The sequence below is a fragment of the Pyxicephalus adspersus genome, chromosome 2 (assembly GCF_032062135.1).
Source record: "Pyxicephalus adspersus chromosome 2, UCB_Pads_2.0, whole genome shotgun sequence".
Classification (NCBI taxonomy): Eukaryota; Metazoa; Chordata; class Amphibia; order Anura; family Pyxicephalidae; genus Pyxicephalus; species Pyxicephalus adspersus.
Genome location: NC_092859.1, coordinates 86,045,436 through 86,117,524, shown reverse-complemented (window position 1 = coordinate 86,117,524; position 72,089 = coordinate 86,045,436). Strand labels below are relative to the sequence as shown.

The 72,089-nt window shown below is 37.7% G+C and overlaps 2 protein-coding genes across 2 annotated transcripts in view; both read right to left on the bottom strand.

Moving 5' to 3' along the window:
• Positions 1 to 10,430, bottom strand: part of NUP107 (nucleoporin 107) — a gene marked incomplete in the record, with an annotated part of 23,748 nt that extends 13,318 nt beyond the window's left edge. Inside the window, 10 exon segments of the mRNA XM_072401330.1 lie at positions 236 to 324; positions 996 to 1,067; positions 1,291 to 1,339; positions 1,882 to 2,009; positions 2,233 to 2,336; positions 2,418 to 2,562; positions 3,812 to 3,927; positions 5,037 to 5,105; positions 5,526 to 5,617; positions 10,274 to 10,430. Coding sequence (XP_072257431.1) covers positions 236 to 324; positions 996 to 1,067; positions 1,291 to 1,339; positions 1,882 to 2,009; positions 2,233 to 2,336; positions 2,418 to 2,562; positions 3,812 to 3,927; positions 5,037 to 5,105; positions 5,526 to 5,617; positions 10,274 to 10,281 — 872 coding nt within the window.
• Positions 10,431 to 14,294: 3,864 nt separating this feature from the next.
• On the bottom strand, positions 14,295 to 59,067 carry RAP1B (RAP1B, member of RAS oncogene family). The gene is made up of 8 exons (XM_072401329.1): positions 58,910 to 59,067; positions 31,625 to 31,712; positions 23,536 to 23,604; positions 21,637 to 21,693; positions 19,682 to 19,822; positions 17,301 to 17,444; positions 17,010 to 17,125; positions 14,295 to 16,376 (listed from the first exon to the last, which is right to left on the bottom strand). Exons 2-7 carry the CDS (start codon positions 31,679 to 31,681, stop codon positions 17,039 to 17,041), a joined length of 555 nt encoding a protein of 184 aa, XP_072257430.1. The 5' UTR covers positions 31,682 to 31,712; positions 58,910 to 59,067; the 3' UTR covers positions 14,295 to 16,376; positions 17,010 to 17,038.
• Between the last annotated feature and the right edge of the window lie 13,022 nt (positions 59,068 to 72,089).

The window sequence follows — 72,089 nt, the reverse complement described above, 5'->3', positions numbered from 1 at the left end:
CCAAAGGAACAAGGTTTTTTTTTGGTTTTTGGCAACCCCGAGTGTGACTCGGGATTACTGCTTTTTGCAGGTAAAATCCACCCCGAGTCACATTCAGGAATACTACTAGGGGGGTTAACTTGTGTTAGAAATGAAAGAAGCAATTCAACATGAAAGAAGCAATTCAACATGAAAGAAGCATTCAACACATAAAATCAATCACATTTTGTTTGACATTTTTTTTTTACATACATACCAGTATACAGCTTTAGCATAATACTCAATATTTTCAGAGAAGTCACCAACATCATCTTTAGCTATGCTTTCCAACCAATCCACTACCAACTGAAAACAGAAAATTCCATTAAGTATTCTTGAAACTCAAAATACCATACTTCTTTAAACTTATATCAACATCCCAGAAGTAAATTATGCTACATGTAAGGTTTGGATTCTCACATAATGCTTGTACACAAACAGTAAGTCTTGTCTACCCTTCCTTTATTTTCTTTGTAATGATTTCACATGAGTTTGTCCCACCTAAGCACACTGTGCACTAAAATAGTTTTCAGTGCTAGGAGAGCTGTACTTGTTTCTGGCCCTCTAAACTCCAAAGCAGACACAAAGCAAGTTCTCTGGGAGGTGGCTCAGGGGAAATAATGTGCTGAGAGTGCCAGCTATAAAATGGGGATAAACAATTCCCCAATGTGTTTATCTACAGAAGATATTGAGGCTTGTTTTAAAACTCATCTGTTGTTTGTTGGAAATCATGTAAATATCCATTGACTGGTCACACTTTAAAGTGCAGGTTCACATCTATCCTCACTATCTAGCCTAAGTCACTGATCTAAAACAAGCTTGCTGTTTGAAAACATGTTAGGGCAACATTTCGCTATGCCTTAGGAAAGAGAAAAGATCCATAGTAATCACTTTACTCCAGGACTAAGCAATTTTTATTTAAAATAAATGGTATAATAATATGCAGTCTTCTAGAAGGTTCTTGACCATGTCCTCACCTGGCTCTGACGAACAAGTGAATCTCGCTCAAAAAGCTTATCCACAATCATCTTTTCACTAGCATTTGGTGCCTATACATGAGACAAAAAAAATAACTATAAACACAATCAAAGATTCAAAACATGACTAATAGGACAATACGTTTTCTTGTAAAAATCAGAAAAATAATGTTATCAGAGCTAGGAGACCTTTAAGACAAGCATTTTTGTTTTATTCTTTTACAGTAAAAAACAAGGGCATTTAGAGTATTGCGATATCAGCGATTTAAAAAAGTGAAAAATGTGGAGAACTTACTGCAATATCAAACATATTTTCATCCTCTGTGCACGTCTGTATTCGATCTCTGAAAAGCACAAAGAAATTTCTGTTTTACTTCTGAAGCCAACAGGTAATATTAACATACCAACTAGGTTTAATTCACACAAAAAGGGCATTTAACTATATTTAGTACTTTTTAGTATTTTACTGAAACAGATGCTGTAGATTCTTATACTAGTTAGGGTCTGTGAATACAAAGTATACTTCAGTATTTCCAATTTCACCCAACTACAGTGGATACTGCAAGGTTACTCCATAAAGTGGAACTGGTGTAGAACAGATCAGTACAAATTAGACAGCGATACTTTCTCATAAAAGAGAGCAAAACCCGTAAAAGGAACATTTCACCACCTTAATGATTCCCTGATGTAAATTTAGGCAGTTCACAATTACAGAAATGTCCAACTGAATTGTGAATAACTACTAGCAGCAATTTTGGGGGTTACAGATCTGTAAATTTTGACATCTACACTGGTGTACAACTCCCTAATTTGTAAGTTGGGATACCTGTTCTGGTGAACATCATAAAAGTATTTTCAATATTTTATTAAGTACTAAATGACAAACCTGTAAAGTGATGCAATGAGCCTCCAAGTTACCATTTCTTGTCGTAGAAGCCATAAAACGCTTGCAGTTTTGGAAAACTTTTGCTGTCCTGGAGTGACACGGCTAACAATTTTTTTTAATAAATTGACCTAAAAAAAAGAAAAAAGAAAAAAAACACAATTAAAAACAAAGTGGTTTAAAGGACATTCCACAGATCTTCATTTGCTGTTGCTTTCTTTCCTCCATGTTTTATAAATGATCATAATTTCATCCAGGGTAACTGTACAGGTAGTCCCTGAAGACAGAGACAGAAGACCAAACTTGTGACCACGACACGAAAAAGAAAAAAACTTCCCAAATCACAAAAATTACCTGTTCACAGCACATAGTTTCATACTCTTCTATAAGCTCAAACACTGAACTGGAAGGAAGCTTCAAGAACGAATTTAGAAATTCCTGATACAGGCTCATCGTGGCTGCAAATAAACAGATGAAAGGGCAAGGATGAGATTGAAGACAGTAAAACAAACATGTATTGTTCCAGTATTGTCACATACCAGTTTCTCCTGGATCCTCCTCTTTCATCATAACTGCACTAAGAGTTATGTCTTCAGTAAAACTGGGACTATCAAATGCACTATACATTCCTGTCCGCTGAGGAGAGAAGGAGGCTGCATATGCACTGTCATCCATATTAGACAGCTGCAAGCAAAAAAAAACTTTAATTAAAAAGGCCAAGCAATAACCAACTTTTGACTAGAAACCAATCCAGAAAATTTTGTCCAAATATTTCTCACAATGACTAGAAAAGTAGACAGTACACAGGCACCAACAACCCCACACCTGTGTACACAGCATTTGCAAACACCGCCTTCCAAAGTAGTGCAGAGAGTACTTAAATCATAGTTAGAGAGGAATAGGTAAAATCCTACTACATAGACAAAAAGCAATACAAATAATTTACCATATATATTCAAGTATACACTGAGCAATTTTGCCCTCACAATGCTATTACCAAAAATCTTTATACCCAGTTGATACCAATGGCTCCATTTTAAAAACAGATCATTCCTTCAAACATTTCCTTGTGCAAATCTTCCAGGGCCATGTGTTTCAATGGCAGTAATTGGTTCCTACCGGGGAATGTTTGCAGGAAAGTCAGATTCCCCGTCTCTTAAATAGAGCCCCTAGTAAAATTACCTGTAACTGCCTTTTCTCTGGTTCGAGAGAGCTCTCAAAGACAAGCTGTTTTTTTAACACTTTACAAATGAGGACATGGGTTGGCAACAATCATGCACAAAAGATCATTTGAGAACAAATGTCTAACTATTACCAGCTCCAAAAGTACAAAATACTTGAACCTGTAAAGGAGGAAAAAAATATATAAAGGCAGAGCCTTATGGATTTTAATTTGTTTTCCTTTTTAAATAAAACTTTTCAAAAGCCACACCACAGTTGTATTTATTAACAGTCAATTTACTGGCATTTTCAGTGATTACCGTTTTGAAAGTGATGGTCACATTTTGTGCACTAAGTTTATACTTGGTCAAATTTCTCCTGTTTCTCTCAGGTAAACATAGGTCCCTTTATATTTATATAAGTTCAGGGTTCTCCCCAGGCCCTTTTAGCTGGGCGCACCACCCGGCACTTTTCAGCACCCACCCGGCTATTTTTGGGTGGTTATCAAAGAGTTTGGTCACAATACAAGGGGCTACCACCCGCCTACAATTTCTTCCCACCCAGCTTAAAAAAAAGTCTGGGTTGAGCACTGAAGTTTATATACTTAGAAGTGCACATACGTTGCTATGGCCAGTTACACAGTCAATCTCCACCCACAAGAACAATAAAGCTTGCAAATAGCAAGAATGACGAACACTGACACTGCCTAATCACACAATTGTCTATACCATAATTTCTTTTTAAATTTTTCTTTAGTTAGTAGTCCACCTACCATGGAAATGTCCCTTAAACGGCTTGGAGTTTGTACTAATCGAGGTGATCTCCCTGCTGACCCCATTATTGCAGAAATGTCCGGTGGTCTCGATGAATTCCATGGCTGTGGAGTCACTAAATAAAAATGAAAACCATTAACAAATCTAAAGGTATGTCTTTTGTTTAGTTTTTAATCTGCATGCATTTTGTTCCTTACCTTAACAAATGAAAACACACAGAATCCAAATTTGGAATCCAGATCCTTTAACAACACCTTTTACACATCCAACTGACTCCTGATCCACCACTGCAGATTCACATATGTCGCCAAGGTGGTCTATTACTGTCCCTTTAACTGACTGATTAACATCAGTACTGTGTGCTTTCCTAAACCCTAAAAGGACCCAGCTGCTGGGCAACTATTGGAAGTGTCCACATCAAGCAGCCGTGATATAGACACCTAAAGGACCCTCTTCCTCTGTTGTGAACGGAGGAAAAATTAAGACTTCGGACTGACATCTCACGTAACCACAGCTTTTGACAGGCAATGGGCCATTTAGATATTTTTTAGAAAAAAAAATAAAAATACAAAGACTATCCTTGCATAAACAGGCAAAATGAACAAGTAATGCTTAAACTATTTGGCACAGTCTATGTCAGGATAGGCAATGGAAACAGATGTACCGAGGAGCTCCCAAACAGTTGGCACTGTCAGCCTCTCAGCAACCCCGAGCCTTTTGCTGGCTCCTAATGAAACAGCATTTTACAATGGGTGATACTAAACGCTTACCACTGCCCCTGTTGCTGCTACAAATTGTCAGTATGTCATGGGCCTTATTGGGTATGTGAACAACAAAGTTCTCTTTTTTTTGTTTCAGTATTTGAGTATTGTTGAGTTGAAACTTACACTTATACCTGTATTCTCTTCCCTGTGAAAACAAGGAAGATTTAGGATGTTTGTGCACTTTGTAAACAGAAATTAATTAGGCAGGGTTGAAAATGTGCTTAGGAATTCATAGCTGTGTTGTCATGTCAAAAGTGAGGTAAAAGTATACAATTTTTCTGGTACACAACAGGTATTTTTCTGGAATCACACAGTGTTTAAAAAAATAAAACACAGGGATATATGCATGTATTCTAGAGGTGTACTCATTTTTTTTGCCTTGACTCCTAAAATGGCAAAAAAAAAAAAAAAGTTTTGCAATTGAACTTTTATACATATGCACTATGGAGAAGAACCTTACTTTGATGCCGAAACAGAGATCCAGGAGTCCTAGGAAGGTTCTTTGGATTGGAACCAGTCCAGTTGTCATCTGCCATGTTTACATTAAGAAAAAAAAGAATACTCAAACAAGTTATCCTTTAACAACATTATTGTATTAACTCTTTCCCTTGCAAATATTATACAATGCAGAACTCCTTCCAGAAAATATGCTTTGATATTTTTTAAGCACTGCAGAATAAAATGTTAGTAGTTGAAATGTTTGTGCTACTGCTAATCACACCTACTGTTTCAGTAAAAAGAGAATCCACTCTTGTGGATTGTTTATGAATCCAAACACACTAAATTTCTCAATTTTCTCTAATCTAAAAGGATGAAATTGTGTAAACCTATAATGAATATGTCAAGACTAAGAATTGTGGAGAAACAAACAAATCAGAAAAAATAAGGGACATAGGTTAAATCTAGTTTGGAGTTAGGGGACTAAAGAGACTAGAAAAAAAAAGGATACCAGGGGCCCTTTGGTGGGAACTTTGTCGTCGGGCTGTTCTGGAGATCTCTGTCTCCCGAATTACAGGTGAAGATATTTCCATGTTTGTCCTCCTGTTAGAAAAAATACAAAAAAGACATCACTTTACTTCAATACAATTCCCAGATGTAAAGATGTTACAGTGACCAAATCACAATCTCTTACAGTTTACAATGATGAAAAAATGTATTAAAACAGCCCATTTCAATCATACTGCACACAACAATGAACAACAGATCTAGATCTGTGGCCAACAGCATCTGCAAAACATGAACTTGCCTGTCAAAGTTGAGCTCCATTGTCATCCAAATGGACAGTAAATTCATCCTTGAATACTGGAAGAATTATAGAACTGGCCATTGCCAATCTTGTAAAATTGATATTTTATAGACATTCCTACTTAAATACTTTGACTATTGCACAGATAAAATAGATCTGTTTTTCCAGATCTTTATTTTAGAAAGCACTGGTTAACACACCAACCGACATTTTCAGAACTACATCAGCAATGACTGCCCGGGTGTAATAGGGCATTTTGGAAAGTGTAAAGTATTTTGTTCTATACCAAATAGAAAAATGACAATGGCAGTGAAGTGGGGTTCCACTTTTCACACTGGTTTTAGCACTTTATATTGCTGACAATTACTTGTTATAAACTGGTATCCCCATAACAAAAGATGAACTGTTATTGGCTATGACAGCTTAAACATTGGTGATGTCAGAACTGCATGCCAAGCACCCCCATTATAAGACAAGACGCACAAATGAGGGAATCTAATGCTATACTTCGGCTTTCCTCTGCTTGTTCAGTTTTCTCCACAGACTGAAATGTCTCCGTGCAGTCTATCCATAAACATTACATCACCGTTGATGACAAGTCAAGGTACAATGCAATTAACTGTAATTATCAGACCACAATTTGAAAATATAGAATACAAAATACTCTTATGGAAGATGCACTATCAAGCACCTACAACAATCTTATAGAAATCTCCATAATAAATATATATATTCAAGAATATAAATGTATTTAAAATACTAAAACTAACCTCAGCATCATTTAACCTCCAGTAAGACCTAAAAGCACATGAGCAGATCTCCTGGCAATTTTGCACCTGAATTAAAGATCTAATTGATTTTCTGGTAAGTCAATTGTCCCAAAACACTATATACAGTACTAAATAAAAGTCAAATGTGATATTCAGTCTCCTTTTAGTCTTGGGAATTTTTATTGCAAAGCCATAGCAAGGTAGTCACAACTGGACCTAGAAGGACAATGCAATACAGTTTGCAAATGTATATTGTTGAACTGGAAGGTAAGTTCTATTAAGTCACATTTGATCTATTATGTTAGTAATTTTCACTCATAACCAAGTGGTCTGAGATCCTACTCAAAATTTCCATTTTAGCTACAACCTGACAAGCAAGCAGCCCCTCCACATACTGCTGCTGGTATATACTGTTGATCTAACTTTAAGGGTTCTGTCATACCTATGCATTTTTTTTCTTCCCAATTTATAATCCTTAAATTTCAAGAAACGCATCTAAGTGCATGTTATTGTGTGAAATGAAACACTGAGCATTTTTGAAACTTGTTGCAATGCAAATGTTGTCAAATGTACAGTCAAGATGCATTTGGTTGGTTTCTATTATTTCAACTGGAAACTCATCAATGAGAAAACTCAATATCAATAAGCTGTGAACAGATCCCAAATGTGCAAACTATGGCAAAACTTCCTCCAGGTGAAAGCTTCTGTGCAATAAAAAGGCAGAGAATGGACACTAACTACTGCAGAACATAATACCTTAGGACATCCTGTCAAGTTATTCCAAGCACACACTAGTAAAGTACTTTTTCCTCAATACTGCACTGAAACAGAGAACTAAAGATTGGCAGGTAACAAGCATTTTCAGGAGTGGAGCAGTGCAGAGTGAGCAATGCGAACAGTTTTATAATGTAACAAAAACTCATTGGAAAGGTAAATCGACTTGACCTAGGGAATAAAAAATATCAAGCAAGGAAAATGTAATAATGCAATGTGAAGCGCAAACTAAAAGTTAATTATATCCGTTATGAATTGTGTCACTGCTTTTAGGAAAATCTTTAGAAATCTGTAAGATTTCTAATGTTCTGCACACTTACAACATAGAGAATGTAAACACCAATCAACATACAAATAATATCTGAATTTTGTGATAGTATTTAAAATAACTGCTGAAGACTGAAATGGAAAGGTAACATTTAAAGCCGACCTAAAATTTTTAGTTTACATAAAAAGACAGACAATCGTTTTCTATAAAGGAAAAAAAATGTTTTATTTATTTTTTAATATTTACTGCATTTGCTGCAAAAAAAAAAAAAAAAGGGGGGGGGGGGTGAAGCCCCTTCCATTCTGTCTTGATTACCGTGGCGATCAGGACAGAATGGTAGCGCAGAGCCTCCTGGCTGCTCCTTCTGCAAATGCTTGATTTCAGACATGTGCAGAAGGGGCATTTTCCTGCATTGGGAGGAAAGAGATGCCAATCTAACACATGCACAGTGAGATAGACACTCTTTTTTCCCCTTTACAGGGGGCTACATCGCTTGATCTGGCGCCTGCATAGTGCCGAGATCAGGTGTCGTACCCAGAAGAATATGGAGGAAGATGAAAGCACCCGGACAAAGGAGAATTCTAGATCGGAGCGGGAACTGTTCAAGGATATCACCAGCCTGATCAAAGGATATGTGGAATTAAACCTGTCATTTTTTTTATTTTCAGTTTAGTTCCGCTTTAAAATTTTAAATTAGAATAATATTTACTTTTCCAGGTACTACTTGCAGCAATCAGGGCCAGTTTGCTGTGCCTGCCTCCTCCACAGAGCTAAATTTGTGCTGCTTAAAACAAAACTTTTATAATAATAATAAAAAAAAAAAAACACTTACCTTTACTGTTGGAATGCAGGTCCCGTGCCATCCTAGTGTCTTTCCGATGTGGGCTTTATAGCAGATGCAGCCACCTTCTTACGTCACCCGATCTTGCACTGCACAGGCACGAGATGGGGTGACGTGTCTTCTGAGATCGGCACTTTTCTTACATTTCAGAAAAGCCTCTCATGATACAAGTCCAATCTCTAGCAAAAGCGGTCTGCAACCTCTTGGGATATGTGATGTCGCAGCACATAAAGACAGAAGGAGAGGGGTCCTCCCCAAAGAAGTTACCCCTCCCAGAAATTCATGATTTGACAGTATGCATGCAGGAGCAGTGATTGCCAGTAAGAACTGAACATAACAATTTTATTTTTATCTATCAAATCTTTCAGTTTTTCCATTATGTGTCCTTCCGCATCAAGCTGCCCTGCAAAAGTGTCAGTTACAGTTATTAACAAAACATAAACCAGTGCTGGGTGGGGGATGAAGCAGTTACTTACAGCAATCAGCTTTTATTTGGTTTAAAACTTTTTTTCTCCAAAAGAAAAGGACAGTTTCTATAACTGATGAACAATTGTTTATGGTAGCTGGGATTCTGCGGTGGGGTATATCTCTCATACACTGCTCTTATAATATTACATATATATCTACGACTAGACCGTCCACAAAATGACAATGCTACTGTGTGATTAAAATTCAGGATTGTTGGGGTTTTAAAAGAAGTTAGGTAATAACAATATCAGTTAACAGGTAAACAACTGTGAAAGTTAAAGTCCAGAGAGGATAAAAGTTGCCCATGCATTGTGCACCCTCCATCCCACAAGGATTAATCACTGATGAATACAACGATATACAGGTAGTTAAGGACATCTGACATACGGATGACTCCTAGATATAAACAGGGCTTCACTGCTTGCTGTGTGCAGGACAGAGGCTTGAAGGGGGGAGGGGGCGGTTTGCATGACTTGCAGAAGAAATCTTTTGCTAAACACAGCTGAAGTTGTGAGTGATCTTAGGGGGTGAGCTCTTTCTGCAGCCTTTTGTAACTCTTTAATGACCAAGACAAACTCTGCAGTTGTTGTTTTCCAAATCTTAGCACAGCTTGCACCAGAAGTTAAATGTCTAGGCTTCCCAAAGATTTTTTTTTTTTTGCTTTGTTTGTTATTAACGCACATGGAGGATTTTATACAGTAACTGACACAACTCTGCCTAATAATATGCTGAGACAAACATCTATCCTAATTGCATTTATTAAAATAATGTACATGTTCCGACTTACATACAAATTCAACTTAAGAACAAAACTACAGTCCCTATCTGGTATGTAACCCGGGGACTACCTGTACTTACCTTATTCAGCCAGCACCATGAAATGTAAATCAGATTGGTGAGGAGGTTCCAGCACATCAGAGTAAAGCACCAGCTATGCTGGGAGGGGATATTCACAAACCCCCCAAAGTAAATATAAAAGGTTTTGATCCCAGACAGATAATGATGTGGTGCACTGACAAGCTATGAATTAATGAATACCTGTGTATATTTCTCATAATGACAGGTCATCTTTTATTCTCTCTACACATTCATTGAATGACATTGCTATGAATTTGGCCTGGACTTGGCTCAGCACTGTATATATAAGGAAGGCATTACTATGAACATGTGACTATAGAGAAGGCTGTCTATACACATGAATGAATAGGGTTTCCTGTGCACACAGCACCGTCATGGAGCTAGAAGCCATATCAAACCAGCGGGCACACAACACTCTCCTTGACAGCACCTAGCAATACTCCATGATAATAATACTGAAATCCCAGCTTACCTCTCCATGTTCCTGCACACTTCCCGCGCCCGACCTCCCCTGACAATCTCCGCTCACACAGCCAATCAGAAACACTGACCCCGGAAGTTATCATAAATTCCGGCGTGGCTCCTATTTCGCCATCTTTGTTTGTTGAACGTTGCCATCACCGGGATAGTTGTAATACGGTTATAAAACATACACAACTATACAGATGCGGTGCTAAGAACATATATAAAAAGTGTTAGGCATTAAGTAAAGGAAAGCAAAATAAATGAAATGCTAAACTAGGTTGTGTACATTTTGGCAGAATGTAATGCTGAAAGTAAGTAATGTCTGTGTATGGCTCCTTACTATTCTATGGGGTGACTGTCATTCCTATCTCTCTGTCCCTCTTCTTGGTCTTCTCTTTAAAAATAATATTTAACCCCCTTCCCTGCCATGTTATGCAGATTACAGATGGGGCAGGGTCCATTCTGCAGTGACGCCTTTATTTCTCATTTTCCCACTTTCCTTTCATAGGTCAGTCAATAATTCTGGTGTTTGATCATGTGATCCTTGTAATAACCAATCACAGTGATCACTACAGCATGGCAGAGTAGAAAATACAATGTATAGATATTTTAAGAACATTTATCTAGGAGGTGGGGGAAGTATCACACAATAGGAGGAAGCATTAAATGGTATCCATAAAGAGGTGTAGGGGTGGGGAGGGTGCGCACATTGCCTACATACTCTGCCTTATAATGTTTTTTTTTCCTGGCACAGTTGGGAAGTATTGGGAAATGTGTGCAGGACAAGTCATTCTTCTCAATCAAAGCAGGCAAAGACTCAAAACCAAAAGGAGACCGCTGTGCAGTCAACACATCAGGAGGGGAGTAGTTTGTGGGGTTGGTGTAATATATTGTTCAGATATTCTGTGCATACATGAACATAATAGCAAATGATCCTGGGGGGGAAGGGGAGGGGTGGATTTGGATACAACTCATCACTTCTGTAAATTAGAATTTGATGACATTCTATCTTTTAAGGAACTTTGTAAAACAAAAAGTATGTATGTCTTTCATAAAATAGTTCTTTTTATTGTACTTTGTATAGCTCTTTATTTCTGATTTCTTCCAGCTTTTATTCAGTTACGTTAGTCTACATGCACATGTTCCTTCATCTCATGGTCCAAGTTACTACCCCGTTTCCCCGATTATAAGGCACTGTCCTATATTTTTTGAAATGCCAAAATATGCCCTAGGTCTTATTTTCAGGGGCATGTCTTATTTATCCATGAAAAAGACTACAGTACACATTTATTGTTGAAAATCACTCATGTGCAACCCTTATTTATTGTACAGCACTTCATTATATGTTGGCGCTTTATAAAGGTTAATAATAATAAAACAATCTTCTGAGCCATTGTAGCATGTGAGGTACCAGGCAGGGATGCAAACTCCACTCAAAGCAGGCCTGGTCTATCTAAAGTGTAGTGTTTCCCTTTAATGAAATGACCATGTGGAGTGTACAGCAAAATGCCAGACAATGGTTTTAATAAAAGCAGAAATTGTTGATAAAATAAATATTACAACCTAATTATGATGATTGATTTACAACTCATGAGCTTCCCGCTAATAATCTGGAATTTTACTAAACCGGCCAAAAATTAAAGTCTGAGATAATGGCCAACAATGACAACTTCTATGATCTGGATTATTACCAGAACTCCATGTAAGGGCTGTTTCTAGAACACATAAATATTGCAGTATGAACAATATTTGTGCCCTTTTTTTGTTGATAAAATGTTGTTAGGTAATTCATTCAGCCTTAAATTACCAAAATCACGGTACATAACGCATGTTGCCTCTTAACCACCATATCAATATTTTAGATGGACATCATTTATAGTAAATGGGTTTATATCTTCTTTAAAGTGAACCTTGCACATACAGGTCACCTCCCTAGCAAATATATATTTTGCCTTATCTTTTCCACTGTTGTCTAACACAGGCAGCTGAAGGTTATACCCAGTACTTTAAAGTATGGAGGAACTGGTGAATCACTCCATGTGACTTATTTCACATAAAAAAATGGCACTGCAAAAAACAAGAGCTTCCTATTAATATGCTGTCAAAACCTTGACATATTCCCAAATTTGCTAATAAAAATATCATGGGGCCTTTGTGAATACATTATAGGTAATAAAAATCACACAGAAATATTAAAAATAGTCAAAACAATCGTCAGAAACTTTTTCTTTCCCTCGGATTTATGTTATATTGAGTGGACTCACAGGGTCACATGATATTTTAATGAGCTACATTGGGTATTAACTCATTGGCCAACTTTATTAGTAACACCTGTTTAACTGCTTTTTAACACAAACATAAATTCAGCCAATCATGCGGGATGCATTTAGGTATGTAGACAATTGTGTGGACAACCTGCTAAACTTCAAAATGGAGAAGAAAGGTGATTAAGTGACTATGAATGTGGCATGTTTGTTGGTGCCAAGCAGGTTGGTCTGAGTAGATAAGAAACTGTTGATCTGCTAAGATTTTCACGAACAGCCATCTCTAATGTTTATAGAGAGAATGATCCAAAAAGGGAGCATGGCCGGAATGGTTTAAGCTGACAGAAAGGCAGTATTGCATTTAACAATCCATTACAATGGATGTATGTGGAATAGCATCTCTCCTTCTGCTGTAACCCATCTACTGCATAAAGCAGATGGGTTACAGCAGCAGGGGACCACACCAGGTGCCACTCCTGTAAGCTAAATGAGGCCCCTGTGGCTATAATTGTTACAAGCTCACCAAATGCTGCCAGCCTGATGAGTCTCCGTTTCAGCTTCAATACTCAAATGGTTGGAACTTGTATCAATGGTTCAAGGCTGGTGGTGGTGTGGTAATGTTGTGGGGAATCTTTCCTTAGCCCGGCAAACTTTTATGGCCACTAGGCCATTTCAAGGGTGGGCGGGAGCACACTAGGCCAGACTCTGAGTCCCACCCTAATGGCTCTGCTCCCACCAGGGAATGCCTACAGAGGTGAAATCCCTCTCCTCTGTATGCATTGCAGAGGAGTGGGATTTACCCTTAGGGAGCGTTACCCATTTACTGTGGCGGCGGAAGTATCAAGGCCGGTTGCGGTAAATAGGGGAGCAACAGCAAGGAGGCGGCACCGGACCTCCGGCAGTTCCTAGCATTAGGCCTGATCAGCCAGGGAGCGTTAGGCCAGAACGAACTACCCGCTAGGCCGTATCTGGCCTAAAGGCCGGAGTTTGCCGACCCCTGCCTTAGTATTGTTTACCTGGCACAGCCTATCTTAGTATTTTAGCAAACCATATCCATCCCTTTATGACCACAGTGTACCCATCTTCTGATGGCCACTTCCAGCAGGATAACATCCCATGTCACAAAGCTCAGATCATCTCAAACTGGTTTCTTCAACATGACAAAGAGTTCGTTGTATTCAAATGGCTCCACAGTCACCAGAACTTAATCCAATAGAATACTTTTGGGATGTTGTGGACCCAGAGACTTGCATCATGGATGGACAGCCAACAAATCTGAAGCAATTAGGTGATGCCATCATGTGAATATGGACCAAAAACCCCTAAAACCCCAGCACTCTTTTGTTGTGTTTTTAACACAAGAATATACTTGTTTTCCAAAAACAAGTATATATAGTTTTCAGCAGATGTATAGGTACCCGAGAAAAAAGGAGGTATAGGTCTACTTTCAAATGTTGGGCATGCCAACAATTGGGGATCTGGCGATTCAGGCCCTATTTGTGTCGTGGTCATATTTGACAGAAAAATTCTCTGATTTTGACTGCCCTAGTAAGATCCCTTAATAACTTTTAAGTGTCCCTTCTTCAATATTCTATGCAAGTAGAATTTCTTAGTAATTAGTAGCTGTGGTATTCAATGGAGAAGTATGTACTCTATTTGAAACTAGTAAACATTCTGCCTAAGAACAGACACAATTTCTGTATTTGGGTTCTGCCTGCTGTTGTACTTAAACATACAATATTCATTATAGGAGTGCTTGAATAATTTGTACAGTAAATCCAATAGCTTTTATTATTTTGGTTGATAAAACTCTTGGCTTATAACAGACGCTACAGATTCAAACATTTGTTGTGGCTACGTACATACAGATAGCAAACAGAATTGAGTAAGAAATGCCACAGCCATTCAGTCAGAAGATTGTGAGACATTATTGCATACAAGAAAGTACAGTATTTTATTTTGATTTTGTCTGTGTATAAGCAGAGTTCAGATGTCAAACTGTTAAGGGGTGGAATAAGCATATAATTTGTAAGCAACGGGGAAAAAAATGGAGTTAGGTGACAGACTGGAGTAACAATTTTAAGTCACATGAAGACTTTGGGATAACATTGGATTTATCCTCGGTCCACTGTATCCTTCAGTTTGCTGCTTGGGCAGAACAAAGCGGAGGGAAAACAAAGGTGATAATTGACTTTTAATGCACGCTGTGAACACATACACCTGCAACTCACTTGAGCAGCTGTCATCAAATTACCTAATTCTTCACCCTAAATTTGCAATTTAAAAAAAAAAAGTCCCATTTGTCAAACCTCCACATGCATCATTCAGTATAGTGAAAAAAACGACACCAATGAAACATTCCTTGACCACTTAAAAGCACTTTGCTCCATTCATTGAGGGCCTGTATGCAACACTTTAATTGGCACAAAAAAGAAGGAGGCTGTAGAATGTATACAGTGCACATCTGTGATGTCAGGTTTGTTAACAAGCACTGTGAATATACTGCATAAACTAAGTGGGAGATGGTTATATAATGCAAGCCCTTGCATGGCAATCCAAATTTATTGAACTGATGCTAAATTGTACAAAATTGCACCACTTTATTTAAGGCTTCTTAGATTACATTTGGCCACCTCAAAGCAGTTGTAGCATTAGGTTGGTCAACTGAATTTCTGTGGTTCCCTGTTGGATATATACACAATCTTTACACCCAAATGTTAATGCATACAAGGAGACAAGGCATTGATAAATAAAACAGCAGAAAAAAAAGTTAATTACTGCAACACAGGCCTGGTGACCAGTAACACAGGAGTTAAAAATTACGTCCCACATTCACATCCACTGGACTCTTCCACCATTTGACAACGCAATCAAAACAATACACATGTGAAACAACCACTGACGGGAAAAATTACTAAATCAGTATATTTGGTATTGCAAATACACATATGCATGAGCAAGCAAGAGGGGAGGGCAAAGGCTCACAGTGAGAATCTACAGCTGCAGAAGCTTGAAAATGATTTACAAAACATTGTTAAATCATTAAAAAAAGAACTTTTAAAATATACACTTCTTGTTGTAGACCCCCACTGTATACACATCTATAAACAGTATTCCTTATGTAAACAAAGAGTGGGGAAATGGTTAATAAAAGAGGAGGAAAATGTCTGTCTCTCCAAAGAAATATTAAACACTGAGTGTTCAACAAAGACTACAAGAAATAAATTTATTATAACCGCTCCTCTGCTTCCAGAAGGGGGAAGGGGGTGTAATACAAGATTCCACAGGATTCCCTAAAAATGAAGGAAAAGAAAGAAAGGAAAACAAAAAGATAGTAGTTGTGAGAAGCACTTTGTACACACACAACTAATGTTGCTCTTGTATTTCTTTGAAGGGAGGGAAAAAAATAATAGTTACAAGAAGCTACAAATACCAAAGATGCAAGATCATCAGGAGTAGTCTATAGAAGAGCTCTTTGGACTTTCTTGTTTAGTATGCTAAAATAGTGGTGCTTTTCATTGTATACTCCGACAGAAAGGAAGGGCTTGTGAAAGAATAAAGTACACGTTCTCTGACGTGCGAAAACATTGTTGGGGGAACAATGTCTCTATTAGCACTAATACTGGATGTGGGCTCGGTTGTTCCCAGTTGCATACGTGAAGTACATTTCAAAGCAGGCATCTTTCTCGTGACTTTAGGAGGGGAGGGTCTGATGGTGCACAATCTGAGCTTGCAACTTCCATCCATATTATAAAGGGTACCACCACAGGAAAGTCCATTGGAGTTGTTGACAGGGTAATTTGACTTGGAATGCTGGCACTGCTGTTAGACAACAGTTCTTCAGACCTGCAACAAAAGAAGAATATTATTTGTAATGAGGTAGGTGAAAAATGATCTCCTTAACTGTATATGCACTGATAATACCTGCTCTATAGTACAGGAGTACTATTCACCCAAGTTTAGAAAGTAGTTTGTCAATCTCATGTTGAACAGCTCTCATGCACTCATTTTCTACTGTTAGGTGTCCAGGAGTATTCAATAGCGAGGAGCTAAAAGTCTATGGAAGTGGTTCAAGCAGTGGTCTGCCCTGAAAAGCTAAAATAAGTGGCTGAAAATTACACTGCAACTGCACAGCCTTTAAACACCAAAGGAAAAACCAAGGGATTTCAAACTTCACATTTATTTTAATAATTAACAAGGGCTTTACGGATGTTGAGGGCTGGTTAACAGAGGATTCTTAAAACTCCTGCACTCCCAATAATTCTGGGGGTAAGCTCTTACCCCCAGGGATAGCTAGGGTGAATGCAGATGTTTACAAATTAGTTGTACTTCCTGTCAACTGCTCTGTGTGAACGAGCACTAAAATTTTAAATTTTAAATGAACAAAGCTGCTTACAATCTTACAAACTTGCAATCATCACGTTAAAATATCACAGATAATGAGGTGATCTAATTTATAAAATAGACAACATTACATACCTGGCTCAGAGCTACAGCACATTTGTGTATTAAAGCAGCCGGCATGTTGACTTTTTGCGTGCCTTGCCCGGTACAGGAGTTTTTCTGTTAATTTGTCGCACAAGGTCATAAAAAATCTGGAACGAGAAATATTTTCTTTATGCAAAAGATAATAAAATCTGACTTACAAGATAAAGTAGGCCTGACATATATAGTTTTCAGCAGATGAGTAGGTAACTGTGTGTGTATATAACCTATACAAGCATGCAGTTCCAAGTTTGTATTGTTTTTATTATATCTAAACAATTGTACCTCATTGACATTAATCTTGGACTTGGCAGAGGACTCCAGGAATGCACAGTTGTTCCACTGTCTAGCTAGATTTTGCCCCTGTTCTTTGCCCACAACCCTCTCATCTTCCAAGTCACACTTGTTCCCAACAAGAATCATTGGCACCTAAAAAAGGGAAAAACATTAACTGAAATATATATAAGATAAAAATGGGTTCAATCAATTTGAATGCAAGGAAAACAGAATTAACCATAAATAACAGATTGTTTGAGTATGTTTATAAAATATTTAAATGCCTGTTTTCTCCAAACCTTTGTCTGCAACTCTTCAAGGCTTTTGGCTGTGTGAACAAACCTGCAACTGAGTTTGCTCACCAACATTTTCCAATATGTGCTGATCTCTGAGGGATCTTCATGTTCCAATTATTGCAGCAAAGTAATTTTAGTTCTCGTTATTATTTCTAAGGGTGTGCAGAGAACAGCATTGCAGAGGGTTTGATTGTTTGGTTCAAGAAATGCAGACAAATATATGTACTAAATGCTGCTTTCTACATATATGAAATATTACAACAAATATTATATATATGAAATATATACAATATATTACAATACATAATTTCCCCTATTAGCCTGTTAGAAGGAGGAATATAAAAGAAGATGTTAAGTGACCTTGTGGGCTTTCTAGGCCACTGCAGTTTTATCAAAGTGTAGGCAGCAGCATACAAACTATTCCAAAAGCTAAATGTACATCTATTCTATATACAGAAAATGACCTAAAATGATCAATTCAACAAATCTACAAACAAATCTGAAAAAAGAGAAGCAAGCAATGCTTTAATGCAGAAAAGCTAAACTCAATAACTGTAGAGAATGAACACACACACACACACACACACTTACTTGATATGTACATTTGATTGTAAACACACACACTTAAATGCATTTTATATGTACATTTGATTGTAAACTTCAAACCACAATGTGCTGGGCAGTAATGAATTCAGACTGATCAGGCAAGCCAATTCCTTGTTAAACAGGTAAAAAGTAATTCTCCTTGCTGCACAGGTTGAAGATAAATTTATTCAGACTACATGACAACTTTCATTTTTCCCTTCTGGAGAAATAGCAAACAGATGCAAAGCTAATCATAGCAAAAGGAAAATAATAATGCCAACAACACTGCAAGGTTTTCTTTTCCTCAATGTTATTTATTTGATGTGCAGTATATGTTTTTGTAGGAGCTTCTCGATTGCCTAGCAGACATGTACACCAGGTTACTACTTAAAAGCTTTACAAGGGAATGTAACTAGTGCAAACAAAATGAAAGTATCAAGGTTTAACAAAACCTAACTAGGCAAAACCGTTGAAGCACTAGAATGACATTACCCTTAATGTCTTTACAAACATTCTCTCCCTTTGGTTAAGCACAGAACGGTGTGTGTTTTCAAAAGAGCCATACATGGACGAGATGGACATTTCTGCAGAGCAAACGGTTCAATTGTTGGCGCACACACAATGTGTTCTTGTTCTTGTTATAATTATGTTTTTATTTTTTTGGGTTTTTTTTTTCTGGGTTTTTTTGGGTTTTTTTTTTGGAAAAATGTTTGTGTTGTATAATTTAAAATCCAATAAAAACATTGAAATACAAAAGAGCCAAAGGGAAATGGGTGTAAAAAGAACACTGGTGGCGCAATGAATGAAAGCAGCAGGTCTTAGACACAGACTGCCGCCTTGCAAAGACACTATATCACTGGAGGATAATGGCCTAGTCCAGGCAAAGGTTATTTTAAAGTTATAGATAGAGGATGATAGATTAAATCAACCTCTGGTTAATTTTATGTTTGGGTTACTCCAAGAGAGCAGTATCTCCCCTAGGAGTTTTGGTGTTTCCTGTTCATTTTTGTGTATTCCGGATCTTCCAGTTCCATTTTTTAGTGAAACAAATAACAAAAAATAAACACAACCTAAGGGCTCTATTTATAAAACAGGGAATCTAACATTCCTTGTGGGAATCTTCCAAGTCTATGTGTTTCAATGTCAGTAATTGATTCTCACTAGGGAATTTAAGATTCCCTGTTACATAAAGAGAGCCCTAAGAGTTGGAATCTATCACATTAACCACAGAAGATGCGCACATCTGATAACTCAAGCTCAGATATCTCTGCAAATTAGTTAATTGAAGAAATGAGACATTGTGAAGAATTACTCTAAAGCATCTACTCAAACTGAAATAAAGTTAAGCTGCATTTACCTTTAAGAGCACAACAGTAGAGGAAGTACAACAACATAACATTCGTACACATTATAATAACCTCAAACCAAGACAGAATAACAGAAAGTGAGAGAAAGATAGAGTCAGAAACACAAAACAAAATCAGATACTTATTTTAAAAGAATTCTTACATCATCAGTGTCTTTGACTCGCAGGATCTGTTCTCTGAGGTCCTGTAAATCATTAAATGTAGACTGTGCAGTTATGGAGTACACTAATGCAAAGCCTTGTCCGTTTTTCATATAAAGATCTCGCATTGCTGTGAATTGCTCCTGCATTAAAAAAAAATACAAACCCAGGTGAATAAGGAGCTAACAGACACCAATTTTTGGATAGAATGTTACCAGTTTTGTCAGTCCAGAATTTACAGCAGGACAGCAATAAAGAGGAACATTTTCTTACAGGCTCACCAGCTCTGTCAAAGCCTCAGCACATACTGCCTGTTTTTATGCCCTCAGCACTTTGTTTCTGCACATACTACCTATTATAATACCTTCAGTACTGCTCCACTACACATACTGCCAGCTATCATACTCTCCACAATTCCTCTGCTAAACATAACACCCATGGTCATACCCTCCACAATTGTCTTTTGCAAATACGGTTTCCTGTTAAAACATGTACTTGACTTCCTTGCACATGCTGACCTCGAATATAGTCTCTGCATTTCTTTTGTAAACATACTGCCCAGCATCATACATTTCTCATCCCCATCTTGCATATAGTGCCCGCTAATTTACTTGTAAGATCTCTGACCCTGCCCATTGTGCAACAGGCATACTTCTCAAAATCATTCCTAAAGTTCCATAAGTGTTTCAGATGGATAGAAACCTGGGTAGTTGTTGAACAAAGTAGGGGCCTACTTTGGGAATTACATGTTAGAGTCAAAGTTAAAAAGTAAAATACTAATTTTAAGGGATAAAATATAAGGTAGGGAAGATTCCCAAACTATAAACTGCCAGTACTAAGCTGATGCAATGTACTGCCCAAACAGCTGACATTCATTTGGCCAATGCCCATCACCATAGATAACAAAATGTCCTAAAAGGGTACCTTCTGTTCTAAGGGTTATTATATTCAAGCAAAAATATATGTATGTATAATAGTATGCAATCAGTACAGTAGGAGATGTATTAGGCACTAAATAACACAGCTTGGAAAACCACTTGAGATTTAATTCCTTATTTCACTTAAACACGTTTTAGAAGATTGTATTTAATAGCTCTTCAAGGCATACCATACATGAACAACATAAAATACTAGAGAAAAAACATTGTTTTTAATCATTTCAAAGAATATACATTGGGATAAAAATTCAAAGACCCGCCAGCACTAAATTAACCCCCCTAGCGGTAATCCTGACTCAGGGTCGATTTTACCTGCAAAAAGTGGTAATCCCGAGTCACACTCTCGGGGTAGCTTATAACTTAAAAAAAAAAAAAAAAAAAAAAAAAGAAAAACACTTACCTGGCTCCGTTGGCATCCTGCTGGTCCCCGCAGGTCCTGGGGACACATCCTCCTCCTCCGATCTTCAGCCGCAAACTGCAGAGACGTTCCCCAAGGTTTACCGGTGACGTCAGTGCATGTGTCGGTGCGGGCGGATCAGCGGGAAATTCAAATCATTTTGTATTGGATTCAACACAAAATAGCTGTATTGAGTCCAATACAAAGAAATCTTCATATAATATATTTCGGTGAGTTATGCCTAAGAATTATAGCCAAAAATGTAAAATAAATTTCCATGCAAAAAAAATGTAACGCTTTTTTTGTGGAAATACAGAGAGAATTAGAATGCTAGTGGGGTTAATATTCTCTTCACTTTCAGGCCATGTTCTTTAAGGTCTGTCAGTCAGCCCCCATATGACTTTTAGAGAAGGGAATCACTTACTCTTTGATAGAGATGAGATAGAAAGATAGAGAGATCTTTTTAAATGCTTCTTCCCCTAGAAGAAGTTATCACCAAAAATAACAAACCAGGTCACTGACTACTAAGTCAAATTAAGTACTAAAAAATAAAATCCTGATAAAAGGTATAAATTCACGAAAACGGAAAATATAAAACATATAAAAGAAAAATCCAACATACCGTTCCTGCAGTGTCTAAAATTTCGAGCATACATTGTTGACCATCAACTTCGACTTGCTGTAAAGTAAAATGATATTATATTACACCAACAACTAATCATAAAAATAAACACAACAAACAATAAAACAAAAAAATGCTTTGCTCACAAAACCAGAGCAGGCTGCAGTCTTCACATCACTGAATATGCAGAATATGCTTGTAAGTATACAACACATAAAAATTAACTTAAATTTTAACTCAAATCATTAAAAGCACATTAAATAGCACCCGTAGCATGTTACACAAAAGAGCTAAATAGGCCCTGTGATAACAGATAATGGATTTCTTCTGCCAGTCCAAATTATGAGGTTGAGTATTGTTAACATATATTATGTGTATCACGCTGTACACATTCACTAATCATAGTTACATAGTAAGTCAGGTTGAAAAAAAGACAAAAGTCCATCAAGTTCAACTACTAGGGAAATAAACATATCCCAGATATAAAACCCTTCGGACATAGTTGATCCAGAGGAAGGCAAAAAATAAAAAACCCTGCTACAATTAGCTCCAACAGGGGGGGGGAAATTTCTTTCCGATTCCATGAGGCAATCGGATGTTCCCTGGATCAACAGTCTCTGTTATCTTTACTTTAACATACCAGTTACTTCACATAGGAAAATAACTAAGGACAGTTAAATATTATTACCACCATTTTTGACTAACTTTCCTATCCTAAATTAGTCATTAAGAAAAAGGGTGGATGTCTGTGCTAACTGAATTGTGGTCAAGGGAAAAATTGACAGTGCATGTTTTCTTGTGTACAAGGCCCAATGCAACCATATCTACATCTTTGGACTGGTAAACTACAATATATAAAAATGCTTTTGGACTTGGATACACATCAAATTATTATTCCACTAATGCAAAGTAAAAATTATAAAAAAGCATGAAGTCCCCACATTAAAAAGCGTAGCTGAAGAAAGCAGCCATTCCCAATTCAATGTTGCCACGATTATCTGAAGTTCTTTTATACCTTAAAATTTCTTTAACCTCTTCAAAGTTTTCTTATTGTGTCTACTCTCTCTAAATAAAATATGTCAGGACTGTTAGGTCTTACATAAGCTTTCATCTTCCTAGATGATGTCCACCAAAAGCTTGTCATACTTATATACAGAAAATGTCACTTGTAGTCAGTATGATGTGTAAGCACTATCCCTGTTTTCCAAAGCTGTAGGCTATGCATGTCCACTGCCCTACTATAGAGGAAATGCTGACAGCTCTGTTTCCTGAGTCTATTTTATTCGGTTCAAATGAAACAATCAAATACTACACAGGAAGATAAAACAAGCAAGCAGACTCTTCTATGCAGTATGGCTATAAAAATAAGTAGTGCTCTGCTGGGCACACTGAGTTTTTGCAGGTTAATTTTAATTACTTTGTGTAATAGGATCTAGTAAAAAGACAGCCTCAGAATACTCAATTACTCAGGCATTACTGCCTCAAGAATTCCAATGCTGTTAGGAGCCTTTCATCGGTCAGCGGCATCAGTTTAAAACTGTGACGTGATAAATGCTTTTGAGAAAATAAAAATACATTGCCAATATATCCTGACATTCATCACTTCCTCCAATGTATGCCACTTTTAAATTGTTTTTGTCTTCAATGTAATAAAAACTGGTGATACAACACAGCATGTACATATTGCAAAAGTTTAAAGTGCTGTAAATAAATTACTCATCTATATTTAAGCAAATACTGGCACCGTCATGGGTAGCATCAGTCTGCAAAACTGTGCAATTAAACAGCACTGAAACAAATAATTTTAGAGCAGTTTCCAAATAGAAGTGCTGTGGCTAGACGTGCATTTCCTGTATATTTACTGAAAAAGGAAACATGTAAATCATTGGAATCACTCACCTTTCTGTATGAGTCTTCTATTGTGGGATCATACTTTTCAACAAAAATTCCTTGGACAAACTGGACAGTCTGTGAGAAAATGGATATACAGTTAGTACAGGGTGAACATGCTTTGTTATAAATTTTATACAACCCTATCAACCAAAGAACTCCATTTTGGACTAGGTAGCCATGAACACTAACATTTATTTAATGACAGACAATAAAGTGTAAAGAGAGAACCAGTTATTAGAGATAAAAAGTAAAGTCCAGCTCTGGGTATTCCTCACAGCATTTCCTTAGAACATTATTTTCATCCTCTCTCAAAATACCATTGAACACCCTAGTATGAAATCTACAGTTTCTTAGTAATCTATCATTTCACAAAACAATAACATGTTTCTTGAGAAAGCAGTCTCATTTTGCTATTTTAACCCCCTAATGTTTAACTTGAGGGGAAAAAATACTTGCAACTGCAATTACAAAGATTTCTATGAATAACTATTATCAATATTAGATGAGCTTATAAAAAGGTTTACTTTTGAAGAAATAGCTGCTGCAATGAGACTTTACCATCACATGTGAATAATACATTTTAAAATCTGCCATTTTAACAAGTGATAACCTTTTCTTCATGTCACTGGTTAAATTTGCAAATGAATTCAATTGCACCTGAAAAAAATCCTAAGGAGTTCAAAGGCTTAAATGACGATATCATATGTAATATCTACAGTTATCACAATACATTTTACACTTGGGAAACTTTATATTAGGGAGTCTTCAAATTATTGAATTCTTTTATTGATAATTATAATACCTAGCACTATGCAATTACTACTAAGCTATAATACTTAAAAAAAAAAAAAAGAAAAGATAATTACTAAAGAGACTTTGCCACTGGGGTTAATAGTAGGCACCTTCCAAACCTTGAAAGCCAAATCTTAGGTGGCTCCAACAACCACTACTTCCAGCATATTCCCATTATACAATAAAGCTGTTTGTCATAGTGATATGACCAATATAAATGTGTAGGGTGGGTTTAGCTGCAAACTACCCATAAATGCTTTAATTTTGCCTTTTAGTGAAGCATTTGGCTGTCATGTTTAGGGTTTGTGAGCAGTAGTAAGTACACAGAAGAAGTAGATGGCTTCTGCCTCTTTAGATCGTATATTACCAATAAAGAATCCAACAGTACTTCTGCCCAGATTTGACTTTTTCTGTAACTCTCTTTGGATGTAAAAGCTAATTAATAAAGACAGGAAAAACATAAAAGTGTAACTTTGCTTTTGCTTAAAAAAAAAAAATAAAAAGGGAGAAGCTTTAATTAATAAAAGCTGAAATCTGAAATTCTTTTGGAGGGAAATTTATATTGTATAGGGTCGTCTTTTACCTGGTAGGTAACAAAGTATTTGGCTGCCAGTAAATAAACATTACCACCAAGCAACTTGCAGTTTGGAAAGTAAGGTCAGCAATCGCAGCTACCTTATTTACCTCAAAACATGCTATAGTTTTAAGATTTCACTAATCTGCTGACTACAAAAGTTTTGGATTTTCCCTCACTTTCAGTATCAGTTACAATGGTAGTCAGAACAGAAGGGGGGACATTACAGCAATAAAAAAAATCTCATATATGTCTTTACCCTTCTGCAATCTATTTAAAACTAAATAAATGGCTTTGAATAAAAATGTGCCTTTGTCTAAGGATGCATGCAATTAAGGCCTTTACAAGTTAGAGGTCATCCAACAACCGCCTTGCTGCCAACTGCCTGACCTTATGCTGATAACATAAGTTCTCTCTGGAATAGAACACTATTACAGTTAGGAGTGTAATTTAAACATGTGTGCAGGCACAGCCAAACCTCATTCTCACTGACTTGCCATAAAAAATTATGTTCAGACAAGATAAGCAAAGCTAAATTGGTCATTGGTTTCATTTAAAAAATGCAGAATTATCTTAATATTTATATATAAAACACACAATAGCAGGGGCAGCAGATGACATACATGCATACTTAATAGGTATAAACTATTGACACAGTTGGAGAAGAGGACCCTGATTAAATTATATACCACCTAATAAAAGGTGAGAGAAGAATATGGGTAGGCAAGATTGAAAAGGTGGAAGTCAGTGTAGAGAACTGCAAAGCAGTAGTAAAGGAGAAAAAAAAATCTATCTGCAACATTTATGGTAAATTGAGAAAGTCAAGGTAATGAAATATTGTTCAAGGCAAAAAATATTGACTTGGAGTGAATGTTTGATAATCCCAGGGAAGGTGGAATTGGCAAAAAGGACAAAGCCACAACTGACACCAAGACTGCGTCAGGAGGAGATTTTGAAGTTAGGGGAGGGGGGGGTTTGGCCAGTATTCAGGTTGAGAATGAGAAATATACCAATTTAATTGTGCTAATTTCACACTATGCATTCCTATGTTGACTGCTGAATTGTTCTTCGGTAAGGCAATGGTGTTAAAGAACTGGTATCTTCTGTTACTTGCAAGAACCTGTGCTCAGGAATTACTGTGGTGCTTGCAAGGATCCTAGGCCAAGAGCATATACAGAGCCTGCCTTGACCTGCTCCAACAATGTCTCACTTAATCTCACCAGTCCAATGTCTGCACCTCTACCTAGTCACAGAAGTTCAGACCTATAGGAAGAATCTCACGGAAGAGTTTAATAGGTTTAGTTCTTAATATAAGCAAGGGCAGAAGAGGAGTTCCTGTGTACAGTGAAAGTGATACATCTGAAGGGCAACACAAATTTGCAGACATCACAAGGTGCACACACTTTCATTTTGTTGTTAACTAAGAAATGTATATAACTAAGAAATATAGGTTCACTTTAAAATAGATTTGCTTTGTTCCTGGAGAATAAACTCTCTATCTTCTGACCAAATCTTTAGCCATATCTTACCCCATAAAAGTCCCACACACTAACAAGGTCTATCTGTGGGTACATGGGTGTCTGCAATGAATTTACCATATATAGGAGATACTATTCATCATATTTACTTGTAGAAAGTTACATGGGAAAAGCACAAAATGATCCTCAACTGTTCTAAATGAGACTGTATAATTAAAGGGAAAATGCTATTAAAATGCTAATGTCAAGGACTCTTTACACATGTCCACCGGTCAGAACCTGTTTACACTACTTGAATTGGCTTCCAGCACCATGATTTTTTGTGCCCTGCAATACAGATGCTTTAAAGTACCATTTAAAATGCTGGTTGAAAGGACCCTTTCAAAAAGATTGGCACCACAAGGCAGCAATGTGTGAAACTGTCACCAAAAAAAGTCACGTCATACCTGTGCCAGTGACTGTAGGATGATAGCTTTTTCTTGCAGTGCAAAGCTTTCCATCTAAATGTTACATTCAGCAAATTTCAGGATTTGTTAAATGCTTGCTTTCACTGCTGCGTTCTGTGATTCCTCCTGCATTTTTGTTTTTGCAGCAGGGTCACTTTAACTGATTCCCAAAGCTCATGTACACTAGTCTTGATAAAAATAATGGCAGACAACATGGGATGTCTGCTCTTAATCAGGATTTATTTAAACTAGCTAACACGTTTGCTTTAGCACATACAACACTTTAGGTCTCACATGACAAAACCATTAAAAGTTCATACCAGCTTTTAATCACTTAGAGTTCCGCATGAAGCAGATTTTACTGGTGAGGCGTAAATAGTCTATGTGCAATTTCTCTCATTACGAAGTTCCATTTATCCAATGGCCTAACATTCCCCTCCATTGAGCACACACCAGGAAGCCTTGGAGACTAGTACAAACAGATAAAGTACACAGGATCTCTCCTTTGTACAGTTAATGGTGTCACATACTGTTCTAAGCTTATCTAAATGTTTCTGGAAAAAGCAACATAACATCTGTCTATTCCCATTAGCAGTGCAGACGTAATAACCAATATAACAATATTGATCTAAGTACTCCGTGGTCAGAAAGAGTTATACATGCTGCTCATGTACAAGAGCACCCAGGGTAAATGCCAAAAAGTAGCAAGTGCTAAAAAATCACTTTAAATTGTGGATCAAAATAATATTTATATTCTTACACATATATAATCCAAAAACTTCTAATATAAATTACTGCAAAAATCAGACTGATGCGTATGACTACTTTATAATGATAAAGCCATACCTGCCAACCGATATGGTATAATAGGGATGGGCAAAAATCATCCATTTCAACTTTCATATCTATATATTAAAACATAGCACCATTTCAACCTCCCGAAAAATTGTCAGCAGAATTGATGGGAATGTCAGGGGAGCAAAAAAAAATAGTGGAAAAAGGTAGGTTTTCTATAAACTTTGTAAATGAAGGTTAATCTATAGAAAATTATGTAGCTTGTTTATTTATGTTATATATATATATATATATATATATATATATATATATATATATATAACAATTTTGACATTTTAATATTTCATTTTTACCTTAAAAACTGTCCTGGTAAAAAGTCTGCCAATCAAACCTATAAATATCATAGATGGTTTTCCCTGGCAACCAATGCAGGGCTGTGCATGTGCTGGACAATGATCTGACAGGTGAGGACCAACTGCCCTTACTGCAATAACCACCTGTCACAGATTTTGCAAAGAGGAACTTTAAAAAGTTATATTGCCAGTTGTTCTCCTGCATAGTTGCTCTGTAAATCATACCCCTTGTACATACTGCAACTGGTTGTACTAACACATATTGTGCTGGCAAAGCCAACCACCCTCACTATCAGGAATTCAGCCCAGAAAATTGATTTGCAGACCACACCAGAGTGTATATAACTATTGCCTGAAAGAGACTGGATTAAAAAAAACTATTTCATGGAAAAAATGTTTTTTTTTTTTTTTTATACACTGCACTTTAGCAAACTAAATTTCATGCAGGGCAGTGACCAAATCTCCTGCCTCACCCACTAGTCTTTAAATGACTCATAATAAATATTACCCTGATAACACATATCAGAATACAAGGAAAAGATTGTAGACTAACACACTGATCATGGATGCTCCCTAAGACGCCAGGCATAAAGGCTGGTATTCTAAAAGCTGAAAGGATGAGTGTGCCCACCTCCTACATTTGCATGCAGCTCCAGATCCCTGGTATTACACTATCATCTTCAGCTGCTTTGGAAATAACTTAAGTAGATAGCGAAGCCGAGTATTCTGTTGCCAGCTTCAAACGCCACATGAAAAAAAAATAGTTGCTCAGCAACTGAGTTACACATAGCTGGATTTGCTGCAGAAGACCTTCCAGGACCACACAATAATTATTCCAAGTACCAAAAACACTAAGGGTGTGGATTAATTGCTGCAACTAGCTTCTGTGACAGGTTACTTAATCCAAAGGAAAACTTTTTGACAGCCCATGGGATGTTTAGTGCTATCTCAGTAAGTGTTGTGATGATTAACAAATAGCAACATGTAATGGGGTTATTGAGCTCCCCCTACTTCTGTATGTTATTTTTTGCTTTTTCTGTATGTTTTATTTTTTAACAAAAAAAAAAAAAAAAACCAATAGGTAGCTTGCTCAATATATGTTTACAGTCTTTACATGTTGACTGTTACAACAGCAAAACCCAACTGTAAAAAAAAACCTACTGTCTACAAATGATCAACCATGTTGATCACTGTAGATGGACAATGCAAACCAGAAATAATACCCGTTAGTGTCACACAGCAGCAGTATTAGCCATATATAGCCAACAGTCATCAGGAGCAAGTAAAAGCAACCTAACTTTATTTCCCAGCAGCCTCTCCCATCAACATTTAACTCACATAGCTAGAGCTAACAGAACCCTGTGCCAGAACAAACACACACGAGGCATCTGACACAGGAAAGAACAGAGCTGACTATAAACAAATAAAATCATTTTTTTTTCTTAGTGTCTCCTGCAGCTTTAGATTTACAGCATTATCAACAAACTGCTACACTTTTCAAAACAAAAGGTTTCTATACTTTTTAGCTTTGCCCTATTTTAACTTGCTCAGTTTGAGCTATATTACTAGGCAGATAAAAGCAGAATCAGTGGAGATTCAGGAAGAAAATCTAATAAGTAAAATTACAAGAGCTGAAAACAGCCTCCTTCAGTATTTTATGTTTTATACAGCAGTCTAACAATCAAGTGTTGCTTTCAGTTTTACTTTCAGAAGCCTTCTTTCCTGTATCAGAAAATAATCAACATTGACACTTTTAAAGAAAAACTAAACCCAAATTTGCAAAAAAAAAAAAAAAAATAGGCTTACCTGCAGGGCAGTCTAATTGCTCCGGGGGTGTCCAGCGACATCCTGGCATCTTCGTCTCTTCTTTCTGTTTTTCATTCTACGTCACTCAAACCTAGGTGCGAGATCTGGTGACGTAGGATGAAAAAGAAAATTTGCCGATCTCACTGATTGCCGATCTCACTGGGATCTGCTTTTTTTTCTTTTTGTGCAAAAAGGCTCCTTTTCAGCCTGCCTGAGATCCTCGGGCATGTGCAGAAGGTGCAGCCCAATAGCCTACCTACGTCAGGCATCCGGGGAGGCTTTGTGCTCCCATTCATTCTCGACCGCCTAGGTGATCGAGATTTAGGGGGCGGTGCTGCACTTTTTAAAAAAAAAAAAAAAAAAGGGGTGTTGCACTTACAAAAAAAACCAAACACATATAATTCTTACTTATTATAAAAGGGTTGTCTACCCTTTTATGTAAAGTGAAAACTGAGTTTAGGTATCCTTTAAGACTAGAAACCCATTGATGGTTAGCTCAACCTCTTACCAAATCATATATTTGTTCCTGATGTTCGGAAAATTGTCACATTGAGTTTGTTCAGATAAAGGGATAATAAGGGAAATATAAGTGCTGCAATTGTTTTAAATGGGGACAGTGGTAATGAGCAAAAGCAATGGCTGATAACCAAGGTATGCTGATATTTACCATCCACCATTTATTTTTATACATTGCTTTTTTTGTAATGTTAAGTGCCAACATAATATACAGCAACTTAAAGAATCCAAAGCCATGTCACTAACTATGCTTCAGAGGGGGCTTACAATCTACAGCTATTATCAGTTCAAGTCCATTTTGGGGGGAAGACAATTAACTTACCATAATGATGTTGGGATATGGGAGAAAACTGGAGCGCCATCAGAAGAAAAGCATCTGGACATTATACAAACTGCATGCAGATAGTGTCCTGGCTGAGATTTAGGCCTGCAACCTAAATTTAGGTGCAGCAAGAAGAGACTGGTGCCAGCTGAAACACCCAATATAACTGTATGTTTCACTAATTTATTTGCAATTCCAATATATTAAAGTTTCAAATTAAAATTAGCAGACATTATGTGGTGTCTATTCTATCTGAAAGTTATGTTTACAATGTAACTAATGCAATTATCCAAGTGTTTTATCCGAAACCAAGGCATTTCATCTTACCCCCTACTATTTCCCCTGATCTCACCTTCCCACCCCATCTTGTTGTTTCTCCCAGACTCATATAGTTCTGTTTTTGTTGTGAAATACTATACTGTTTATATGTATGGATATACATATCCTATGTATGTTTGCTAGTTCTATGGTTTTACAATGTAAACTTCAATAAAAAAATGATTGAAACAAAAAATGTTCAATACTGACAGGTTCACTTCAAAGTTCCCATGGTCTGTGAAAAACGTAATCCAATTAAGCAACAATCCACATGTCTATGAGTGATAGCACACAGGACTGAACAACTGTTCTTGGGATTGGGAATCAGCCATTCTGGATATTTTATAGGTCAATTAATGACGTTTTAATCTCGGAGCACTAGTATTCTGTCTGGCTTCCCTGTCACCTCACCCAAGGCATAAGAATGCCTTGAGTGAGCCCTTAAAATCATAGGACATTTTAAGCTGCTGCTTAATGCAATTTTGGTGAAGTAAAATGTTTCATACAGGACTGCCTGACAACCGAAAATTGTTGTGTGGAGTTACAAACTGGGTGTGTCATGGTCATGCATTCTGTGGTCATTCCACTTCTGTATTTATACATTTCTTTAGGGTAATCTCATAGTGAAAAATGACTACAGAGCAATATCATTAAAGTTCTATTTATTTCTAATCTTAGAGGGGAAAAATTCTTACCAGTGCAGACTTTCCAACACCACCCGACCCAAGGACAACAAGCTTGTATTCACGCATGGTGCAGGCTTTGTATTAACCGACTCCACACCTAGGACACAGAAAAGAATGATTTTCAATTAAATTGAACCATTATTATAATGTATACCAATTTTTGTCTAGATAGTCAAATAATTTATCACAGACTACAGTTATGCTTCCTGACTTTTCAGGTCAGAAGCATCAATTATGTAAAGTGGCTCACAACAAACCCAGACAAGTACATTACAGGAATACATCTTACTGTAATTCACAGTTATTTATAGAGTATGTAAACCCAAACAATTATCTTACTTGTTAATTCTCTAGAACTTAGAATTCTTAGTTTATTCCCATTGGTCTGGTAAAATACAATATAATTGTCTTGTTATATCTGTTAAATAAAAGGGAAAAAAGGCCCATTAACCATTAAGGAAAGCTTCCTGCCAGCTCACAACTTCCTGTGCTGTATTTAACAGTTTCATGTTCTCATCCAACCACAAGGACAACAGAACTCGTGCCCCCCATGAGACAGAGAATAGAAGAGGTGGGAGTTTAATAAAGTCATACACTAGGGTGACTACATTGCTTCTCCATGCAGTACACCCTAGAACTAGACATGTTACTGACAGGGTCACAAGGTAAAAATATGGGGGGGGGTGGGATAATACAGAAACCACATCTACAAACAATTTAGCTGCAATATGCTGTGCAGAAAGAGTCTATACATGTTAGTGGAGTGTTTATCTGTAACTCTGCAGGGTGTAGACCTTTTTACATGTGCATAAAATCAAAACAAATTAAAAGCAATTTTACTTGAAGCAGAACAAAAAAGGAAGTTCCTATGTCAGAATCCCAATTAGTGCAACGGGTATGAAGAAATATGTCAAATGTTTGTAACAGCACAAAGAATGTTGGGTGCACAGAATGAAGTCAGTATTGAAAATGTAAAATGCAAACAGGGAACCTAGGCCACCTTCTTATGGGTTTGCATTTTCTACAAGACACGTTTAAACCATTTCATTCAGTGATCTGAAAACTGCTCCTACTTACCTGGGAAGGAAAGTCTGCAAAGACACATACTTTTGAGTTTGTTACTGTGTGGCAAATACACATAATGGCTGATGTATAAACTGTAAGAACTAAAGCTGCGCACCCACTTCCAATTTTTATCGTTGGTAAACGAACGACGAACGATCCTGCGCGATATCTGCGAACGATCGTATGGCACCGATCCTGTACATACAGATAACGACACGATCGTTCAAAGATATTGTACACACGATAGATGCGATCGTTTGAACGATACAGGAAGTGACGTGCACCACAGGAAGTGAGCGAACGTTCGTTCACCGCGCATGCTCAGACCATGGACGATCACTGAACGACCGTACACACGATAGATGGTCAACGATCGTCGTCCAATCCGATCTGCCGGTCTGGTCGTTCATTTCCAACGACTATCCTCGTTCGTCGGCGTCATTGGTTACTTTTTTTACGAACGATTTTTGGCCAATTGGTCGTTCGTCGTTCATTTCCAACGATAAAAATTGGAAGTGTGTACGCAGCTTAAGAGGTTCCTTATAGTCACCAGTGAGATTAAACCTGGCAATAAACAATCTTATCAGTCATAAGTCATGCAGAGTATAGTTTGAGCAGCAGACACTTCAGGAGGCTGACAAACCTACTATCTGAAATACACCTTAAAATTTGGCAACAATTGGTTACGACCCAATTCCAAAAAAAAAAGTGTGCAAAATATAAAATGTTATGCTCATTTTGAATTTGATGCCAGCGCCAGGATTCAAAGATGTGGGAAAGGTGCAACAAAACACTTGTGTCATACTAACAAAAAAATACACCAAAAGGAATATCGCATAAATAAGTTATGGACAACATCATCAGTAACACGATAGGGTATAAAAAGAGCATCCTGGAGAGACTGCATCTCTCAGAAGTATACATGGGGAGAGGGGTTCACCTCCTTGTGGTGAAAAACTTCAGGAATAGGATTCCTTAATGTAGAGTTTAGGAATCTCATCAACTACAGCGCATATTTGGAATATCTTTGTACACAATAGACAAGGCAGAGAACCAAAACTGAATGGCTGTGACCTTCAGGTCCTTAGGTGGCGCTGCATTAAAAACACAAATCTGTAGCAGAAATCAAGAATGGGCTCTGGAACACTTCCAAAAACTTGTCTGTGAGCAGTGTTAGTCATTGCATGCACTGCTTCTCACTCTTTGTGCACCCAATAAAAAACACATTTTTTTCAGTAGCAATTAGGATATAAAGCAGGAAAGGAATAAAGCTTACAAAATAATTCAGCTTGTGTGGTCATGACATTAACTAGTCGTTACATGGCAGTGCAATCAAATTCCAAAGTGAATCAATCCCCTCTTTAAACCATGCTGCAGCAATTAAGAAAAGTGCTCATCTACAAGCACGCTACAGCTGCGGCTCACATTGAAATATAAATTCCAGATGTAAAGAGCCTCAATATGAATTTCTATAAAGTACCTTGCAGGCTATACATAGCTTTCCACCCTCCAGGCCAACCTTTCAAACAATTACCTCAATGTTAAAAATGTTTTTTTACATCAATTGCATTTTAAGTAGTTTTTTATATGAGTTTACAATTTCAAAAGCAAAGACAGCCTAATATGTGGGAATGGGCAGGGCAGGTTTAGCACTGACTGTAGACAAGATGTAGGGAAGTGAAGGGTGTGTGTTTGGGATACAAGATGCTGGCATCAAGAGACAAGGAAGTCTGATGTTTGAACCTATGTCTCATGCTATTATTGATTTGCCATAAGAAATACATACAACTGAATTCTCATATTCTATTTTTACTAAGCATTTCTCAAGTTGTATGAACTACAAACATTCAGAAATCTTCTAAAACCAGAATTTTGAGGAGGGGGCATTGAGTTCTCTCCAAACCCCTGAAAAATAGAACGTGGCTACATCAAAAAATAGAACAGATTGTTTTTGATGGCTTGGTTTTCTGATACTTGTACAGTGATATAAGCAGGGACAGGAATCCAGGGTTAGCTTAGGAGTTCAAACTACTTTGTAATACTGAGCTACTTTCTTCCAAGCCGGATACCACTGGGCTAGATCAACACATATGTGCAAACAAGGGCAATGAATCTGGATATGTTGGGGCGAATCTCCAGTACAGTACCAATGGGATAATGACTTGAAGCTCTCTTGTCGACTTAAAGGGGAACAAAAGTCCCACTCTGAACTTTAGCAGTTCAGGCAGGCTGTTATTGCAAAAAGGGACAGGCAATGTACTTTCTGCAAAAACGTTGTTACTGGCTTGATTGCCGACCAGCGGCTGGCAACACTCTGTGATGGAACAGGAATAGGTGAGTAATTGCGGGTTTAGTTCTGCTTTAAACACTGACTAAAGGAATGCAGAATATTAAGATAAGGTCCAAATAATATAAGAGGATCCTGCTGCCACTTGAGTAAAAAATGTTAGATTTAGGCTACTTTGTACCCATTCTTCTTTAAAAGCTAAATGTTAATCAAACAGTAACTTGCCCGGTATTAACTAGTAAATATTACAGGATTGTCCTGTTTGCATCTGTAGGAACCAGAGATTATTTCTGTGGGCATCTGCAGCTCTTACAAAATAGATCCTAGAGCCCGCTCATAATAGAGCATTAAAAAAAAGCTGGGAGGTTTCGTTTCTGCAGTGCACCACATTGCTTTTATGCTCAATAGCCCCCCAAAACGCACCCTTCCAGCATACTGAATGACAACAACCTACCATAAATATTTGCACACTTTTGTAATATACCATTTGCTGTGCATTGGGCTGTTCATTTAAATGAATAGTCTGCCCTAATGCAATGCACAAGATGTAAGCGATTTGAAAAAAATGCACTAATTGGCCCTTAAGCCACATTTGCAGTTACTTTAGGTTGTGTTACACATAGCTTCTGTTAATATTCTGGGCAGGAAACTCTGCTATGAGAAGCAATGTCAAAATATTTGCTTTGTTTTTTTTAATGCTTCAGGCGGTGCCTAGTAAGCTTTTGGACATGCTAATGTCATTTTGGTCAGTTGGTGGCGGTGAGAATAGGTTGAAAGTTGTTTAAAAAAACGTATATAATTAAATCTACCATAAAACAAAGATAAAAATGTGTGACAACTGACTGCAAGCAAATATAAATGCAGTTGTAATAACTACACAATCACATTTAGCTTCCTGCATGTCAGATATCAGAATGGATAACTAACAGTACTTAACAACTCTCTGTTCATATCAGCCTGACACCATCAGGGAGAAAAGTTTCACCCTTGTACACAGAAAGCATAGCCTATAAAAGAGTAAGTATCTTTCCCCAGTCTGTTTTTGTTCCCAAAAAAGGACAATATTGTGGGGATTACAACCTTCACCACAAAGTGCACTCACCTCTCCTTGCTCCATCTGGCTGCTGGCTTCCTCACCTGGTCCTCTTTCAGGTTCAGGATCTGTGACCATCTTGATTAGCCAGGCTGGAATTATGTATTTCCCCATGGGAAGGTAGAAGCATGCCGGGATCGTGCACTCAGCTGCGCTTGCAAGTAAATTTATTTAAATGCTTAAAGGACATAGTCTGTCCTTTCTGCAATAAAAAAAAGTTCAGCTGGAAGAATAAACTATTTTTATTTACCTGTCCCACCGGCCTGACAGCCAAACTTTGCTTCTGCAATTGACACATGTCCCGTTATCCAGGCTTGTTTCCCACCTGTGCATGGTTAGTGTTAGGACAATTGAGAATTATTTCCTTTCTTTACAGGCTAAGCCTGCAATAAAGAAAACTAATACAAACATCACATATCAGGTGTTGAGAAGTGCATGTACAGTTGCTGCACATCCACAATTCTCAGCTTAATTTACACTAAATAAAAGTCTGTTCTATTGGTTAATTGACTGACAAATCATTTACAGTGTGCTTTCAAAATGCACTAAAACGTGCGTAGAATGTGCTTGCACAGCTTCATGTCAAACAATATTCTGTCACAGGCCAATAGTCAAACCTGGCAGAAGTGTAGCAGCAAACCTATTTTTTGCTTGAATAAATCTTTCTTAATATGTGACTGCTATATTTCTGCTAGCGCTGGAATATATAATACCATTTGGCAGATCTTAAATGTTCTAATTTAGCTGTAAACATCTGGACCCCATACTTGGGGAGTGAATTCTCTTACATCCAACAGTAATTTTATCATACCAAGTTGTTAGTAAATTGTATGCACTTGGTTGGAAACACTCAATTTTCACCTGGCCCAATTACCACAGAATCCACAAAAACAATGTGAATGTGTAGTGCAGCACTTTCTATTAAACTATTACTTCTGTTGTTTGGAAAGTTGATATAACAAATAGCACCCTGGACAAAAAAAGGAATATAACAGACGAACCAAAATATGGTTACCGAGGAAGTCCTAAACCCCAGTTACCATATTTTCAGCCAAGCAGTCTCAGAGAGGTTGCACTCTGAAATAGCATGACATGTAGCAGTTTTAATATAAAAAGTTCATATAGTCCATAGAAAGGCACATACACTATTCATTCAACAAAAAATGAAACTAGGCAAGCAACAAGCTTTACATTTTTTTCAATTTTAGATACAAAAGAAATAGATACAGGTTCTGGTTTAGGTACTTAGCTGTAAACAGTTCCTAAATTCCAGGATGCCTACTGATCTGATTAAAAAAAGTGCCAATAATGATCTGCTCACCTTAGATGATTTTTTATGGACTCAAAGAATTACAGGAGTGTAGAAGGCAGGCCACGAGTGCCACCAAGAAGATGAGGTAATTATTTGCAGTGAAGATCCGGTACCTGGAGATGTCTAATCTAAGGTTGGGGAATCATTTGAAGAAGCAAGAAACCCACTAAGTTTCCTTCAAAATACCAAAAAGCAAGTAAAACCAATTAGCGGTTAATATGTTATTCAACAAAAATTATAACTGTGATAAAATAAAAGTTTACTCCAATCTACTCTAAACTAAGTTTAAATGCAAAAAATTTGCAAACAGCCCTTTTTTTATTGCAGGAGACACATACAGTATGATGTCTCTTTTCCAGTAAGGGATTTTTACCTGCCTGTTTGGAATCTTTTCCAAAAATTACACAGAACCTATGCATACACAGTTGTTTGTTTACAAGGAGCAGGTCCAGGCACATAGCAAGCCTTTAAATGTATACTACCAAATAAAACATCCTATATAGGGAGTACCATTTACATTTTTTAACAACAGGTTGGATGGGGAAATAGATATCCTTCTCTAAAGCAGAACTTAAGCTCCACTCCAAAAATGTTTGATCATACAGGTCATTATTGCAGAAAGGGACAGGCCATGTCCCTTAAGCAATAATCCTTCTTACCTGCCTGATCTCATTGAAACTGTCAAAAACAGCTGAGCTGCGAATGCACATCTGGCCATTGGCTGCTAGCACACTCGGCAATCCCGTCTTCCCCTGTGCATGCGAAACTAAATGAACTCCCACGTGCATGTGCAAAAGTCATGCCACCCCAGCCCAACTAATCAGGATGACCAAAGACTGCAAGAAAGAATTGAAGAAGGGAGAGGATGGCAGCTCCCTGGGACAGAAAAGTGGCACGTAAATATTGGTATTTAGAGTGTTTAGTTCCACTTTAACTTTGTAGGTACATTTATTGTTTAGGACTGGCCAGTAATACTACATAAAGAACTTTCATACAAATAAACCTAAAAATTCAGTGTAATATTTCCTATAAACTGGTAATTTTACAAGATACTGTATGTCATAGATGCAGGTGTATTTATCTTTATCTTATATTTCTGTTTAAACATTGTTAAAAGATTTATTTATTAGAAGAATGAATACACTTTCTCTTGAAAATATATATTTTACACAAGACTTGAGATGGAATGACAAGCGAACTCTAAAGCTGCCTTCTGTGACCAGCCAACACCCAGCACTGCAGGAAACAAGCCCGTAGATTAAGAAAATAAGCTATATTTAAACGTGTCTCAGATTTCCGGTTTATGGTGCCTCAAAACTGATGTTTACAAACACTGAAGATTATTTATAACAACTATAAAACAGCATATAATGCTATCCAACTACTACTGTAACAAGTCCAAGGAGGGGAAAACAAGTTTATCTCGAGCAAAATAGTTTGACAAACTAAAGACGCAGGTTTCTACCGTGTTAAAACACTTTTGTAATATAATCCCAACTGACTGCATGTATTAATCAGCTGCTTACTGACAACAGATTACTTTCAAAACGTTATTTTATATTTGGAACTAAGCAACAAACATCCAGGGTGGTGCTGTGTGCTTTTTATATCCGAAGTATGAAAATGAAAAATCCGAAACCAACAAATACAGCAATCAGAAAGGCACTAATCCTGAACTAGATAAACATACTGATTACTTGTTAACATCAGTGGATGATAAATCCATCACTGCACTGTTGACCTTTACATGCCACACATACAGTACACTTTCATCCTCATTTCTTGGCGTTTCAAAGAGAAAAAAGACTAAGCATCAAATGAAGGGTTCATACTGGTGAAATATCAAAAATCCCCTCCAGAAAAAAAAACAATACATATACCAAAATGTTTCAAGAAGGATCAAAATGACATACATGAACAGAAATCTATAACAGAAATAGACACTTTACAACTTTTATGATTCTACCAAAAGGCTCTTTTGTATGCAGGCAATCTGTGTCAATTAAAATTAAATACATTCTCTCTTTGTAGTTGGTGGTTATGGGACAATTCAAACATGGGGACAATCTTCAATTTTTGTGATAACATATTTGTATATTTGAATGTTGCCTGCTAACAGGATAATAATTACTTATTTCATAATAATTTGTGTTTTTCTCTTTGTTTGGAGCAGTCTACAGACAGAACAGGTTGCAAAAAACAAAAATAAAAGTCATTACTGATCTTCTTAGGTACAAATCTGGTATCAGTACAAGTGTTCCATGACGGTATTTAGTGATACACCATACCAGATTACTACTGACCGCCAAAAGAACTACGGCAGTCTTGCAGCAGGACACATCACTTTATAGCCAGGCAACCTGTCTGTTTAATGCTTGATACTAAAAATACCCGAATTGATCAACTATTGTTAGTGACAATTATTAACAGTAATGTTTGTATCTGAGCACAAGCATGTCAGCCTGCTCATACTAACTGGAAACAAATTATATTTATCTCACCAATTATTTAGCATAGATACTCCCTCTAGGGCAGCGGTTACCAAATGGTGGTCCGCGAGAAACTTTTGGTGGTCCGCCACTCTGGCCGATGGACCCCCGAACGGGGTCAGGAGAAGGACCCCGCTGGGGGGACGCACCAGCCACAGCCGCGGAACACGCCCCCGTACAAGTCCCAGGCTCAGGAAAGTGGGCAGGTTGTGTCCCTGAACACAAGCCGCCCACTCCCCTATTGCAGGCTCAGATCTGCGAGGGGAGAGTGGGCTGGGTTATGCAATGACGACATCACTATGAGGGATGTTTCTCCCCCTTTGACTGTGATTTTAGTGGTCTGCGGAACCAAAAAAAGTTGGCGACCACTGCTTTAAGCGGTAATACTTTGACAAAGTAATATAAATATGGTACAGGGATGAAATCCTGACTCAGACTATACCAGCAATTATCTTTTTTAGGAAGATAGTGCAATGACATCCTTAACCAATAAAATTGCCAGAATATTTGGCAGTCAGGTAAAACTGAACTTTTAGACCAGGTACACACTGACCAGGTTCACTTCTGATCCGCTTTAATGATCAGAAATAAAGTGACTCTGAAGGTAGATTAGCAGTCGACTAGCCATAAGCAACCCCCTTTTAAGTTTCTAATTGGACACGATGATAAGTAAATCAAAAGTACCCAAGTCATGTCATGTGTACCAATGATCAAATCCATTGAGAATTTAAAAAGGGTAGAATATTGTACATGTATTTTTAGTGTTTTGAACTACGGATAATTGATTGGAAATTTGGTTAGATTGGTCGTTTTAATGCACATTTGCAATAACTACCAAACAATTGTCTGCCAAGACGAAAGGTTGTGCTCATCTTGGACAAAAATGTCTACAGTGATCCCGACAATCCACCATAGCAGATTGAAGAATGACTGAACGGGAACAACCAAAGTGCATTCCTATGAAGTGGAGCACAGCAGGGTGCCACTCTCTTCTCCAAAGGAAAGAACATTGCTGTGTGTACAGCGCTCTTCATTAATCAATCACGAAAGATGTTTGCAGCGACAATCATCTGATGTCTGTACGAGGCTTTACTATACTGTTAATCTGTTCACCCAGTGTAAATGTTTTTTTTTTTTTTTTCAAGTGTGAAACAGCAACCATGGGTGACTGAGCATTGGTCACAAGTGCAAGAGTACCTGCTACTTGTATTTAGGAGTTACATGGCAAACTTACAATCCTCATCAACTGCTTTGTCACATTTAATTGTTCTAATGAAACCTTTAATGAATGACTGGAGGTATTTTCAATCATTTTTGGTAAAATTTGCCCCAAAAAAACAAACAAAAAATACGCAGGTAACACTAATCTGAATAGATCCGTTCATTCCTTCATTTGACAGAGGGCAGGAAGCCACAACATTTCCATGCAGTTTTCTGGGCGCTCAGCTCAATGCAGCGTCCAGGGGCTATTAGCCACCCCCACCGCCTCTATAGACTTGCATGGGCAGTGTTCAAGCCTAAAAAAGCTGGTACAGACGTTTGCCACTGCAGGTACACATGTTTTTAGCCGTTTTTTAATGCCTAGTTCCTTTTTATTTTTAACTAGGCTTTAAAATACACCTATACAAGCAGTTAAAAATGTCAGTATTGGCGTTTGCAAATGCTTGCAAAACCCAGACATTTTTGCCTGAAAACTAACCTGAACACCCAGCTGTGTAGAGTAGGTGTTTGGGGGAGGTATTGCTCCTGTATTTTACCGCAGGACTGAACAAGCGCTTATACTTTACTTTATTTTTACTTCAATTTAAAAAAAAAAATGATGGCTGCAGGTAACTAATTACTTCTGAATTTTTAGAATGTATAGTAAGCATTCGTGTCAATGACAATAAAATACCACCTTCATATAATTGTAAAAGATTTTCTTTATTCTCAACATCCTGTCTGTGGAACATAAAAAAAAACTGATCTAAAATTATTAAATCTAATGATGAGCGATCCAATTCACCAAAATCATTCAATATAAATCAGTGGTAAAGTTCAGATAGCGTATAAGTGCATAAGAAGGTTCACTCACATTTATATATATAATCCATCCATCAACCATCAGACTGCCTAAAAGTAAGCCTGTAAAACCTTATCCGTTTCTAAACATTTTATAGAAGTACAGTGGTTAGTTTGACTCTAAACAATCGTTAGATGCATGCATCTGACCTTTTAGGAAAATATTAACTATTTATTGTGCCAAGCTCCCTCCCACCTACCTAGCACCCTCCCTGATCTGTTAATGTAAAAGGCGGACTCGTTTACAAATAGAGGAAGTTATGAAATCGGGGTGGTGGTGTCAAAAGCAATTTTACAGCAAAAGTCATGATCTGCAGATAACGTCAGTTTCCTACATCTTCAGCTTTACTGAACATTTTGACATGCATTTTTGTCTTTTTATTTAAAATACTCAGACATTGCGTATTAGAAACAAGGGGCAGACAAACGGTAGGCTTTTTATTTAATTAGCTAAGTTTAGAACAGGGGAACCTTAAAGAGAACCTCTCACCATTACTAATACTTTAAAGCAGTGATAGATTGTTCTTTGGTAAATAACAAAAAATGTATTTACTTTCCTTTAAGTTGTATGGCAGTCCAGAACACCTTTGCAAGAGCTCACACATAAAGAATGTAATTAAAGACACTAATGATGTTACCTTCCACAAAGGCTAGATGCCAATGCCTTTGCATATTTTATGGTCAATAGGAAACACTGAACCACTGACAATAGTTCTTGTCCCCAACTGATTTTCACAACATTGTTCTTAAATGGAACAAAATCCATTTTCAAAAAAAAAAATGCAATTGCAATTTTTTAAAATACAGCAGCCATCTTCTTTCTTCTTTGGACATCTTGATTAGCCAGGACAGCATAGTGGCTGACATAACATATATTGGATTAATGAATATTACTATAATGAATACAATAAAGCTAGTTTTGCAGATAATACCTTTCTAATATGTGTTTTTTACAGATACCACCTATAACTATTCATATTCTGTGACTAGATTGGACCTAAACACAGAAAACAGAGCTGCGGCAAGCCACTATACTGTTTATAACAGTTTGACTTTTTTTCCACCTCAAAATATAAGTTTCATTTTCATCATATATACTCACACAGTTAGCCTCTCAGAACCTTAAATTGAAGCAATCTGAAATGAAATAAAAGATTTACTACTGAGGTCATAAAAGGACTTAATGGATGCGTTAATACTAGATTTTAGCTGAAACCAGTTTCTCCAATAGTGATTACATAATTAAAGGCTTCAAGTTTTATAAACAATGAATTGCTTGCCAGTAAATTGTTGATCATCCTCAGGCTGTCCATGGATAGGCAGCTGTGTCACCAAGAAGGGCGAGTGTTCAAACACCTGCTTATTTTTGGAATTTGGCTCTTCTTCAATTTCCTAATCACTCAACAGGTGTTTGTTGTACATGTGGAGCAACACATGCCCTTCTACCCATTCTTTGTGTATAAAATCAAACATTTTGACAGTCAAATTAACTAGATTTCACCCAGCAGGGAAGCTTTACAAGGCACAATTTAAGTAGGCACAGATCAAGCTTGATGAGTCCAATAGAAAGTCTTCTGTCAAATCTCTGCTGTCCAGTGATTCTTTCTAGGCTAAGCATACCTGGTGATCCTGCTATCACAGGCACTTCTTTTTATCAAGTGACAACAATCTTGTCACTTTCCCCCAACCAAGACACTACAAGTGGCTTGAGAAATTACAGAGATGTAACAAAGGACTAAAAAGAGGTGAAATTTTATTCAAATAAAATGATTAATGCTTGACACATAGTGCTTTAGCAATCTAAATGGAATGAAAGGGTCTATTAATATATATTTTTAAAAGATGCTTACAACTTTTACAAGAGATTCCATTCAGAAAATTGTTTGAATCTTCGAAGGAATCCTGTGTAAAAATATTATTATAACATGCAGCCTATTTTTAGGGTATGAAGCTTCAATTAGAGCCATTTCAGACTTGTGGCTGACAGCAGTGTTCTAGAGAATTGGAGAAGGTTGGGAAGCATTTTGTGTAAGTGTTTGCTTGTGGCTGAATTGGTGATTCGGTTACTGAAAAGGATGCGGTTACTGAAAAGGACAGGTTCTTTCCAGCCACCTGGTTGCTTTTCCTTCTCAAGGAGGAAAGACACCTCTACCAAATCATGACCAAGCAGTTAACAGATAACATGACCAATCATGTCAGCAGATAACAGCTGTGGGTGAACTGCAAGTCTGTAAAGGGCCTAACAGTTTTTGTCAAACTATGGTAACGCATTCTGCTGCAAGTTTGTAGTACAAAAACAAAGTTGAATAAAATGAGTAAAAAGCATGATGTCCAAGTTAAGAATTATTATTACTTGTGTGTGACCATCATATGGACATTCTGCTTGGGTACATACAGCATCCCTGTAATATATTTAATCTTTTATAACTCAACTTTTATTTTGCACAGTGGTTTTTGTATGGTTCAGAAAATGTGTTCTTAGAGAGGGGGTGACAAAGTAGCTGCATTAAAAAAGGAGGTCTCCTGGAGTTTTACATTTCATGGGAGTTTAATCTGGTTAAAATATAGATATACAGGAACTGAATTTAGGCATAACCAAAAACTAGACTACCACTGTAAGAGAATGGCAGAGGTGAGATAATACAAGATATCACTTTATCAGCAAAACGTAGAAAACAATATATGTCTGGTAAATCATATATATATTTACACACACAAAAGCTCTGTTCAAAATCATAATTTAAAAACTCTATGCAGTGCGTATCCTCAGAATTGAAAAATAGTAGCTGCATAACAGAGCGGGGGGTCATAGCTTCCTGAGCAGCCTGGATACCCTCTAATCATCAGAACCTGAATTCATTTCCTGCTGGCAGTTTTGCAGGTACATTTCAGTTACAAGTCAGTTCTGCATTAGTCTATGTACCGCTTACAAACATTAAAAGAAAATATAACAGGGTTTGAACAAGTTATATTTCCTTTTTTTTTTTTTTTTTTTTAAATTCTAACTTTAGCCTAAAACTACCTGATTGTTGCCAGAGACAATCGTGATCACACTTCTTGAGCGCAAATCATCTCAATCAGAGTTTCTCCAGAAGTTGCTAGGGGTTCCTTGTAAATTACAAATTTATGCCTCTCAGGTCAGTTACCACAGACATGAACGATTGTTGGCTATCTGTAAGGATGTCAATTCAGACCATTGGTCAAAGATGTATAACACAATGGCTGATTTCATAGGTTATAAAGGTAGGTGTGTGTGTGTGTGTGTTTCTGAATTATGTGGGTGTTTAAATTTACGCTAGATCTCAGTAACCAGTATTTTTTAACAGAGCACAAAAAATAATACACAAAATAATAATTTTAATTTTTTCACCTTCATTCTTTTTACTTTTTGCTCTCTGCAACAAAGCTCTGCCCGATACAGAATTAAGAGAGCTGACCCGAAAACAGAATCTACTACCCTGCTGGCCATTAGTTATATTAGTGAACACACTTCCCTAACATTATAAATACATTTGTTTTATCTGTGGTAATGGAAAGACAGCAAAATACATAGCAAACTTGGTTGTACTGGCCCCAGCTCACAAATTTCATCTGTGCTCAGACAGACTTACACATTTTTGAAAGCGATTTTAAATTAAGAAGTATCTGTTTTGCATACAAAATAGGAAAAAAAAATTGTAGGACTGCCTGAAAGTTCCCTAACCAAGAAAAAAATCCCATTAATATGATGCATACGTTGCTTCAGCTCTTAGCGGGTTAAGAAGACTGACCCTGCCATATATGGTCATGCACAGCCAAATTCCAAATTCCTCATCTTTACAGGCCTCCCATTCACCCCAAGCTCACACACATTCACTTAATGTCATGCTGAAATTCTAAGTATTCTTACTTTAAAGATTTCTAGGAAACGGAATCATGAAAGCAAGAATAAAGATTTGATAAAGATTTTAAAAAATCTGTGCTAAATCACAATAGGGCACTATTAAATAATAAATACTTCACTCAGCAAAACTGGATTCTTAAAACTTTTATCAGCCACTTTTAACTGAGTAACAGAGAGCTTGCTACTATAATTTCAATAAAAACTGGTGTAACGGAGACATGGCATTCATACACTGAAATAAACTATAATAGCCTATAGGTAGTATAAATCCCCACATCTTCAGTAAATACCTCAAGGAAATAGACACTTTAAGTGACATAATGTACTGTTCAGTAATAACAGTAATAAGAAAATAAAAACCAGTATGGCAACTACTACCGAACAGGCAAAACCCATTATAGTGGTGCTGAAGACTAATAGCCTATTATAACTGCATATGCTGCTATATATTTGGCCACATTTTCCAGCACAATTTTAATACATATTAGAGAAAATCCAATGTTATGAATGTATTGTGTGGCTGTTAAGTAAAAAGTCCTCAGCTTAAGGTATCATTACTAAAGTCAATATAAAAGGGTGCAGAGGAAAATGATCTAGATGGGGCGTCAGGCAACACTTTCATTCATCAGTCACAAAAATCTCCAGTGCGTAAAAGCCATAATGATCATGTAAGATAATCAATACATTGCACAATACTACTCTATCTTTTTATTAAAGGAAAAAGTAATGCATACAACTATTATGCTGAATCAGAATTCAGTATGTGGAGGGTCACCGGACAGGAAGTCAGTTAATTACAACAGTGCCAATATTTCACCAAGGTAATAAACAGGTTAGGACATTCTTCTTATCAATAGTCCACCCTACCCCCCAATAAAACACTTTCTCCCCCCTCACTCCAGCTTTAATAAAATAAAAGAAAGTGAAGTGTGTTTACAGAGTGTATGTGACTCTAAAAGGGATATCAGATCATGATCCGACTGCACAAATGTGGAATTCAGCAGACTGGCACATTCTAAGACTCAAACATTGGCAACTGGTCTGACCTATTTGCAAAGCTGTTGGTGAGGAGAGTATGCTGAGCCCCTGAAACCCAAGAATAAGCACAGTATATGCTTTTTGAATTTAGGAAATGGTGGGAAGAGACAACCCCAGTACATCCAACAATCCACCGTAGGTAACTCCCCATAGCTTATGACTGGGGCATCCTTTAATTATGGTGTTAGGGAGCATCACCCCCAGAGCACCCTGCAAATAACTGGTAAGGCTACGTACACATGTACAATAATTATCATTAGAAAAGATTATTTTCAACGATCGTATTGTGCACAATTCTGTACATGCTGTAACAATACGATTGTTCAAATATAATCCACCAATAATGTACACACACTAGATACAATCGTAGGAACCTTGTAGGAAGTGACATGTACTTCAGCAACATCCACAATCACTGAAAAGACTGTATACACAATAGATAGCGAATGAGCATCGCCCAATCAGATTTGTGGGGACTGTCATTCGTTTGCAGTTTGTTAGTCGTTCGTTTCAGTCGTGAGTCAAGCCCATCAGCACACAATAGTGTCCAGTCTGCATTTGTCTGCTTAAAAACCTGTCAGATTTTTACTATAAAGTCGGTCATAACTGTAAAAGCCTTGTAAAGACATTCAAAGGTTGACAGAAGATTGTCATTGGAAACGATCTTCCATGATCTTTTACAGTGACAGATGAATGTATGAGCGAGGTACACATGGAATCATTCTGTTCGATTTGGAAGAGGGGCAGAGGATGAGCAAGTGAAACCCCACTGTGCATTTATGTGGAAGGGAGCACAGTGGGGTTTGGCTTGGGATTGTTCCCAATCAGTCGCTCGTTAATCTGCCATGGCAGCTTGATGAACAACATTGTGAGGCCGCTATACAAATGCAGTTTTTTGGCTGAGATGAGCACGATTGTTTGTCTTGGGCAACTATTATCTGATGTGTGCACATAGCTCAAGAGTGCTGTAAAAGCATAAGCAAATCTGTAGAATTTAAAACCTCACACTCAGGATGCCCCTGTTTTCTGGCAATCATATGGCTTATTATTACAGATTTCAATTCATGACCTAAAATTAGACCTTCTTACAATAGATATCAATGTCTCTCAGTAATGCATTGAAAATATGCTAAATGCTAATAGTCTGACTGTAATGCTGATTCAATGGCTTCAGTGACTTCATTTGTTGCATGCTTTTTCCAGATCAAAGGCTCAGAAAACACTGAAAGCAAGTTTTTAAACTCACGAAACTGTCCAGCATGATAGAAGTTGACACCAGTTAGATTTTCCTCATTAAGTGCACTCATCTCTAGTACTTTATTACAGCACCACAAAGAAGATCCTGAGAATTCTCTCATGGATAAGACACCAGCAAATAAACTGGTATTACTTATGAACAGTATTTTCCCAGTAAATTCTGCATTACTTTTGGACAGCGCCCATTCACAGAAGACAACAATGCTATAAATAAAACTGCATGAGAGTTCATGCAGTAAGAGAAAATTCTGTGAGTAGTGTGGAACATAAATCAACCCTCCCCATCCCCATTTCCTGCTCCCAGTGGGGAATGTGTGTGTATTCTACTAGATGGGACCAAAACAACTGAGAAGATACAATAATTCCTTACACTGGGGAGGACATTATGAGGAGCAGACAGAATACCTGTTCTATGTATAACATTTTCCAGTGATATCCGTTATATCTGTAAAATCTCTCCAAAGTGAGATGGTGGAATAGTGGATGATTTCTACTCTACTCAGGTTCTTGTAACAACTAGAGTATCTGGATTTTCTCTCATTTTCAGTACTAGTTAATATAGTCATCAGGTTAAAAAAATAAAAAAAGGAGTGAACGTTTACAGCATTTTCACAGAAAGCAATACAAACGGAGGTATTATTTCCTCACCACAAAAAAACATCAATGGAAAAAAAAAAAAAAAATGTAAGGCATTTAATGCTTTATCTATGGCCTATGCTGTTGCTCACCGATATCCATAGAACTTTTTAGACCCTTTTTAGATTTCTGGTCTACCATCATGTACTGTAGTTCCTCCCACCAATGAAATGTACACCTAGAAGTTTCATAGTGAGAAGATTGTTCAAGCAGTGGTTTCTCAGCAATACATCAGCAGGGCAGACATCACAACAGGAAAACAATAAATACCTTAAAGAAACACACCAGGAGTACTGCACGTTAACATGAGTTAAATATTATAATATAAATAAGTGAAAATAATAGAGAAGCCAGAGAGCATATCTATAATCTGGGCCGGGGCAATCCAACACACAGACCATGGGGCCTCCTTTTCCATACTACAGGTACAGGCTATGCAGAGTTGAAGTGCTGTGCTGGATTCTAAAACGCTCTGCGCATTCCACAACCCAGCACCCAGAATTATGGCAGCAATGCCTGTTATGCAGAGTGCTCTATCCAACAAGCAAAGTGTAATTCTGGTAAAGCAATTTATATTTCGATGTTAATAATATCTAATGAATCGGTTTCAAATACTCCTTGATTCAAATGTTGCCTTCCACATGACTCATGCAGACAACTATGGACCACAGGTTATTTTAGGTTGTACATCACTGCTCTGGGATAGGGCTTCTAATCATAGTAAATGTAATTAAAGGCCTGAACAGAATTTCCATGACACTATTTTAAAGCTTATCCATGGTCTTTTTAATTATAAATTTTTGTAAATTGGTTTAGAGTAAGGTAAATGAACCTGTGACACAATTTAAAAACAACTTGCACACCTTGTAATTATTTATGCCATTATTCTCATGTTACCTAAAGGCTACACAGTCACGGTAACACAGTTTATGGCTATCTTGGGTGTGTGTTTTATACCATAAGAAGCTCTATAAGGAGTCTCTATCAGTTGTTTAGATTTGCAGACTGAAGGATTTTTGCAGAGCCTGCATATGTAACTATAGTTACCTCCAGGTATATATTGTATTTACATATTAAGCACAGGAATAGGTTTAAAAACATTAACACATTTGAAAAATTATATGTATAAAATGTTCATATTTCACGCATATGACTATAGTTCCTCAATCTCACTTCACCCTTCATTCTACCATATGTAACAGTAAGTAAGAATGACAGCTGCCATTGCTTTGTGTTTTATGCCGTATGACCCCTCACTCATCCAGTAGCACCGGATGAAAAAAAAAAAAATATATATATATATATATATATATATATATATATATACACATACACATATACACACATATATACATACACACACACACACATGGTGAAAAAGTGTCCTTTTCTTCTGGCAGTAGGTAGGTTGTAAATTCTGAAGATTGCTGGTACCACATAATGACATGGTCCAAACATCTGAAGAAATCACCTAGGAGTCAAGGGCAGCCTGTTTATATGCTCCCATTGGGCAGATCTTTCATGCTCTGGAATATAAAAGGAACAGTAGCAACACACAAAGAAACACTGTTTCTTTTTGCTTTAGCAAAGGTTGGGCACCAGATTTTTTAAATGTTATGCCTCCACTGAAGCTGGATTTTTAATGCACAAGATCCAGAGCCATCATCCTTTTCTTGCTTCACGACTTAAACAAACCTGAGACTTTTTGCATCACTGAGCAAGTAGAAGTATGCAGATCAGCAACAATAGACAATAAGGCAGGAGTTTTTATCTTAATATATTCTGGATTAGTGAATGAGTGGCAGCAAATAAGGCTGACCCTTATTTATATTATGTGCCTTATACCAGGTTTATGGAAAAATAAAACTTCATGAAGGTATGAAGTGCAGTCTACTAAAAGTGTCCGCAGCGGCTTGTAAAACCTTACTGTGATGACCGAATGCTAAATTATGTTACGACAAATGCTATGCATCCTCAATTCTTCAGCACGTTTGTTGTCCACCTAGGCAGCTCTTCATAGTAATTGACTAAAGAAAAAGGATGAGCGAGGAAGCCCTTTGCTAAAGAAGACTGCAAAACGTAAAATTACAAAAAAGCATGAACAGGCAAAAGATGCCCACACTTACTGTTCTACCTTGTGAAAAAATCTACGGTGTGCTTTATGCATACTAATTCAAAGGCCATGTCAGGATCTTTGATCACCCCCCAGAAATATAATCATGTTAAGCATGTATCCAAGCAATCAAATTTGTCACCAGTTTAATTTTTAATCCTTTCTTTTTGTTGCTAATCTGTGAATAACCCTTATGTTTTTCTGTTGGTTGTTCTAAGAACTACCCAACTTTGTCCACAAGGGCTTATTACTTCACCACTCATTTGACTTCAGTGCAGAAGATGATTTTGGCCAGAGAGAAACATTTGGTCATCCTAAGGAGCTAAATAAGCAGTTGCGTTGCAGAGTTTTAGCATAGATCTTTTTATGAGGGATGGGGTAGTAAACTCATGACAAACACGGCTGATTCAAAACTGTGCATGATGTAAAATATTATAATATTTATATGTATAATATTTAAGAAAACTGAGACTTAGAAACAAATATATCAAGATATAGTGTGCTGAATTTTAATTTCAAATAGAGGTTAAGCTTGGCCCTGCCTCCTCTACAGCTATCCTATTATTGGTCATCACAGCAAACAAACAACTGTTCAGATCATGTGCCAGAGCCAAATCAACTTCTGGATCTATTCACTGAAAGTAACTTCTGCGTATGAATAGTTTCATCATTTGCCTACTCTGAACTGAACTGGTTTGTAAAAGGTTTGTGGTAATTTATTAAATGAAAATTATATTTCAATTCAGGTTTCGTCTTTCACATTTACCTACAGAAAGCCATCTAGCACAAGTTTGCATAGCATTTTATTTCTATATTAAATGCTTATGTTTTAGGAGTAGATAAAAATTCAAAATGAAAATTGTATCATAGATGTCAACAAAAAAAATCAAATGCTGGCAGAGTGACAGTTTCAACTCCCTTCATAGCAGTGAGGAGGTTGCAGCTGCTTTACACCACTATGGTATTAGAAAATTGTAAATGCTGCTGTTACCATGAAAACAAAACCAAAAAAGAAGTGGTGTTATAAGGAAGGGAAGGTGTTTCTATGAAGGAACCCAGCACATATAATAATAAATAAGATCTTGGACACACAACAAATTATAAAATATTTTAACACAGGTGAACCAAAGAAGTTGAAAATATTGTGACTGTCAGACTTGTGTAGGATTATGAAGTACAAATATCCTCAGCAATATTGAGAATTATAGCAAGCAACCACTTCCAGTAAAAAAATAAATTGTGTAACAACAGCTGTTAAGCAGGGAGGTTCACATTGAATTACAGTGCTCCCTGTAGTGACAAATCAGCAAGATGTCTAGAAAACAATAAAAAATATGGAATGTAAAACTGACTAAAAATAAAACTTGCCTTCATGAGCAATGCATTACAAAATCTTGAGGCAATTTATTTAAATTAAAGGGTTGCCCAAGTACAGCACAAAAATGTTAATAGGCCCTAAATGTTCAGAGGTCATTTCCAAATTTCAAGCATAATTATTTTATAAACTGTCTATCATTTTATCATGATTAAATCATCATGATAAAAGTGAATAGTCTATTAGAAAATAAAATAGGAAAACCAGATTTTGATGCATCTAAAGTTTCAGTCCAGAGATTTCCTTGTAGTATTGTTATTCAATTCTTCCGAAGTTGTTTTGGACCCACCCCAATGCAAGACTGGACAGTATAATGAGAAAATGCAGTAATGAGCCCTTCTATCACTTTGCGCTCTTCCTATCAGCATGCTTCTTGAAAGCACATGAAATGATTAGCTTTCTTTGCTGCTTCTTCTTTCCACACTCCAGCCCTGCTGTGCAAAGGTCTGAAAAAGATTGATACCAGTTCCAATTCCCACATTGCTTTCATTTATAAGAAAGATTCATTGGTTTACAAAGCTGCAGTTGTCATTTGTTTCTCTTATGTCTGCCTGGAGTTCAGTTTTAAAGCATACAACCACCACAACACCCATTTGGAAAATAATTTGAGTCGATTCAAACCCTGATTGGACCTTGACTGACTGCTTGGACCTCAGAATATTAGCTTGGAGAGGTTCAGATATTCTGATAACACAATATAGAGGAATAATGAATATAAATACTAATATGCAGACCTCCTTTAGATTTTATATTTTACTCCACATTAGTGCTATCCTGGGCAGCGGTATGAGCCAGGGACCCTCCAGAGTTAAGGACCCACAAATCTGCTCTGATTTGATAACTATATACGGCCATAGCATATCTACAGTCTATGTATTGCATCCTTTGCATATGTATTGCATACATATGCCAGATTTGATGAGGTGAAAATGTGTAGAGACCGACCACTAAACAGGGTTAATGTGGGCGTGGTCTGCGCGGGTGTCGCACAGCACCAGGGTGACATGAGGGATTCCCTCACATCCCTCCCCCTGAATGCACAGAGTACGGTGTCTGTGCATTCTTGGAATCAGAGTGGGCGTGGCCTGCACAGCACACACCCACTATAATGACGTAGGGCAGGGGTGTCAAACTCTGGCTCGGGGGCCACATCTGGCCAACATCCTTTTTTTTGGCCCCCAATGGAATCCTAAATATGAACTGTAGCTGGCCCGTCATTGCATTGAAGTAGCGCAGCTACTACAATTCCTGACATCACTCGCATCTATAGACCAGCGGGCTCTGTGCCTATGCGTGGCCCCGCATTGAACTGTTTTATAGAGTCAAATAATGCCGGAAATTTTAGTAGCAGCGCTATTTTAAATGAAGAGGGAGTTTCAGCGGGCCACTAATTTAGCCCTGCATTGGCCGCGTCTGACATCTCTAGCACGTCCCCTCAGCTGTACTTTACTTTGCTACTCCAAGGCATGGACTTGCATTGTTGGATTTTCATAGAAGAATATTGTTATTATTGTCAGCCTGTGCAAAAAGGTTACTATTGAAATTTTACTCAGAAGGCTACAAACAGAAAAAGGGCATAGGATTTTTTCCTCAAGAAAATAAAAAAAAAATTATCTTTCTTCATAATAGGCTTGTTCCAGATTGAATGTAAAGCAAAACCTCTTTGTTTCCATATGAAAAGGGTTTATATCCAATAAGAAGAAAACACTTCCTTTATTTTTTCAATAAATTTTAAGGTTGGCCTGCAACTTTTTTAATTTTGGCCCTCTGTGTATTTGAGTTGACACCCCTGACGTAGGGGGATTTCCTGTGATGACAGAGGCTGCGGCCCGTGGAAATCTGAACACGGGCCTTCTGGGCCAGACTTTGGACATGCTTGCTCTAAAAAATTGAATATGACAAATCCCAAACATCATAGCTATTCCTCTGCCAGATATTTTGTAATACACAGGATAAACCAGGGGAATGAAAAGGTTAAATTCCAAACTTTCTGTTGGACTCTGGACCCCTTGCTACTTCTCCAGCTCTGTTCTACTGACCTCTAGTTTACCATCCTGATTGCTCTGTACAACAAATCACTCAAGTTTTCCTTGTACACACTAAAAAATCCTTGCAAACCATAGTATGGGAAAGTGTTTGGTGAGAGGGTTTCAAATTAAAGGGATAATGTCACCAACAGTAAACTGAATGCAAAAGCAATCACTTTAAATGATTGACTACTAGAGAATTGACTACTCCAGAAACTGTCAATTCCCTAGCACAGCCCCTCCCTTACGGCATGGCATAGCCCTCTTCTTGTTCTGGGAGTTTCTAATTACTGGCTGATATATAGCTTCTTTTCCCTGCCATTCACCCCCTAAAGGTAGTCCGTTAGGGTTCCGGCCTAACGCTCCCCAGGTCGATCCAGCCTAATCCTTCCCGGCTGGCAGGGGTCAGCAACCCGTGGCTCTTGAGCCTCCTTGTTATGCCTTCCTTCCTTATTTACTGCGGCCGGCGTTAACACTTCCACCAGCAGGGTAAGGGGACATTCCCTCTCCTCCATATGCATTGCTAAGGAGAGGGATTTCCCTTCAGGGGTGTTCCTGGTGGGGGCGGAGCCATTAGCGCGGGACCCCAGAGAGAGTCTGGTCAGTGTGCCGTCTTGATCTCCCAAAATGGCCTAGTAGCCAAAAAAGTTTGCTGACTCCTGCCCTAAATAAACAAATATGTAGCTGTAGTGGGAGAAGCAATATACAGTGTCACAGCTCTTAGTCTGTTCAAATCTAGGGAGAGGCTTTAAAACGTAAATGCACACATACTCTTAAGGGAAGTTTTTTCGCTGAAAAGAATGGCCTGGCAACAGGGTCTCTTTCAGCCAAATGTAATATATTTTATTCAACCTCTATTTATACAGAATATTTATTGGATTACATTTTTTGTGTAGGATTTTAAGTATTTCCAAAGACAGGCTGTGTGCTTGCAAGCAGGTCATGCAAGCAAATATCTTGTTGGAGCAGATTACAGGTACGTATAACCTATATTCATCTTGAATAGCATAGAGAGCTGGAGGCAAGAGTGTTTAGTGTACTTATCCTTTTAAGCAGAACTAAACCTCTCCATGCTCCATCGCCAGCATCTTCTACTGGGACGAGGGTCCTCAGTAACCTTGACTGGCCTAAATAGTCAGTACTAGGCTCATGTATTCATTACCAGCACCCAGGTATGCAGGAACTGTACATCCCCTATATTTCTCTCAGAGAGGTTTCCTTTAAGGCAACAACTACAATCCTAATTTTCTTTCTGCTGGGCTACTGTATAGACTTGTAAATCAGTCAACAGTTTTTACCCCCTAAAATGAAAATATAAATATCTTTATTAAAATATTTTTTGATTTTGGATCATATTTTGGGCACTAGCAGAGCGATTCCTGAGAAGCGTGTACTGGTATAGTTACCACTCCTTAATCCAGTCATCAGATCTCCTGCATTCAGCCGCCCCCTGCCTGCCTACCTGTGTGCCCCCTCTGCTGCTAGCCCCATCATTCAGCTTTGTAGTTTCCACTCCTGGCTGCCATTTTTCCAAATTACTCATTCAGGCTCATTGTGGATATAAAGCTCTGTAAAGACATCAGATGGATGTCAGATTACTGTCACTGGAAACTATTTTTTTCTTGATAGTTTCCAGTGACAGATGAACAAACAAGCGCTGCACACGCAGCACTGTTTTGTTCTATAAAGACTGGAGGATAAGTGAGCGGCACCCTGCTGTGCTTTCCTCCATATGGAAGCACAGCAGTCGTTCCTCAATATGCCAGGGATGACTGATGAACCATGTTGGAGAACCTCTGTACCAAGCTAGATTTTTACCCGAGACGGGCACAACTATTCATCTTTGGATGGCAACAATCATCTGACGTGCGTATGTAGCTTTAGGCAGAATGAGCCATTCAGGATGTCGCCAGCTAAGAGCTTAAATACCAACTAGTACACTGAAAATAGGGGCACACAGCATAGGAAATCATGATAACTGAATGAAGGAAACCCATCAGCTGAAATAAGGAAATATTTAAATATAATAAGAAGAGATAAGTAAATATAATGATCTCCAGTCAAACTCCTTTAAATGTAAACAATGGGAGGCCTAGCTTACTGATTTAGGCTATGTACACATGTGGAATTATTATTATTATTATTATTAAAAATAAACATGATTTTTATAGATCCAACATATTACGCAGCGCTATACATTAAAAAGGGGTCGCAAATGACAGAGGAATACTGACAGTGAAACAGGAGGAGAGGACCCTGCCCCCAAGAGCTTACATTTTAAAAGGTGAGGGAATATTTGTCTGATAATCGTTAACAAAAAAAGTGAACAACGACTGGCCAACAACGCTGAAGAACGAGGAATGTCGCTGGAAAGAATGACAGTCCCCACGAATCTGATTGGGCAACAATCGGTTGCTATCTATTGTATATACAGTCTTTTCAGTGATCGTGGATGTTGCTGCAGTGCACATCACTTTCTGTATTGTTCAAACGATTGTTTCTAGTGTGTGTACAATATTGGTGGATTATATTTGATAGTTCAAAAAAATCGTGAATAATCGTTGATCAGTCGTTAATTGTTCGTTTTCAAATAATAATTATTGCTTGTGTATACATAGCCAAATAAATGAATGGAATGACATCAAACTGTACCGTGCATTATCAGAAAACACAACTCTATATGTACATCGTGTAAATAAATGGACACAGAACCTGGCTTTGAGTACCCAAGATATCAGAAGACATCAGCTGGATCAGGCGACTTCCTAATGCCTGTGAGAGCCTTAAGACATTGTTGGCCAGCTATGGACAGCTGAATGAATTTAATATAGAAAATCATAGATTCCAGATGACTAGAAAACTTATTTTTGATAAGCCAACATTTTTTATGTAAAAAATGTAAGATAAAATGATAAAGAATTGTAAAATAATTCAAGCAAGCATAAATACAAATATTTGTTCCATATCAATGAAAGAACAGAAGCAACTGGTTTTGCCTATGAGCCAGCCAAGCAACATTTTCAGAAGCCCCCATACTGCACGTATGACAGGTTTACTTTAACAAATTGTTTATGCAACTGAACATATTCCATCATAACACAAACATGAATTGTAGACTGACATTTGTTTAAACCACTATTGTTACCAATTGCCTTTCCTCCCTTTATATCAGTAAATTAGCCTTATCAAGTGATGATTGTGCAAAAGCAATCAGGGCACACAAACTTAAAGAGAAACTTCTAAATAAAGAAAAATTGCTGGTCTGGATAATTTAAGCTTTGGGTAAAAATCCAGAGAAACAGAATATCTCTTCCTTCCCTTTGCAGGCCACAGAGGGGAGGAGGTATTTTACACACAAACCTCTTCCTGTGCAGAGTTTAGGTGGAGCTCATGTCTCTAACAATATTTAGGCTCCAGTGTATAAATAGCTGAATCCTGGAACATTATTCAACAAAATACGCAAAGAACAATGATGTGTAATTGTATGCAACAACTGGACTGCTTTCTGTATTTCAGAAGACCAACCAAAGGCAATAAGCATAGCCCCAATTTTCTCCAGTACGCTGAAAAGATCTAATATATCGAACGGATTACTGTGTAATATGATTTGAAGATGTTCTTCGTTTTACAAGTAGGTCAGAAGGTTTAAAGCTTTAACAAAGGATCTTTATTTTAGGCTTGTGACTGTAATTTTCAAATCTCACATTAACAAAAAAAAATATAGAAGATATATAAAGATCAGTACACTGCAGTGTGAGCTCTATAAATGTAGTACATATAAAGGCACCTTGCTTGCATGTTAGATTTTGCATCTGGCTGCAATGAATGCGCCCCAGGCAATGAAGCAGTTAATGAAGCAGCCCAGTGTCAAGCAAGGGTTGCATAAGCCAATCAGGGCTTAGGGTCAGCCACTGCCTGCATCAGTTCCTGCAGCAGAAGACATCTTCCATTACAGGAACTTTAAAAGGGAAGCTACAAGCAGGGAAGAAGCCACTCCAGATTCCATGATTAGCACAGCTTGCTGTTTCTTTGCATGCAAAGCCTAAAGTTGTCCTGATCACCTTGATTTCCACATCTCAGTCCCTGCTGCCAATGCAGATGTGTAATACAATCAGCAGAATACATTGTTCCTGGAGTAGCAGCAGAAGAGTTGCTCCTTGTCACAAAGGCTGATTGCAGATGACAGGACAGTAAGTCTGGGCACTGCACACACATATATATATATATATATATATATATATATATACACACACACATATATATATATATATATATATACACACACACATATATATATATATATATATATACACACACACATATATATATATATATATATATATATATATATGAAGAATGCAGTGCCATGGCAAACACTGCAAGTATGCAGAAAATGGCAAGCATTGCTGTGACTTCCAGGAGTGCCCATCCCCTGTATGTCCTCAGTCATGTCTTCCTCTGGCTATTGTCTCCTCACACTGAGGTGTTCCCTGCACCCACAACGGGTTCGCAGCCCAGCATCACCCTACCAAGGAGCAGCCGGCCTCTATAGTGCAGTGCCTGGGCCCATCCCTTCATTCTCCACAGCCCGTGCCCAAACAACACCCGGCGGGCCTCTCCGCCTCTATACGTGTGAAGGCATCTCTCGGTCCACTCACCCTGCTGTCCTCCCTCTCCTGAATGGGCCCCGGCGCTGCCTGGGATCCCCGCCGCCTCCCGCTTGTCCTCCTCCGCTCGGGACACACAGCGCCACCAGCCCAACCTGGGTGAGGCTCCAGCTCTCTCCCCGTGACGTCACCGCGTCTCGCTTGTCCCGTGCGCGTTCCCGCAGCTCTGCTATGAAGAGGTGACCCGTCCCTGATCGTGCGCGTGCACTGTGCGCGCCCTATTGGCAATGAGGGGACTGTGAGGCGCGCTCAGGAGTGCCGGGAAGTTTAACCCTTTCACTTCTAGGGGTGGGGCCCGGTGCAGCTCTCTCTCATGGTGTCCTAGTGTGTTCTTCTTTCATATATAAAATGACTGCTAGGTGCATTTAGCATCTTAAAGGAACAATAGCAGACAGGAATATCTAAACCTACAACTTTCCTTTTATCTAGGAGCCGATAGGTGAAGGCTAAACCTGCTGTCAGGGGTTGCTTTCTGTGTGCTATTGGGGGGATTTCCTTTCACTTCATGTTATGTAAATGAAGCCAAGGAGGAGATCTCTCCAAACATAGGCAAATTCCTTCTTTTTCTCAGATTTACCCGCTAATGCAGCACTGGTGACAACTAGTGTTGGTCGAAAATCTCACTATTCGATTCAACGGCTATTCAATTGAATAGGGCAATATTGTTCGCGTGATTGAGCGTCGTATTTGAACACCAATAAAGTCAATAGGGGGAAAATTAGGGTTATTTTTTGGGACTGTGTAGAACTGCAATTGGGAGCAGAGCTGACAGGAAAATCCTGATGCTTGAGCTGTCATCAGGGTTTACCTTTCATCAGCCAATCACAGAACACTAGAGGTGATGAATGGGGAGACTTGTCCTGATTTCACCTCTAGTGCCCGGGAATCCCACACTTACAGGAGGATTCCCTTGTGCAGCCGTGGGAATCATCCTGACATTGTGGGATAACCTGTAAAAAAAATAAAAGTTAGTTACACAAATCACACACATTTAATTCATTACTTTGACATTACAGCCTCTTTTTTTTTCAATAATTTTTTTTGGAGAATAAAAGTTTTACAATTTTTTCAAAGAGAAACAAAAACACAAACAAGTCAAAAAGAAAAGGAATCATAGTCCTTTGCACTCCTAGTAAATGGGCCTTCCATCAACACAAACATTTTGGTTTATCACACCCTAAAAAGACAAACATTATTATATAATGAACATAGATAAAAAAAAAAGAAAACCCAAAGGAGAATTAATGGAGGGAAAAAAAAAATAAGGGGTAAAGAGGGGGTTCGGGAAAGGTTATGGACAGAGAAGGAGAGGACCCATATTTGAATATCCATAGGGGCTAACACAGCTTAAAATCTCTCAAAGCTAGAGTAGATTCCTATCAAAATCAGCAGGCAGATAATTGTCTATCCAGGGGGCCCAAACCACCTGGAAGACACCCATTGCATTATTCAATTTAGCTGCCATTATTTCATTGAGAAAATACCAGTTAATCTTATGTTTTACTTGGTTCATGGGGTTTACTTGAGGACCAGGCCTTTGCTAGTGTTTGTTTGGCCGAGGTGAAAACAAAATTCTTGAGCTTAATTTGATGCTTGGTACAGTTAGAAGCTTTCAAGAGTAGTAAGGCCTCATATGGGTCTTTGCGCATAGAGTGTCCCTGTAGTGTGTACACTAGTTGATAGACTCCAGTCCAAAAACATTTTATTCTTGGGCAAATCCACCATACATGGTAAAGCATCCCCACTACTCCACATTGTCTGAAACACAGGTTGGACACATTTTGGTTAAATTTCGCAAGTCTAGTTGGGGCCAAATACCATCACATGAGCCATTTATCATTAGCATCATGATACCCTGTATGGACTATACCATGAGCTACCGTGTCCCAAATCTGAGCCCATTGCGTATCATCTAAGGGTGTACCAATGTCCTCTTCCCACCTGGCTACATACCCTGGTTTGCTGGACACTTCCACTGTTAACAGGGAGTTGTAGATTAGAGAGATAGTTCCCTTACCCAATGGGTCACTATAACACTTCCTCTCAAAGTTGGTGTGTGACAGAGGGTTGAAGGTGTGTTTAAGTAAAGACTGAACATAATGACGCACCTGCAGATAGGAAAATACACAGGAGGCGGGTAAATCATATTTAGATCTGAAGGTTAAAAAGGACCGGATCCCTCCGGCTACAGTGAAGTCTTTAGCCCTGCAGATATCTCGTGTCAGCCACTCGCTAAAGATAGATGGTGTTTCAAAACCTGGTATAAAACCAGGGTTGCCCACTATAGTAGCCAGAGGGGTATGCGGGGATATCAGAGCACCAGAATATTTAAAATAATCCTATTTTTTTTATAGAGTGTTGCGTAATAGGGCTAGAAACCTTCTTTCTTAGTTGTGGGTGGATCCAGAGTAGGGTTTCAAACGGGATTGGAGATATTAAGTGGGCTTCCAAATCCACCCATAAAGGTTTATGCATCTTAGTGTGAAATGCAGCTAGAGGGGCCAATTGAGCTGCCCTATAATAGTACAGGATATTAGGCAAAGCCAGGCCTCCATAGACAGCCTCATTTTTTTAACACATTTTTTTACATACGAATTTGCAAAGTCAAATCCCGTGTTTTTCAGGTCGGGTCTATCCGAATTCGAACAGCCATATTCGGTTTGAATATAAGGACAACCGGAATTCCAACACCAAAACTAGTGACAACACTTGACATGCAATCCTTGGCACAGTGGTCACACTAATACAAGGGGAAAATCATCATATACAGAGCAAAGATAACCGAACAGGAGTCCTATCCCCTCACCAGATGCAATGTACTTAACTCTCAGTCCGGTTCCCAATAGAAAGTCCATAAGTCATTATATAGTTTTAGCTTTTATAACCAAAAGAAAGTTGGTGTGGATAGCCTGAGCTGCTACTTATGTAGAGAAATTTATAACATACAGGGCCCGATTTATTAAAGCTCTCCAAGGATGGACAGGATACACTTTCATCAGTAAAGCTGGGTGATCCAGCAAACCTGGACTGGATTTATTACAATTCATTTGCTATTTCTTAGCAAATCTGGACCAGATTCATTCCAGGTTTGCTCGATCACCCAGGTTCACTTATGAAAGTGTATCCTCTCCAGCCATGGATAGCTTTAATAAATCAGGTCCATAGTGAGAGATTGAGAAGATGCATTTGTAATATCCAGTAAAAAATCTACCTTGCTTTGACTTCTGTTTAATGTATAGAGGATCCGCAGATATAATTGCTGCCCATCCCGCCCTATTGGGTGAATAAAATCAGAACATATGACAGCAAACACCTCAAATGTATTTAAACAGATGAGATTTGTCATGTAAGTGTGAATATCCATTGCTAATCAAGATAAAAGCTATGAGGGCATTGTGTTGATAATGGAATACATTGTTCATGTTATAGTCAATTCCTAATGCCAGTCTCTTAACTCCTGAAGAAGCAAAGTCTGCAAAACGTGTCAAAATTTGTGTATTTACTTTGTGAAGAATAAAATATATTTCTCACCTTTTAATGTTTAAATAAAATATACTTTTACTGAAATCTTTGAAATGTGATTGAACGAAAAGGGTGGCTTTTTAAAGTCTATTTTGGTATAACGAAGTGACATCAAACATTTCCAGAGATCAGAATAATTGTCAAAAAATAATGAATAAAAATTATTCACGTGTCTTTATCTCTGTTTGTTTAGAAACCTTTGGGGTTTTAAAGGACTTAAATCCCAACATGAGACAGTTTATAATATGTCTGTGGATTTGTTAGATTTCTCCACGATAGTCATTTTCATTTCACTGTCCTCCTTGGAATTCATGATCCTGTCGCCTTCTGGGAGTGTCTATTAACTGTCAGTGCAGGCCCAGGTTCTCTGCCTCCGCTACTCACCCACCTACATAATCTTTTATGTGGTTACTTAGGGAGAAGTGAATGAGAATACTATATTTATGTTTCTCAATCTTTATAACATGGGGGAAACGTTGAAAATATTTTTAGGTCTTTAGTGACCCCCTTCTATTATTACTATACCCACAGATCACAGTACATTAATGTGATGGTCAGTAGGAAGGTTTGCTGGATCACCCAGGTTCACTGATGAAAGTGTATATTCTCCAGCCTTGGATAGCTTTAATAAATCTGACCCATTGTCTCCATATATCACAGTGCTCTAAATATTATAAATATATTTTTTATTTTTTTTCATTCATCCTCATCCCCTGACCTACCTGGTCTGATCTGTGGACAGGGCTAAGCTGCAGCCAGAACTTCTTTTATTTGTATGAACTTTATACAAATAGGTGGCAACACTGCAAAGGGAAGAGTATCCTGCATGGTGTTGCCTCCCTATATGAAGAAAACCAAGCTGCTGGCAGTGTCACCAGGCAGTTTTTCATTTCTGCAAAAAAAAACAAACCACACACATAGACAGTTTGCGCTGGAAATGTATGAGAAATAACTTCTGGGGTTTACTTTTTATGGGATAGTCTCCTCTTGACTGTATCTGAATTCTCTATACACACTTGTATATTTTCCAACAGGGAGTGGCTGACATTACACAGTGCTAGCAGCAATACCATGTAACTCATAGCAAACAAAAACCAGTCAATGTTTATTAGGTTTGGGCCACACTTCTGCTCTGTGTGAAGAAACAGAACTTTGGAGCACTGATTTTCATAATGTGGCTTGATGTTCCAGTCTGTGGTGTCTTCTGATTTAAAGTTTTTTCTTGTAGATACAGTTCACAATTACACTGGGCCACAGTTCTTGGAATTATGTGCCAACAAATATAGCCTAATAAAAATAATATAAAGCCAACACATTTTGGGTTTTCTAAGGGTGCCCTTCATCAGGGTTTAAATATAAAAGACAGATCTGAACAATGGGAAGTTATCATCATGTGTTTAAAATGTATTATGTATACATAAAGCCTCTTCCAGTCTCTGGTTTAGCAGCTTCATATTTGTATATAAATTGGGCTACAGTGCAAAAAAACTGCATTCTAGTGTAGATGCTGTAAAAGATTACACCTGCCACCACCTGCAATGACACATATTATGACAATGGAGTTAGTGGAGAGGTGCTTTCAGATTCTTCATTGCAGGGCAGAGAAGCTGCTGAGGCTAGTTCAGCGCACAGTAGGGCTTTCCTATACATACACTGCACTTGGTCATGTGATATCACTAATCATAGGGGACAGGGGAGTGCAGGGGACACATAATGGAGCTTTGCTGCATTCAGCAGCATTCCTGTGCATCTGTGTGTTAAAGCATCTGAGACAGGTTAGGTAGTCTCTCTCTTTTGGCAATCCATTCACTTTAGTAGTTCAGTATCTCCTCTGTCTTTAAATTGAGGGAATCCATTCTTATTTAAAACCTTTTGTAACATGAAGCAGTCTGTTTACCATAACATCAGCAAAAACAGATTTGGGTTGATTTATAGGGGCAGAGTCTGGGATGCGGATAGTAGCAGGTCTTAATGGATTACAGCTAGAGTACAGTCATGGGTTTCATATGCAGGTCAGGTGCAGATTTAAACAAAGTACATTTCTGATTATAGTTCCCTACTGTGGTCTCCTGATTACATACTTCATATTGACCCTCTGTGCAATAAAACAGAATTCCTTTCTATCAGCTGCTTTAGTCAGCTGGTACAAGGAATGTTCGATGACAATGTTTGGCATAACTTCTATTCAGAATATTTGCAGCAGATAAACACTGGGACAAAAATGTTCATATACCTATAAGTAGGCCAAGATATGTATTTTATAACCCATCTTTCCATCAACACAATTTCATACCTTTGAGTAACATAAAGAGAACCTAAACTGTGCCCAAAAAAAGTCAGGCAATTGGCACGGGATTTTCACCAGCATTGCACCAATAGTCAGCAGTGGATGAAGCAGGAGCAAGGAGATGTTTGGACTGCAGGTCATCAGGTACTGACTTCTCTGCAGAAAAAAGAACATTTACCTTCACAGTAGTGACATCACCAAATTTCACTCCAAATCTCATTAAATAGCATTCACTGTACGTAGGATTTTACACTGCATTTACACAGCTATTAAACTGTAAGAATTGGCGGAGAAGATGCACAGATAGTTTCTGGGGAAGGCTTCATTTACATTATGTACAGTTCAGTGCAGTACACTGCGCCCCATATAGTGTCAGTATGCAAGATCAGATATTGCATAGAAAGAGCAATGTCTAGCATCTGACTATATACAATGCAGTGCAAAACTACAATACATTTTTGCTTATTTTTGTGTGCTGTCCTTTCAATGTAATGAATAAGGTCAGGGTCACAACAGATAGCAATGCAGTGGCAGTGCATTGCCATGCATTGTAGTGTAGTAGCCAAATTCTGGATAAACATAAGTCCTTCAAAGTATTGCCTTCAGCCTTTCCATAACAAAGCAAATTTTCACTTTTTAGGTTCAGGTCCTCTAAGGGATTGTTAAAAATGGAATTGTTTTCATTATTTTTCTTTATTTTCCAGGACAGCAGAAAATGCATTATTTTTAACAAGACACATTAACACAGAAGCATTGCATGACATAGCAGTGGAAAATGTAATACTTAAAAGCAATGTGCCTGAAATGCGTTTCAACACAATGTGGGCAAAAGGCTTTTTTTTTACCTGTTTATGTTAATAACCAGTGCATGTTTTTTATGTACTCTCTGGAAACACTAAAAGATCCGTGCATCTCCACACATTAATAGAGCCCTCTGTGCATCTCAGTGTAAATAGCTACATTAACATGAACAGTGAGTATATGTAAGATATAAATCATGAGCTAAATTGAATTAGTCTAAATGTTCCCCAGGACTAGGATTCAACAAAGGTCAAGTTTAAATACAGTTATTTTATACAGCAGCCTTTTAGTAGATGGTGGTTAATGCTGCATTTGTGGTTTAATGCAACTACGGTGCGCTCTGAGAAAATATGCCTTGGTAATTTTGAAAGCTTCCATATGCTTGATAATAAAACATACAAGAGTAAAAACTATTATGTGACACAGTACTATGTACAAAATACTATTTCTGATGAATCGATATAATAAAAGTATGCAAACACTGTAATCCATTTAATAGTCTTACGTGGTCTAGGAGTGAACTTTTAGAAAGAACTGGACACCAGGGAAGCAGGCTGCAGAAAGATGTAGCAAGTAACAAGTTGTATTCCTTTACTTGAATAATACTGCTGATGTCACTGATGAAAATGTCACTATAATTGTTTTCATGTGACATGTTGCTTCCAGGAACTGTGCAGCAAACCAAGCACACAGTAACCGCAATACATACACGTGGGCCAACCATACTGTTAGATCCAGTAGCAAACATTTTTCTTTGCTACAGATTGGCTAAGCACATCCAAAAGAACCTTCTTTGAATGTGATTAATGGTGGGAAAATACCTTGTTCAGTACAGTTCAAGAACATCGTCCGGCTAAACCATTCTTGGGGTCATGTGGTTAGTGGAAAAAAAGATTTTTCATGAACTTGGTATGTAAAAACTGTATATTCAACATTTAACCGAAAAAATGCCAGACAAACTCTTACCAACAATTACAAATTTCAAGTTAGTACACCCAGTCTTTTATAATGCTACCTGGTGTTCACCATATTATGCTACGGCTCTATTCTCTCCAAAGAAAATACAAGTGAGACAAAAGAGAGAGTTATGGCAAATTCATTATCCACAATATAGTGAATCTATATAAATCAAGATATTGTAGTGGCATTACTATTGTATTGGACAAACACAACAGGGTACCCTGCACTGTGGAAAAGGTGTGAGTACTAAAAAGAGTCCAAATACATATCACCTGCTTTTCACCAGAGTACCCTGCAAGGAATGACGAACTTTCCTTTTGGTGTACCAGGTTGTGGCCCCTAGGCCTGTGCAGATGGCAACTGAGCAGGAAAAGAATCAAAGCTTGGTGAAGGGTGGTTTTAGATAAAATGGGTCTTTAAAAAATAATCAGATTTGGGTCTCTTGACTAGAAAACTGTAGGCCTTCTGAAATGACCCCCAGCAACCTCCTAACCTACCTAACAGTCCACCAAACCTTTGTCAGGCATTTCTGCCACTGCCTCACTGAGAGCAATAAATTCCATTATTCTAGTGGTTAATGAGAGCAAAACTTGCTCCAACATCATTGGTCAGTGGGAATAATAAATTCCCCAGTGGCAGTGGTAATAATATTAAATACTCTGTTGTCAGTGGAAGTAATAAATGCCCCAGTGTAGTTGATGCTAAAACATGTCCCTGCATCACTGGGAGTAGTAAATGCCCTGGTTTGAGTGGTCAGAATGGTTTCCTTGTTTCAGTGGGAGTATATGCCCTACACTGCTATGGGAATATCACCCCTGTGTCAGGGAGGAATGGTGTTCATTGGAAGGAATGGGGCCCCTGTGTCAGTGAGAGCAATGGTGTGCTGTTATTGAGAGAATAATGCCCCCTGTATCAGCTGGAAATGGTGATCTCATTGGTGCTCTGTGGTCACTTACCTTCTACACTTCAGGTCTTATGCTGCTCCTTGTACTTCATAAATGGTATTTTATTCATGATTATACATACATCATCAGTAAATATATCTTTCCACTCAATGTTTCTAGTTATTATGCAAGTGCTAAAATTATCTGTGTTCCAGCACCTGGCCATTGCTGATACTCTGCATACATCACCTCCATTGAGGGGTGGACTAGCAACCAGTAGTTCCAAACTTGCTGAGGGCCATAAATTGTGGACCACTGCTATTAATGAAAGGACACATAGGAAGGGGGAAATTTATCTATCGGTAGTAAACCATAAACTTAAGTGGGTGGAGATGACACATCCTAAGCAGATACTTATACAACCCTGCACCCTGGATAAGACATTCTTCAAAGATATCATTGTGACAATGAAACAAGAGTTGCCACAACTTTCTCTACACTGGTCCAAGCTTTAAAAAGCAAAATGCGAATTATATTAATTTATCTAATTTTAAGAAGCCAATCCTGGGGCTTGCTCTGGCAATAAGCAGTATGGTGAGATGGTTGACAAATGTGCCATTGTAGGATGTCATGTGAATGGATAGTGAGTAGAATGTTTTACAGATATGGGTTCACACCTCACTATCATTTTGGAAAACTACTTCCATAGCATCCTGAAATAAACAGGTGAACTACAGGGTTATGGTCAGGAAGAGGTCAGCAGCAGAGATCAGTCAAACCAGATGAAGTAACAAGGAATAGGCGGACAAGTAGTCAGGATAAGAGGGGGACAGGACACACAGGGTCAAAGGAACAGGCATAGGAGACGGAGCAGAGCACTGTGATCATCCACCATAAGCCAGTGGCTGAATAACCTTTTAAAAAGCCTGCTGGTACTCACAACTGCAGGCGTGATGATGTGCACATTCACACATGCTTGTACTTCAGTGGCCTAGGCTGCTTTATATCAGTATTATATATATTGCACAAATGCATGACCATGGTAGGGTGGTACATAATTGTGTAAAATTAGTGAAATGCGCTATCACTATTTACCTTAAACTCAAGACAAAAGAATGGATGTGAAATACCTAATTAAAGATCAGCTACCATTAAAATTGCTGGCTACACCTACACATATGTGCTATAAATAGCTCTTTCATGGTATACATGCAAACCACCTACCTTCAAATGATATTTAAAAAAAAGTCAAAGATCAGTTTCTAAACAGATAACAGTAATAGTATATTAAAAAAAACAGAAGCATTTGATTTTGTTCTCAATGTATCTCGCTATATCTGTATATTTTTCATGCACATTGCTTTCAAAGTTCAACCCCATTTTTAGATATTTGGAAATACTCCCATTAAAATCAAACATTCTGCTGTGCAGCAATATGAAAAAAAAAACACACTAGAAAATGCATGTATCATCCCTTCTGCTCTGTTTGTGGTTTCAATAAGTTCTTATTAAACATTTTCAAGAACATCAAGAAATATAAACAGCGAGGAACATAATAAAGTCAAGAGCCTTTGTACATTCAGCTTGAGGATATTAAAAGTAAATCAGTAAGCATGCAGAATGACAAGGATTACAGAGTACTGTTATCCATTGAGAGCAGACTGAATGGATATATATCCCAAGTGTACCTCCCAAGAAATCACAAAGAGAAAAAACAAAGGCAAAGAAAGAGACAGAAACAAATAAAGAGTATTCGGAGGACATAAAAAATTCACAGAAAATCAGCAGCACTATCATTTTTATTGTTTATAAAGTTGTCATAACGAAAAAAAGACAATTTTGCACTAACCCATTAATTATTTCTCTATATACCATTCCACTAAATCCTATATTAAAAGTACACCAAACAAAATGGAAACATGTGGTGGCTTAATTCATTATTAAAATTCAATCTAAAATAAACAAAATTGTATGCATTTTATTTATACTACAATTAAATTTGTTATCTGGACTGGACCCCAGTCCAAAGCAGAGCATTTTGTCATTTAGCTCTTGGTGCAAACTGCAATCTAAAATCCATATTTTATGTAATAGAGTGAAGTGTATCTAGAGGCTAGGCTGGTTACAGTCTTTTATGGTGTCTGAAGTTTTTTTTTTCTTATCAAAAACTATCCAGCGCCCAGGTTAATGTTTAACAATCACCTCTGGCGATTGATATGTATTTAAGCTGGCCCCCAATATTTACCTTAAATGATCTGTTTAGCACATTATATCTAGTGTGGACAATACCCTGTTTATTGCAGTATTCATACAAGTATTCCAACAGTGGAAAGTCTGGAAGAAATGTATTATTAAAAAAAAAAAGGTCAAAATGTACATTAGGTGAACCTTATTTACAAGAAATTGTGTTACAAAAAAGATATTGGTTTCCAAGATTGAGTTTGGTTTCGTGTATAAAGCCTTATTTAATTTCAATTTAAAATTACCATCCTGGTCCCCTATTTGAAAAATGATATAAATGAACTATATAAACAAGAAATAAAATACAGCATGTCACACTTCAGTGAGGTTATTTATGAAGCAGTGAATGTGAGAATTGTCAGATCCATGTGTTAAATGGCAAGAATTGATTCTCCACCAGGGAATTTATTTATTTATTTATTAATATTTTCACCAGGATTCACCAAAATTTTACCCAAATTTACAGATTTTTCACTTTGGGTTCAGTAATGTATGTAAATGTATGAATCTGCTTTTACTAATAGTTTGTTTTACTCAATTTTCATATTTGTGAATTCAGTAAGTGTACAGTACATCTCATGTAAAACATTGGTGAATCTTGGATAAAAACATGTCTAATCACAAATCCAAGTTTCAGCTCTACTTTGGGTAAAGAGTACTATAGGGCTATAGTAATGGCACCACAAAAAAGAATTCACTTTTAGAATCTAGACTGTGCACTAGGGGCAGAACCCTGCTGTGAAATTAGAACCCATTAAATTTTCTGTTTGCCTAGTCAGATAGTCTGTAAAATGCCTCCCTGCATCATGGGTATCAAAGAGATGTACTGGATGATTCTGGTAGGTTAAATCCCATTTCTTCCACTTTGTAATAAATACCCTCTCATTCTACTTATTTTTTCCATTATAAACAAATTTAGCACTTTCATACATCCAAAGTGGATCCTGATATTATTTTATATTCAAGGGACTCAATATCTTGGTTTTACATTTGTTTGCAGGAGAATATTTCATCCCAGAAATCTTCCTCTTTGGATTTCCTCCAGAAGTGGGCTAGATCTTGAAATTTGCATTCTAAGGAGCTTCCTTTGGCTGGTGGATACTCTGTAAGGTAGTCCTGGTGGAGGTCTGAAGACAGATTGAAGGGAGACTGAATTTAGAATCCTGCTTAGAGCATATGCTCTTGGCCCACTAGAATGGTTGTTATACTGTCCTAAATGCAGAACAAACTGGCAAGAACACACCTTTTATGGTCTCATGTGTCCTCAATCTCTCAATTTTGCCAACAAAGTATAACTTTTATGCCCTGTATATCTGGCATGTCTGATCTTTGGACCACATGCTTTGCCTTTTTTATTTCCCCGATCATACTAGACGTCCTTGCTCTTCACTCTCTGCCTGGGAGCATGTCTGCATTTTGGGTGCTAAGAAACCATTCCTTTGACAGTCCAAAATATTAGACATTGTTACTTAAGGTAATATCTTTGGCTAAACTTGAGTCTGTTAGGCATTAGGATGTTATGGCTCAAAAGTTTGGAAGCTCTTATGGTTTTGAGTTTCCAGTACTAGTGATGTGATGTCAGAGGCCTCAAAGTCGTTGCTCAGTTGAGACTCAATAGCATTCTCCTCTTCACTAATCCCCATTGCATCTTCATAAAAAGCTACACCGGGAGGTACGTGGAGGAGTGAAGCTTCTGGGCCAACATAGAGAATAGTACAATAAGATGTTTATTGAAAGGAAAACACTGGAAGTAAGCATTTCAAATAATTTTATTGTGCTTTAACCAGCAATTTTTAGGTTGGTGAAAGAGTCTGTTTAAGATCCCACTGTAATTTTTGTTACTGGCTTACTGCATTTTGTCTTTTTCTTTATTGTAACATTCAATATTGTTGTCCTAAAGTATAATGCATAGAGAATCTGGCATATTTCCACTCTCTTTTTTATATGAGATAGCACAAATTATTTGGTATTCATCCAAAAGTACAGCAACTGTGTCTGAAGCAATACAGAACATTTTTTTTACTGAAGTACTGTATTAGCTTATTAAGAGTTGGAATAGAGTCAACAGCAGAACTTCGGCTTGGCATCAAAATAACTCTTTTCTGCAGTGCACACCAGGCAATCCTATAATTGCTCTAAGATACTAAGGTTTAGAGCCAAAAGTGATGGAATGAATTGTAATGGTCAAACTGTCTGAAGAAAAAATGAACAGGGTAGTATACGGAATGTGGATAAAAATTAGGTGTTCTTTTTATTGTTGTATTTAAAAAAAAACAAAAAACATTTTTTGAGCAAACCATACACCTTGGGAAAATATACTGGACTATAGGGTATATTTAGAAAGCAGAGATTCTGACACTCATCTAACAATAATTGTGGCATGAAGACTTTTTTAGCAGTAGGGTCCCAAGTCTAAATCTTAGCCAGGATGCTACCTGCATAGAGTATGTGTTTTCCTCTTGTTTGTGTGGGTTAT

Excerpts from the sequence above, each read along its gene's own strand:
- RAP1B (XM_072401329.1), bottom strand. The coding sequence starts at position 31,681 with ATGCGTGAATACAAGCTTGTTGTCCTTGGGTCGGGTGGTGTTGGAAAG. Across the intron at positions 23,605-31,624 it reads GTGTTGGAAAGTCTGCACTG|ACTGTCCAGTTTGTCCAAGG; the intron begins GTAAGAATTTTT and ends ATTTTCTCACAG. Across the intron at positions 21,694-23,535 it reads TAGAAGACTCATACAGAAAG|CAAGTCGAAGTTGATGGTCA; the intron begins GTGAGTGATTCC and ends TTTACTTTACAG.